The 72,089-nt window shown below is 39.6% G+C and overlaps 3 protein-coding genes across 12 annotated transcripts; 2 read left to right on the top strand and 1 right to left on the bottom strand.

Moving 5' to 3' along the window:
- The first annotated feature begins 16,629 nt into the window (after nt 1-16,629).
- On the top strand, nt 16,630-21,624 carry cnr1 (cannabinoid receptor 1). The gene is made up of 2 exons (XM_046874388.1): nt 16,630-17,111; nt 18,241-21,624. The coding sequence occupies exon 2, from the start codon at nt 18,289-18,291 to the stop codon at nt 19,702-19,704; it is 1,416 nt and encodes a 471-aa protein (XP_046730344.1). The 5' UTR covers nt 16,630-17,111; nt 18,241-18,288; the 3' UTR covers nt 19,705-21,624.
- A 5,470-nt stretch (nt 21,625-27,094) lies between these two features.
- snx14 (sorting nexin 14) lies at nt 27,095-52,243 on the top strand. Of its 10 annotated transcripts, none has more exons than XM_046872493.1 (30): nt 27,095-27,240; nt 29,272-29,414; nt 31,488-31,608; nt 31,693-31,769; nt 33,089-33,167; nt 33,239-33,282; nt 33,354-33,441; nt 33,868-33,952; nt 34,081-34,237; nt 34,906-34,981; nt 35,333-35,377; nt 35,794-35,874; nt 36,568-36,682; nt 37,288-37,443; nt 37,678-37,802; nt 38,547-38,605; nt 38,813-38,836; nt 42,257-42,455; nt 43,033-43,225; nt 43,471-43,554; nt 43,657-43,757; nt 44,707-44,818; nt 45,131-45,171; nt 45,266-45,385; nt 48,807-48,930; nt 49,190-49,354; nt 50,233-50,328; nt 51,774-51,865; nt 51,950-52,006; nt 52,107-52,243. In XM_046872493.1, the coding sequence occupies exons 2-30, from the start codon at nt 29,278-29,280 to the stop codon at nt 52,137-52,139; spliced, it is 2,886 nt and encodes a 961-aa protein (XP_046728449.1). In that variant the 5' UTR covers nt 27,095-27,240; nt 29,272-29,277; the 3' UTR covers nt 52,140-52,243. The 10 variants fall into 10 exon arrangements, with proteins under 10 accessions (XP_046728449.1, XP_046728458.1, XP_046728451.1 ...); XM_046872502.1 differs by having other exon boundaries at nt 29,269-29,414; nt 31,696-31,769; nt 42,257-42,389; XM_046872495.1 differs by having other exon boundaries at nt 29,269-29,414; nt 31,696-31,769.
- An 894-nt stretch (nt 52,244-53,137) lies between these two features.
- On the bottom strand, nt 53,138-71,813 carry nt5e (5'-nucleotidase, ecto (CD73)). Its single transcript, XM_046872503.1, has 9 exons — nt 71,388-71,813; nt 67,671-67,890; nt 67,311-67,499; nt 64,362-64,559; nt 61,485-61,639; nt 61,225-61,333; nt 57,861-58,010; nt 56,341-56,541; nt 53,138-55,492 (listed from the first exon to the last, which is right to left on the bottom strand). The coding sequence occupies exons 1-9, from the start codon at nt 71,718-71,720 to the stop codon at nt 55,326-55,328; spliced, it is 1,722 nt and encodes a 573-aa protein (XP_046728459.1). The 5' UTR covers nt 71,721-71,813; the 3' UTR covers nt 53,138-55,325.
- Nucleotides 71,814-72,089: the final 276 nt, after the last annotated feature.

Genomic DNA, 72,089 nt, shown 5'->3' with positions numbered 1-72,089 from the left:
GGGCTTGTTTTTGCATTTGAAATTGAAATAGCACACAGGCAGATGATTGCATTTTACTCACTTTTCATCATTTTCGTCACGAAAGTAAAATCAAGTCCGATAATTGGCCAATGGCACAGTATGAATCCGCATGACTGACGTTACCGACGACCAACCGCCGAGTTTTTTCTGTAACTTGTCAACCAGTTTTACAGATTTTAGTCCAATTTACTCATTAGTGACTCCATCAAACAAAACTAAAATAACTTTTAATGACACTAACATCATAATTCTACAGAACATATGGCTAGGAGATGATCAGTTGGTACCTTATGATAAAATTCTCTCTCCATGGTCCTGGAGAATTTTCATACAGAAATCTTCCACTACTCTTTCCCATAACTTCATGGAGTGACTGATCAACTTTATTCCCCTGTCTTTACTGCTTGATCACAAATGCTAATAATAATCATAATAATAATAATAATAAACTCAACATCAAGTATCTTATATATTATGTTGTATTTAAATGTATAATAAATGATGTTTAACACAATATATCAAAGTATATGTATCCTACATATGTATAGAAACATTAGATTGACTTCCAGGATAGATTCTGGATCTACCTCAACCTGACTTAGAGGAACTTTTGATCAATTAATAATGTCTTGCTCTAAAGAGCACAATGTGTAATTTAGCTGGTAGAAAACATAAGGCAAATCAGATTTCAGCTATTATGATGCTGAAGCTTGTTGCCAGAAAAGTGTTTTTTGACCAAAATGTGCCACAGCCATGTCTGATCCTCCATATTTGATCTGGAAGTATCTGCTCTCCGAAAGCTACCACAATCTCTGTGTTTAACTCCATCATGCTATTGAGATCCAAGTACAACTATCTGATTTATCTTAACAAGAGAAATGAAATCCTTTTGTTTTCACGAGCCGGTTATCGACAATCGTTTGTGTTTCACTTCTTTGTGCTTCAGTCGTGCTTTTGCAATGTTATATTGATTTAAAGTCCACTGAAACCCCAGTCTGATTCAAATACATAAAACCAGATATCAATGCCAGGTTTCAAAAATCACGAGGCAGAGACTCTGAGACCTTATTGTAATCTAAACCATCTTATGGAATCCTTTACTCTAAAGTGCATAAAGAAGTGAAGGTATATTTTTTTTATCCCACAGCAGGGATTTAGCGGTGTCTAAAGAACACCTTCAATAGCCTGTTGCTATCGATCTTCTGAGTTGGAGGCTGATATTAGATGTTAGAAGTTTCGGTCGTTTATAAGGGAATGGAACAGAATCTGATCTCTGGGTTTCTTCATGTGGTTGCTGTAGTGCAGACTCATTAGTGTAAATCAAATAAATGGATATAAATAGAAATGGCAAAGAGGAAAGGTTGTTCTTGTAGGCTTGTCAGCGGTGAAGGAGTCTACAGAGAGCTGCCAATGTCTGTTCGCTGGATCCAGATTGGTGAAAAGCAAATTTTGGCAATCCTAGGGAACGAATCGATGGTTGGAGTTACAGTGCTTTGATTTTTTTGTTTCTTAATTTCCCCAAAAAAAAAACCCAAAAAAATAAAACGATTGGTATTCTTTCTTGGTTAACCTTTTTTTTTTTATTATTATTATTATTATTATTATTATTATTATTATTATTTTAGGAAAGTAACACTGTGTAGTATTTGCTTAATAGTGACAATCTGCCAGCTGTTGTTCTAAGCTTGTTACAGCAGCTGGCTTTGCGCAAGTGAAATAATGACTTCCATTCTTACGGGAATTTATTTGTCATTACATTTGTCAGGTTACAACATGATATAATAGATCCCCACACTGCTTCACTAGAAAATCTTGAGTAGGAATGTGCATCTCCATAACTGAGGCCAATACAATGGCCCTTTTTTTATATTTGTTTTTATTTTCCTGTTCTGTCTCCAGGAAAATGCAGCTCTACCTCTGCCATGTTAATCTCTATTCTCTGTGACCGCCAGGACATGCCTCTGTCTCTGTTGTTTTGAAAAACGTCAGAATTGAAGAGAAGTCAATCTACACTAACATTTATTATATAGCTTTTGGCAGACGTCTTTTTCGATTCAATTAATTTCTATTATCACTTTTATCAATCGACACTGTCTCAAAGTTGCGATAAAGAAATAAAGCGGTTATAAAGTTATATATATATACGTTTAGTGCCTATAAGTTTGATCCTTATAATTGTATAAGAATTGTATGAAGGAAAAATTCCTTGAGATGGAATGAAGAAGAAACCTTGAGAGGAACCAGACTTGAAAGTGAACCTGTCAACATCTGGATGCCTGTTATTCAGAGTGACTTACTAATACCTTATTTGTACAACTCTTACCTTGACTCTTACTTTGACCCCAACAATCCCAGGATTGGGTAGTGGTAGCTCAGTGTTTAAGGTGCTGGGTTACTGATCAGAAGGTCGGGGGTTCAAGCCCCGGTATAGCCAAGCTGCTACTCTTTGGCCCTTGAGCAAGGCCCTTAACTCTCTGTGCTCCAGGGGCGCTGTTTCTTGGCTGACCCTGCGCTCTCACCCCGGTTTCCAAGCAAGCTGGGATATGCAAAGAACAAATTTTACTGTGCTCTAATGTATATGTGACAAATAAAGGCTATTCTAAAAAAAAAAAAAAAAAAAAAATCATCATCAGATTTACCTTAAACTGACCAAGAAGAACTTTCGAGCTGCAATTTAAACTCGTAACCTTCATCGTAAACCGATGTGATGGCTGGCTTTCACTAAAGACTTGTTTATTACCATTTTGAAACTAAATATCTGATATCGCAATGATGGATCAGCATGCTGACATCAGCAATGGTTCATCTCACCCCTCTCATAAACTAAGATCTCAAACCACAAACTCTTATCCTGAACCATATAACTTTGGTCTCTCTTAACAAATGAAAGGGAAAACCCAACTTTCCTCATACCCAGTAGGATGGGATGTTACTCAGGCCTGAATCGAGAACTTCTGTCCTTCCTACGATATATATATTTCTTCTAACAGGTGTCAGAGGTATCTCGTATGTTCTTTGCTAGATGGAATATGAAACTCTGTACGGCTAAGGGAAGAGAATGCTAATTAAGCGTGAAAGAATAAAAATAAGGAACAAAAACATCAGTGTTAATCAATGAGAATTAGTTTCCTTGTGTCCATATCGAATGTACATGATGTTCCAATTCAAAAGTGTGAATTACAATCAATTGTGGAAAACAGTGTTTGTTCTGAAGGCTCCTGTCTGCACAGTGTGGAATATATTTGAAGCAATACTTTGGTGAAAACTGTTATTTTTCTTTATTTAGAGATATATTTTGGCTTGTCTTCTAGATAATGCGCATCTTAAATCATGACTTTTCCACCCAGAGTGTTGTTTCTTTACTACATTATATGATCAAAAGTATGTAGACACCTGACTCGTACAATCCTGTAAGTAAAACCATGGCTTTTTCATATGGAGTTGAAGTTGGAATACGCAGTAGTAAGATCAGGAACTGATGTCCATCAAGGAGGTCTGGAGTGAGGGTCAGGGCTCGAGTGCAGGACATGTTCATTTTTTCTCTCCAACCTTCACACACATTGTCTTAATAGAGCTTTTGGGCATCGTCATACCGGGTTTAAGTCTCCAGTGAAGAAAATGTGATGAGAAGAAAGTTTTCATTTAGTAGTTTAATGGGTTCCTTGGAACGATTCAAAGTGCTCTTTAGACTTTCAGAACAGATTACAGAATCCAAAGGTCCCAGCGGTTTATGAGTAAATAGTTCAGAACACATAGAATTGTGTAAGAAATCTGTAAAAACAACCCAGAATATCTTTTATAATTAAAATTCTTTAAAAAATTTTGCTTTGATGACAGCTTGGCACACTTTTAGCATACCCAGGTTTTGAGTGCTTGTTGGCTGCTTTTCCTTTACTCTCCAGTCCAACTTAATCCAAACCATGGTTTCTTTGCTGCAAATTGACCATGAAGACCTGAATCACACAATCTCCTCTGAACAGTGGATGTCTGCCACTTGAACACCAAGCAGTATTTATATGAATTGGTGCTTTCTGAGGCTGGTAATTTTAATAAACTTATCCCCTGCTGCAGAGGTAGCTCTTGGTCTTGGTCTACTGGGACGGTATTCATGAGAACCTGTTTCATCATGGCGTTCGGCATTGAGACTGGACTTGGGAATACATTAAAAGTTTGACTGACCTTCATTTCTTTAAGTAAAGATGGACTGTGTTTTCTCTTGAATGTTTCTTGCTATAAAATGGATTTGTACAGTAGTTGTAGTAGCACTAATAGAGCTGTCGACTCTGTACTCACCCTTTTCTCACCACAAGACAACGGTGGTCTAACGAGCACAATTAGAAGACAGGAAATGTCACAAATCAACTCTTGACAAGCAATCAGGTGAATTAAAACCTCCAAATGAATCTGATGAAAGAATGTTTTGAGTTTGTCTTTAAAGGAAAAGGGAGACACTTTGGACAATCATGTCATCTATAAAACATATTCTGGGTTGTTTAACAATTTGGAATTCTGGAATTGTACTACAGAATTCCATACGTGTTCTTTTTTAGTTTGAATGTCTTCAGTATTAATGTATGGTGTTGAAAAGAAAAAAAAAGAAAGCACATAAAGCGCATTTTTAAAGCGGTATGAAAAGGAAACTGTTCGAAATATAAGTGTGTTTTGGCACATTCTAATCCTAAAGCTTATGTGTATGGATTTAATCCTTTGAGCCTCCAAATAAACATTCTTTGTTTTACTTTACAAGTCTATGATGCAGTGGATTTGATATTCAGCCTTACAAGTGGTGGAAAAAAAACATACATTAATGCATAATTGTAAACGATTCCGAATCTTTTAGAGGAAATGGGAGGCCGGTGTTAAAAACAATATTGGAACGCAGCCATGGATGCTTTTTAAAAAAAAAAAAAAAAAAAAGCAAGTACGGGAAATGATGGTCCTGTTATCCTAGGACCAAACCTAGGCTTGTGTTAAGGAGATTATAAGAGACCTATTTCACACTCGCCATCAGAGCAGTAGGCGTTTTTTTTTTTTTTTTTTTTTTAAAGAGTGCAAAACTATGCAAAGTGTTTTTCAAGTCGATACCTTGTTCCATACACTTTGCAGTGCCGGGCCACTCGGCCTTCATGTTCTCGTCCAGCCACCTAGACAGCCGGTGCTCTCGCTGCATACTAAACAGCCTTCTACAATGGAGCATGCCAGAGCAGTAAGTGTCTCTTGGAGGTGCCTGTGGAGCACGATAAGGTGGCGAGACGTTCGTTCTCGCAGTCCGACACGGAAAAGCGCTCACGACCGTTGGCAGGCCGACATCTTGGAAAGTGATGGAAGGGTGTCAAGGCTTCATCTGCAGCAGCCCGGTTGCTATGACTGCAGAGCATGCAGTGTGTTTTTTTTGCGTTTTTTTATTCTTACACACCGAGTGGGCGTTTGTGTGATCCTGTGTGGATCTAAAGAGAACAATGGGTTTGGGTGGTATAGAGAGTTCCATTAGGAAATACAGGGTCATGTGCGTGTGCGCGTGTGTGTGTGTGTGTGTGTGTGTGTGTGTGTGTGTGTGTGTGTGTGTGTGTGTGTGTGGTGTTATCAGATGCATTAAATTCGAGTGGATTTCTGCGAAATTAGGCATCCTAACGCACAGTCATGTACACAGTCAGGTCAGGTCGAGCGTGTTCACGTGTGTGTGCAAAATGTTTAACCCGAATGCGAATTTACATACAATATTCTTGTGTATCCCAACATGTTTCAGGATACGGTGTAATCACCTCGTTCTGCTATGTCGCAGGCAGCACAGCTTTCAGGATTCCATGCACGGGAGCAGGAGCGCATCTCATTGTCATCACCGTCTATAGGTAGGAAGTGCACCCAGGAGGATTTCATGTTGTTCGGTTGCCATGTCAACACTATGCCTCGCTGCTACCCGAGACGTGGAAAGACGAAGAAGCCACGCTTGCAGCTAGAGAGCTAATAAAGCGTGTGAAATGGGAGAAGCTTATGAGCTCGACTGACTGAAGTCAGAGTGTCCACTGGGACGGGAAGAGCTGCCACCTCTGCACTACAGACAAACAAAAACATGCTACTATTAATGCTGCTGCTCTATTAAAAGAAAGTCGAAGAACTCTTTATACGGTGCAGAACCTAACAAGAAGTATGAGCCGGTTCTGCTCCAGAGCTCCCATCTTCACCTAGAGTGATGTTTTTTCAAACACATAAGCTTTCAAAGATTCAGCTCGAGCTGTGATCGTGGGCTGAGCTGATAAAGTAATGGAAACATAGCAGCGACGGCTCCCCCAGGGAAAGGAAATGGAAAGAGGAAGTGCGCAAAGGTAATGTAGAAATCCAGCCCAAGCAGCTATATACGATACAGCACATTTTTTAAAAGTCAGTGTAGGCCATGACAGGTCTAGATTGTTGTTCTTGGCTGACAGGAGTGAAACCTGATCTGGCTTCATCTGTTGCATCCATTTTATGCACATCCAGATGCGAACATTAACTAAAGCTCAATGAATGAAAGGTGAACATGGAAGCACAACCGTATACGATGTCTTTGGACTCCATGAAGATATGTTATACAAGGGTTGGAGTGGAAGATCTCCTGTGATATAGAGCTCTGACCTCAACCCTATTGAACACCTTTGGAATAAATTAGAACAAAGCCTCCACACTTCACCTACATCAGCACTTGACTTGATAAACATCCCTTGTGGCTGAATGAACCTCACAAGGAACATCTTCTCATAGAAGAATGCAGGTTATTCTAAAAGCAAATGGAGACTTTAAAAAAATAATCAATATATTTGTCCATGTAGTGTAAGTTCAATGTTGTCTATACACTATATTGCCAAAAGTATTGGGTCACCTGACCTTTCCTATATCCCTATATGTGGTTCTTTTCTAAACTGTTACCACAAATCTGGAGGCACTCAATTGTACAGTACGTCTTTAGATGGCACTATAATCAAATTTTGCATTCACTTGAACTCTGAAACCCAAAACCTGTTCCAGCATGGCGATGCCCCTGTGCACAAAGTGAGTTTCTTGAAGATCTGGTTTACATGCTTTGGAGAGGAAGATCTTGCTGCTATAGAGCTCTGATCTCATCCCTACTGAACACCTTTGGGTCTCCTCACCTACATCAGTACCTGCCTTTCATAACACCCTTGTGTCTGATGAACACAAATATCCATCACTCCAAAATCTAGTGGAACATCTTCCCAGAAGAGTGGAGGGAATTATAAGAGTGAATTGGGACTAAATGTGAAATGCAATGCTCAAAAAATCACATACCGTACTTATGACCAGGTGTCCCAATACTTTTGCCGATATAGTGTATGTAAATTATTGCCTTGGACTGCTGACATGAGATAATACAAAACCAAAATCCAGGTTTTTTTCTCTTCTTTTGCAGTAATAACCAGTCAGAGCGACCTCATATGTATGATTGATGTCATACATTATATTCATGCAAAGTAAAGATGATTGACCTTCACTACTCTCTATGATCATGTCTACAATTCATACTGTCAACAACAACAACAACAACAAAAAATAGAGATAAAATTGATTTATGTCTATAAAGAAACAAAAAGAAAAATCTAGCGTCAGGTATTACACACAATTTCTTTCTATCGTTCTAGAGGTTTCTAATGATCAGTGGAACTCTGTCGCCAATGTTTCAGCCTTCACCATCGAATTACCACAGGTGAGAGTTTTCTTGTTTTTGCGGATTTAAGAATATGACTATTGTAGTAATATTAATTGCCAGAGCAGCTGCTGAATTCCATCAGTAAGCATTTATTCACACTTACATTTCATAAATCCCTCAATCAAATCTTTATGGAAATTGAGGTCTGAAACACAGACACACTAAAACACTGACGTCTTTCTCATCTTGTGAACTTTTTTATTTGGTTCTAGTTTTAAATATATTATTTTATACTGCATTGAATTATATTTATGAATGTATTACACTATATGAACAAACGTATTGGGACACCTGGCTTTTCCAGCCGCTTGTGGTTCTTCTTTAAACTGTTACCGCAAACTTGGAGGCACTCAACTTGTATAGGACGTTGCCTTCACCTTAACTAGGAGACCCGAACCTGTTCCGGCATAACACTTCCCCTGTGCACAAAGTCATCTCAATGAAGATATGCTCTATATGGGTTTGAGTGGAAGATCTCCTGCTATAGAGCTCTGATTTTAACCATATTGAACAGCTTTTGGGCTGAATTGGAACTGCACTCCACCAACTCCACAAATCTCCACAAGATGTAGTGGAACATCTTCTCAGAAGACAAAAAGTAAAATGAGATGTTCAAAAAGCGCACACACATCTTTTTTTTCATATAGTAGTATATTTCTATAGTAAAAATGACTACACACGAACTTCCATCCATCTTCTATAGCGCTTATCTCGCACAGGGTTTTGGGGGGTGGAGCCTATCATGAGGGTACAATGCAGTGGACACACTGGGTACACAATCACACCACACACACACACACACACACCAGTTCTACGCACTACAGACATGTTGGAAATGTTAGCCTACAACAGGTCTTTGGAATGGGGTAGGAAAACAAATCACCAAGAAATCACCAAAAACATAGGAAGAACATGCAAACTGAGTGCTCACAGGGTAGAGGCAGGACTTGAACCTCCCCAACTCCAACCATGCTACTTATTAAATTGTGACGTCTAGACGACTGGGTCAGAACATCTTTAAAACTGCAGCTCTTGTGGGCTGTTCCTGGTCTGCAGTGCTCAGTATTTATCAAAAGTGCTCCAAGGAAGAAACAGTAGTCCGAAGGGAACCAACATATTAATAGGAGCATTGTATGTGGTTCTTCCCTAAACTGTTACCCCAAAAATATTGAGGCACACCCTTGTGTAGGACATCTTTGGATGTGGTAGCATGAAATTCTCCATTCATTTTGAACTAGGAGACCCAAATCTGTTCCAGCATGATCTAGTTGAACATCTTCCCAGAAGAGTGAAGATATTATAACTGCAAATAGGGACTAAATGTGGAATGGGATATTCAAAAAGCACAAATAGTTTGATAAGGTGTCTACAACCTTTTTATTTTTATTTCAGTCGATTAATAAGACCAAATCACCTCAGGGTGTAAGAACATAATCAACCTCATGGTGGTAACAGTGTTTCTGCTTCATTTTGAATCACGACCACACCGTCGCTGATTGTTTTTTTATGTGTGTTTTGTTGATTATTTAAAGTGCTGCTGCTGTGTGACAATTGCTTGTAGCATTCCAAAGTACTAGCATGTACGCTAATCCTTGTGTTTAGTTATAGACTTCTTTGTCTTAGTCATGGCTTTCTTTGTCTTAGCTCTTTCTATCAGATATTCTCTCACTTTATTAGCATAGTCTCACATCGTTTCCTCATCGTTTGATAAAGAGACCAAACCAAACACAAATTAAAGATCATTGCTTTGACCCAGACAACCACAACTATAAATAAACATCCAAATGTGGCTTTGTCTTATCTGCTATAAGAAGAATAGGCATGCCGAGTAATTGCAGTACAGCGAGAGAGTTTAGTGATAGGACGTGATAAATAATAGAGGATAGGTTGTAATTTTTCCGAGGAGCAAAATTAGCGCCCGGAAGCTACGCAAATAACTCTGACAACGCCACCCTGGCTGCTTATATCCACGATACATGGTCCATTCGCTCAAAAAAAATGTACTTCATGTAAGGAATTAAGATTGACCCTGTGAGAAATGACTTGTGCTTTCTAGCACTCGGGCTTTGTGACAGCTAATCAAACTCTGCTTTGATTGTGGTAATCTATAACTGTTCCAAATAAGCGGCGCCCATTTGAAGAAAGCGATAGAAATCAATGGCTCTGCGAAAAGCACCCAAGGTTTCACGTTACCTTGTGTAAACCCTCTTGGATTTCATCAAACTCCGTATATTAATGGGGAGAAATAATAGCGAAGAAACTTTATTTGAAGTCTGCATTGATCAATCATAGCTTGTAGGTGTATAATGATTTATTTTCATTCTAGTAATGCTCACAAAAAATCTCCAGTGAAATGCTTTATACCACAGAACTGTAGACTTCCAAAGTCATTCTGAAAATTTATCCATTTTCAATATCAGCAGCTCTAACATCATTGTTTCTGTGGTTTTCATAGACCTGTATGGTGGACACAACACATTTTTGAACCCTAGTAATAAATAATTAACGTACACGTATATGGAAAAGTACTGGGGCACCTCGGAAAAGCATTTTCAGCTTGTGGTTCTTCCCCGACCTGCTACGACTATTGTAAACGATGCCTTTGGATGCTATAGAATTAAATTCCTTCACTTGAACTAGGAGACCCAAACGTGCTACAGAGCTCCAACCCTGTTGAACTCCTTTGGGATGAATTGGAACGGCACCCCAGGGCCTCCTCGCATCAGCACCTGACTCAATAACACCATTTTGGCTGAATGAGCCCAAATCTTCACAAAAATTTAGAGTGGAGTTTGTTATGAGAGCTCTGACTAGTCTGCTACACTGACTCAGGACTACAGTTTGTTTTTGATCATCATCACCCTGCAACATTGTATATCTGTAATAAATGGACATTCGGTGCAACCGAGATGAGGATGGGTTCCCTCTTGAGTCTGGTTCCTCTCAAGGTTTCTTCCTTATGCCGTCTCGGGGAGTTTTTCCTTCACCACAGTCGCCACCGACTCACCCATCAGGGACAAACTTACACTTATAAAGAACATATTTTTAATCACCACATTATCTGTGTAAAGCTGCTTTAAAACAATGTTCATTGTTAAAAGCGATATACAAATAAAAATGTATTGAATTGAATTGAACTAGTGATCTCTCTAACCATCCAATCAAAGGACGTGAAAAGGCTGATGTTACTGTACACCTGCTGGATGGCCCCTTTATGACCAACTCGAAATCTGATTGGTTAAAGCAACAGCTTCAAGCAACATGGGTTGTAAGATACAGGGTCCTGCAGTGTTGATCCTAAAGGCTCGAGGCAGATTATTATGACCTCAGCAACAAGTAATGAAAAGGTTGAAATCTGATTGGATAGAAACCCCAATGTATAGAGAAATGTTATGAACTAATGAAAATAGACTATTGGGAATAATTTAATGAATATTCATGGACTAAAAAATATACAAATCCACCAGATAAGACCTTGCTGGGCATTACCTTGATCATTCCTATAGATTTTGGGACTTGTATGGCGGATTGTTTAAGCGCTTTAAACCTTGTTGGAAAGCAGATAAAGCAACTGGGTTCTCTTTTTTTTTTTTTAGCACTTTGTAACAGTTTTGCAACAACATTTTCAGGAGGAATGATTTAATTTGCAGACATTCCACAGCAATAAACCAAACAATTAACCAATAAAAATGTATGACCATGATTTCATTCCTAAATAAATCTGTTATCTTTAGCAAATCATAGCGAATTCTCACTGATTAGGACATGCAGCTATAGAAAAATATCAGCTTTGGGGTTGTAATAGCATATAAATCATAGCATTGTGTTTCTTAGATAATCATTTTCATTTTTTTTAATAACAGCATGTTTTATTTCTTATCTAATGAGGCTTTATATTGTGTTCAAATTATAATCAAGTTTCCTACGAAGCATTGCTACTAAATTATGTATAATTATAAATCAGTCCACCTTTAAAGCTTAATGATGACACATGGCTGCTTGTAGTGTTAATGGTAGTTTTAGTGCTGTTTCAGATACTAGGCCATCTAGGTTTTGTAAAACACATCTGTAGTGGAGAAATGTGGTCTGGAAATAAAAAATGCTAGAGATCTGAAATCGGATGCCGGCGGGAGGCCTGGGGAATTGATGGGCTGCTTAGTGCCTCATTACAGACTCTGCACAGTGGAAATCATGGCGACATGCCTCCATTAATAAGCACTGACTAGTCGCCTGATAATATTTCACCTCCTTAGTGCCTTCGAACATGTTTAAACTCAAGAGAGTGTCTGTACGGCTCTGCATTATGGGCTATACCCTGAAGGATCTAACAGAACAGTGCCTTTTTCTAGGACTTTTATACAGAATTGTGACGTCTACCCGAAATCCACTCTCGCTCCAACACTAGGGTTGCGAAGGGGTGGGAAATTTCTCATAAATTTTCAGAACTTCCAGGAACTTTGTTTTAGGGAATTATGGAAGTATTCCTGTTTGGAAACGTACCGTAATCTTTTTGATGGGAATATTTGGGAATTTAAGGGAATTTATAGGAATATATGGACAATTCATTTGAAATTTGGGGAAATTTCTATAAACTTAACAACCTATAGAAGCATTAATATAAAGATTTTTATCAGTTTGAATGTTGGAAATATTTCTATTTGGAAACTTACCAGAAATTGATGGGAATTTCAGATAATTTATAGGAATATATAGACAATGTCCATATATTGTGGTAGCTCAGTGGTCACTCTTGGGGCCGTTTCACTGTACTGTAAAAAGTACAGTGACAAGTATAAAGCACCTATAGTGTAATCTGAAGAGAAAAAAAAAAAATCAGATCTTGAAATCTAATTTTACGGCTGCTACTGAATCGATTGAAGTCCAGCAAACAGAGTATTATTCCATGTTGAATTTGAATATTGTCAACTAAAATTCAACAATGTAGGTTGTGTATTTTTTAAGTACAGCCTTCTGAAAATTATCCACTTTTTAAAATCCATTTGAGGTAAAATAAGTCCTGAAAAAATTGGTAAGGTAGGACTTCTAGTTATTGTACTTGGACTGTACTTTGAACTTTATTTATATGATCAGATTTGTAGGCCAAGTCAATACTCTTTCCTCAAACTATTGCTAAAGCATTTTTGCAGTGTGGCCTGAAAGCATTATCCTGCTGAAAGATTCCACTGCCATTAGGGATATGTGATTCATCAGATCAGGCCACCTTCTTCCATTACTCCATGGTCCATTTCTGATGATCACATGCCAATTATAGTAGCCAGCATGGAAACTCTGGCCGGATTGCATTTATGCAGCCTCATAAAAATCACGCAATATGTCCTGATGCCTTTCTATCTCAACCAAAGGCACCCTTCCTGTGGATGGAGATCTCTTTGATTGGAAGAGCTGGGGATGATTTTGTACCAACGGCCTGTGTTCCATAAGATTACAGAGCAACATAGGAGCTTTGAGGATGGATTTTGACTGTAGTTAAAGTCAACAGTTCCCTACAATGGCTCAGGACCACAGGTTGCATTTAATCACCCATCACTGCAAACCTCAACAATGCTGGAACTGTAATGAATGGACATTTGGTGCAGATGAGAATGGGTTTCTTTTCAAGTCTGGTTCTTCTGAAGGTTTCTTCCTCATGCCATCTCTCAATAAAATGAATTCTGTGGGATGGGAACAGATTGGCTAGTCATTATTTCCCAGGTACATCAATACAACTTGAGATCCTTGAGATCACTGGTCAACTGGTGTTTTATTCCTTTGACCACTTTACATACCAAGAACACCCCCAGAAGACCTGCTGTTTTGGAGATGCTCTAACCCAGTCTTCCAGCCATCAGAATTTGGCATTTGTCACATGGATACTTATTCAGATCCTCTTTCCCATTTTCTCTTCTTCGAACACATCAACTTTGAAAAATGAGTTCGAGTCTGGAGTTTCTTCATCATTTATTCCTCTCAAAATGTTCTGCTTGATGTTGAACTGACGCTGCAAAAGGTTGAGTAGATCCCATGTAGCCTAAAACACCATGAGGGTAATTTTAACAGAAATGTGGTACTTTGTTACTTAATGGGCCACATGATAGACATGCAAATAGATATGCTTTCCTTTGACCACCTCGTTTAGATGATGCTCATCCATAAGATTTTCGAATTTTTTCAGGGATTCATCAGAAACGTCTCCTTCGAAAAAAAGCGACTAAAAACCTTGGTACCCCTGGTATTAAAGATGGAGTGAGTGCTTGTTATTTAATCTTGGACTTTTCTAAGAATTCATTGTCAGGATTAAAAATAGTCCAACGCTTTGGATGCTTTTCTACAATCCTTTTTGGCGCTTTAAAACAAATGTCCAGTTTTGGTATCCAAAGCCTGGACATGCTTTATTTTTTTAACTGCCTATTCACAACAGACAGAGCGGTAATGAGTAGATCCTTGTCTCATATTCCTAATCTACGAGTCATGCTCAGAGCACTTGGATCCTCCGCAGAACAAGCTGTACCACCAGAGATGCCCAGATGGCAGGGGGCTGGGCGTGCGTCACGGTGCGCCATCTGATTGGCAACACGTCTACGCGGTCGCAAGAAAAACAATCACACTTGACTATGATTGCATCTCATCTGCTTGTATCAGATTCGCCTGGATCACACAGGTGGCCTTGCAGCCTGCAACTGCAACATCTCACACTTTTTGACTTTTACCGTGTTTGCTAGCGACGGTGGACGTTTATTTTCTTTGCCTGTCTATTTAAACACACGTTCTTGCTATTGTTCCCAGGGGCAGAGGAGCATATTGCAGATTTTGCTGTTATTCTAATCTTGCCTTTGGGACATCAAAAAACCTGTACAGTGTGAGTCATTGACATTCATATCTTTCCAGCAGGAGAGGAGAAATAGAAAAAGAGAGAGCGTGAGAGAGAGAGAGAGAGAGAGAGAGAGAGAGAGAGAGAGAGATCTGTACACCCCTGCCTAATGTGGGTCCAAGAGCTACCGCCCACAGACTGTTGAAACGTCATTTACACAGGAGGAGGAACAGGAATGGTGTATACACACACACACACACACACACACACACACACACACACACACACACACACATGCAGAGCCAATTAATCTTCTCTGTCTGCTCACACACAGACAGATTACAGAATTCAGATTCACAAAGCTTGACAGTGCTTATAGTTCACCTGGGTGTTCAGACTGAACTATGGTTTGTTGCTGCCAGTCGTCTTTTCTCTCCTTTTTCTCGTTCTCTCCGTCTTTGAATCGCTACAAGTAATAAATAGGTGATGCACGTGACAAGGCAGCTTCTGTCACTCGTGCTCAACTGCGGATCGCGTATGTATCCCGTATAAGTAGAAGCAGTGTGAAGAACGTGGGGAAATAAAGGAATAATAGTAAAAAAAAAATTTAATGATATTTTATTAATAATAAGAATTGATTTTAATTATTGAAATTATTATTATTATTACTATTTTTGATCTTCTGCATCCAGGCTGTGTGTGTTTGTGTCTGGAGCCATAGGGGGTCTGAAGCATGTGGGAAGCAGAGAGCAAAGGACAACTATAAGGTCTCTCTCTTTCTTTCTTTCTTTCTTTCTTTCTTTCTTTCTTTCTTTCTCTCTCTCTCTCTCTCTCTCTCTCACACACACACACACACACACACACACACACACACACACACACACACACACACACACACGCCGAAAGTCTGTTCCACCCTGACCTATTGAATATCCAAACAAAAGGAATGGCAGTATATGGATATATGTTTTAATATGGATTATTCTATCTATCTATCTATCTATCTATCTATCTATCTATCTATCTATCTATCTATCTATCTATCTATCTATCTATCTATCTATCTATCTATCTATCTATCTATCTATCTATCTATCTATCTATCTATCACCCTGAACTACACCTGTTGATGACATGATCTAAATACAAATATAGAAATACACAAAGTGTATCAATCAGCTAGATTTGTGATCATGTGTTCCAGCTCCATACTCAAGCTCTTAAAATCAGGGCTGTGGTGCTGTAGGTGCAGAAAACTCAAGACCTTTCAGTCCTCAATAACAGTGTCTTCATGGAGATTACATTGAGCACTGGGGGGTTTCGATGCTGGAACATGTTTGGGTCTTTGATTGAAGTGAACACGTTTTTGAAAGTGTGCTGTATATAGTTAGCAGTGCCTCTAGTGCATGAAGATGATGGATTTGTGACTGTACCACTGATGAGATGATGAAATGAGATGAGATGAGATGAGATGAGATGAGATGAAATGTAATTAGATATGAGATTATTAGATATATTTTATAATAAATAATTATAATTAGATATGTAATTATGTAATGAGATGTTATGAGATAAGCAGCGATGGGATGTGATGAGATGAGTTGGAGATATGTGATGTGATGGTGATGTGATGAGATGTGATTCGATTAGATGAGATGTGATTAGAAGTGATCTGATGAGATGGAGATATGTGATGAGATGTGATGCGATGTGATGGTGATAATAAGATGAGATGAGATGGAGATATGTGATGAGATGTGATGTGATGGTGATGTTGAGTTGAGTTGAGTTGACATGAGATGAGATGGAGATTTGTAATGTGATGTGATGTGATGAGATGTGATGGTGATAAAGAGTTGAGTTGAGTTGAGTTGAGTTGAGTTGAGTTGAGTTGAGTTGAGATAAGATAAGATAAGATAAGATGAGATGAGATGAGATGAGATGAGATGAGATGAAATGAAATGAGATGGAGATATGTGATGAGATGTGATGTGATGGTGATAATGAGTTGAGTTTTGTTGAGTTGCGTTGAGTTGAGTTGAGATGAAATGAGATGGAGATATGTGATGTGATGTGATGTGGTGTGATGTTGGTGTGCTGTGATGTTATGTGATGAGATGATATCTGATGAGATGATGATGTGCTAACATGATATGTGATTGATGGTGCGCACGGCGTGAGGCTTTGGTGCGCAGCTGCTGCATCTTCTACCCTCTATCCCTCCTCCCACTCCTCCTTCCCATCCCTTCTTCCTACCCCTCCTTCCTTAACTCCTGCACTTGTTGCAGCGCGGCGATCACGTGACCGCGCTGCGCTTTGAACAGGCGTCATAAATATGCAGCGGAGCGCGCGCGATGCACAGCCCGAAGAGCCGCCGCACACGCACAGCGCGCGCTCCGCTCCCGGTGCGCCAAAGACCTGAGAGCGCGTGCAGTTTCGTTTCTTTTCTTTTTTTACACGTTTAAGCGTGTACAATGTAAGTTTTTTAACATCATATAGAGATTTTTATGTGATTGGATTATTCTTTGGAGACGACCGGAGAACCCGGAGATACCCAACATCTGCGGGAACTATGTGAAGGTACATAACAACACTTATTTATTTATTTATTTATTTATTTATTATTTACTTATTGTGTATTTTGTGGTTGAAACATACTTTTGTTGCATGCACTTTTTTATTGCAAATTATTGCACATAAACTGATTTTAGGTATTGTTTCAAAGCGCATTATTATTATTATTATTATTATTATTATTATTATTATTATTGTTATTATTTTTATTGGTTTTATAATTATTATTATTATTAGCACTAGTAGTAGGAGGAGTAGTAGTAATTTCTTTCTTTTTTGTTTTACATTACAGCTACTTAGAGCATTTTTTAACATTTATTTTCTTTGTTTTTTTTTTTAATCAAAATGCAACCAGTGATAACATTCAAAACATGCAAAAAGATTGATAAGAATAATTAAATAGATAAATAAATACATAATTATAAATGATAAAAATAAAACAGTGCGTGTTTGAAAAATAAAAATAAATTAAACGGAAAGGAAAACATTTCTTTTTGATTCGGGTCGACTGCGACCTCTGGTGGAAGTGTTTGGCAGTGCGTATTTGGCAGTGCGTATTTGGCAGTAAACCCCAGTAAACAACGCCGTCAATCAACTTCTGCTGAATTAACTGGAGGCAATCAGCTAAAACGATATCACGTTGTTCTGATGTTATACAGCAGTTAAAGTAATTGAAGTAGCATGTCCCTATAAATCAGGATGCTGGAGTCGAGGTGTCTGTCTGCTGTGCGTTAGAGACTCATTATTCACAACAAAATGCATCTAATTTCTTCGATGAGCAGCTGGTTAACGGTGATTCCCCAGTGTGCAGACCCTAGAGGACCCCTCAGATGAGAACTGTTCCCTGAAAATTAAAAAAGTTGATGTTCAATCAGCTCGAGCATATGCAGCGTTTACGCCCTCGAAGGTTTGCTCTGCAAATCTGTTGGGAGGGGGGCAGGGGGTACTAAAAGCTTTAGGATACCATTTACCTTGAATGCACTTTCTTTGGCTCCATCCTGAACTTGGTGATGCATCAGCCTTTTCATTTACTCTCCAGAGGTTTTGTGGTTAGGGTCAGTGTGTGTGTCTGTAGAAGATAAGACTCTAAATTCTAACTCACTGTCCACACTATTTTCTCCACCGCATATAATAGGTTTCCTGAAACATCCTCGGCCACATTGTTCCCTCCTCAGCGGCAGACATGAAGTCTGTTCTGGATGGCGTGGCAGACACCACCTTCAGGACGATCACCTCTGGGCTCCAGTACCTTGGGTCCAACGACGCCAGCTACGATGACCCTACTATCGACGCCGATTTTGTCAAAGGCAGCTACTCGTTTCAGAAACCACCATCTGCATTCCGCAGCAGCTCCTTCTCGGATAAAATCGGGCCGGACGAGGAACTTATCATCAAAGGGCTTCCCTTTTATCCCACCAACGGCACTGATCTTTTTGGGAACCAGAGCCTGGGTGAGGAAGGGGCGAGTGTGCAGTGCGGGGAAAACTTCATGGACATGGAGTGCTTCATGATTCTGACTCCGAGTCAGCAGTTGGCTGTGGCAGTCATGTCTCTGACCCTGGGGACCTTCACGGTTTTGGAGAATCTGGTGGTTCTGTGTGTGATCTTGCACTCACGCACACTGCGCTGCAGACCTTCATATCACTTTATTGGTAGTCTGGCTGTGGCAGATTTGCTGGGTAGTGTCATTTTTGTGTACAGTTTCTTGGACTTCCACATCTTTCGCCGCAAAGACAGTCCCAACATATTCCTGTTTAAGCTTGGGGGTGTCACGGCGTCCTTTACCGCCTCGGTTGGGAGTCTGTTTCTCACAGCCATCGATCGATATATCTCAATCCATCGTCCGCTGGCCTACCGGCGCATCGTGACGCGAACCAAGGCAGTGATTGCTTTCTGCATGATGTGGGCCATTTCCATCATCATTGCGGTGCTTCCACTGCTCGGATGGAACTGCATACGCTTGAACTCTGTATGTTCAGACATCTTCCCGCTCATCGACGAAAACTATCTGATGTTCTGGATCGGTGTGACCAGCGTCCTTGTGATTTTCATCATCTACGCATACATGTACATCCTGTGGAAGGCCCACCACCATGCGGTTCGAATGCTAAGCCGGACCTCGCAGAAAAGTCTGGTGGTTTATTCCACGGATGGCACCAAGGTCCAGACCCCCCGACCCGAGCAAGCTCGGATGGACATTCGCCTTGCCAAGACGCTCGTTCTCATTCTGGTGGTCCTGGTGATCTGCTGGGGTCCCTTGCTGGCCATCATGGTCTACGACCTTTTCTGGAAGATGAACGACGACATCAAGACGGTGTTTGCTTTCTGCAGCATGCTCTGCTTGCTTAACTCCACCGTGAACCCCATCATTTATGCACTGAGGAGTAAGGATCTGCGCCGGGCCTTTTTGGCCACCTGTCAAGGCTGCAGGAGCAGCAGCATCACGCAACAGTTGGATAACAGCTTGGAGTCAGACTGCCAGAATCGCCACCTGCAGATCCACGCCAACCGGGCGGCCGAGAGCTGTGTCAAGACCACTGTGAAAATAGCCAAAGTGACCATGTCCGTTTCGACCGACACTTCCGCCGAAGCTGTCTAATGCCCTAGAAAGTTCTGGGGCATGAAAAAGGGAAGGAATCATAAAAGCCATGTGCTAAATATTTTGGCATGAAAGTGTGTCCATATCAAGTTCAGCTGTGGCTCACAAGGGATCAAGGGGAACTGATACCGACAATAATAGACCAAGGGTTTCAAATGCAGCACAAAAAAATGGGCAGTTCATTCGTTTCCATTGTTGGATGATGTGTGCCATCATGGCATATTAGTATTAAAGTGCCAAAATCCGTTCTCCTGATGTGAGAGCATCCTTCTCAATCATGGCATCCGTTCTTGTATTGGGATTCCTACCGTATTCTTTGTGCCATTTTTCCTCAGTCATATCAATCACGTGTGGATGTCGTTGATTGTCCTCATGAAGGCTTACTACAGTATATTTTTATACTTTGGAAAAGAAAAGAAAAATCAGGTTCTTGAACAATTCAATCTTCTCTCATTGGGACAAGGGGCTATCGATCTTTTTTTCTTATGAACATGTTTAAAGATGTACTGTATGTAGATATTGTAAATATCTGGTAATACACTGTACTATATGTATAATCTGTTTAGTAGTGCTCAAATACGAATCACAGTTCTTTCGATATCTGTTAAATCGAGTCTGTTAGTGATGGTAGTAAGACGTTCATATAGTGAAAAATTGGCGACTGTACTCCGGAACAAATATACAGTAACATGAAGAGTGTAACTTGAATATCGTTCATTATTGTGTTCAGTCTTTATTTATGTGGTGTTGTTTAGAGGATTCTTATCCCATTGTTGGTTTTGGGTCTCCTCACTTATTCTGACTGTTTCAGAGGGTTTTCTTTTCCTTTTTTTAAACCATGAATCGACTGTTTAGAAAAAAAAAAAAACGTGCTGTACGCTTTGATGGACTAATCCAGGAGGAAGATCATGGTAAATCACCATTGCCTAGCCAGAACAAAGAATACTTTAGGAGCTGAGAAAAGACATGGACATCTTGTGTGTGAAATCTTGCTATTCAGTAATAACAATATTAAACTGTAATGTGGTGTTATTCCTTGTGGTTTCTGTTACTGGTGTGGCCGAAAAAAAAAAAAAACATTAAAAAAAACAGGCCAGTTCCTGTTATGTCTTTTTATGCAGAATATAGCATAAAATAAAAAATAGCAGTCTCTGGAAACATTTTTCGGGTTCGGACACGAGACTTCGATAGTTTTAAACGGCAATACCGATAACGATAGTGACATGTAAAAAAAAAAAAACGTCAGAAAATAAAATAAAACAATCCAGCTGTACCATGTTTCATGTATTGTGGTATTGATAGTGATGAACTCAATCTGATACTGTTATGTATAGCATTTTCTGTTTCCTTGGGGGGAAAGAAACCTTAAAGTTATGGTGTGCTGGCTACACCTTGGATATAAATCAATCACAGCTGCAGTCGAGTCCTGAGATATATATAGATATATATATCTTTCTTTTTTTTCTTTTTATAGGTAACTTTCCAAAGTATGGTAAATTTTGAATTCCTATAGGTTCAGATTAAATCTAGTCACAGACTCAGTTAATAATTCTACAGTATATTAAATAGCACCTGAAATAGTTAACAATTTGCACAATTGGACCGAATCCCACTAGTCCTTTGAAAAGATTAATCTGCGGGTTAGAACTAGTCATATGTAAATCCGAATCTTGGCGCATTTTATTGACATTGACATATCGCTTGAGCCGCCATTTACCGCGAACATTTACCTCGTTGCTGACTTTTCCCTGCCATCGTTATGTGTGTGGAGTGGAGATTAAACACCACCAAACCTTCAAATGGCTTTTGTTCCAAAGTGGCACATGAACATCTGATACCATTGACGCTATGACAACTTGTAATTAACACTTTGCAATGTGGTCTGTTTTAAGGTTTTCAATAAAGTCACAACTGACCAGACGTCTCCTGGGTGTGATCCTGTTTTATTAACCCACTGCTCCTGCTAGTGGATTTATTAAAGTGGATAAAGTGGATCCTGATGATTAATAAATGGGTATTTTCTCATCTGTTGAAAGTATCTGTGTGTCCAGAGTCATCATGAAGAGAAAATTAATAATGACCAAAGGGTGTTAAAAGAAGTATATTATCACTGGTGGACTGGAGATTTGAAGGACTTGGTAAGAAAATAACAGGTCAACCCAGACACAAATATATGGACTTTTACAGCAATATGTGGTTCTTCCACCTATTCAAACTGCTACCACAAACTTGGAGGCGCACAATTATCTTTGGTATCATGAAATGTTCCCTTTACTCACATCAACTAGGAAACCCAAACACCAAACACCCTCCAAAGCCTAGTGGAACCCCCAGAAGAGTGGAGGTTATAAAAGCTGCAAATGTGAATGGAGATTTTCAAATAAATGCCAATCATATGGTCAGGTGTCTACAAACTTTCATTTATCTAATGTATGTTGGATCGCAAGTGCTATGGATTCCTAGGACTAAGACTAAAAGTTTAAATGCCTATTTTTAACAAGAAAGTGCAGATTAGATTAGATTAAATTAGATTCACTTTATTGTCATTGTGCAAAAACAAGTACTGGGCAAATTAAATGCAGTTAGCATCTAACCAGTAGTGCACCAGTGAAACATCAAAAGCATGAACTCCTTCAGCAATTTGAGCTACAGGAGCTCGTCTGTTGGATCGGACCACACGGATCAGCCTTCGCTTCCCACGTGCATCTTTAAACCTCGGCTGCCCGTGACCCCGTCGCCTGTTCACCACTGTTCCTTTAGATACTGATTACTGCAGACCAGAAACATCCTACAAGAGCTGCAGTTTTGGAGACGCTCTGACCCAGTCGTCTAGACGTCCCAATTTGTCAAATCTTTATGCTCGGCCATTTTTCCTGCTTCTAACACCGACAAAATGTTCACTTGCTGCCTAATAAATATGTCCACCCACTAACAGGTTCCATGATGAAGAGATGACCAGTGTTCTTCACTTCACCGCTCATTGAGGTACATTGGTGGAGCTGGGATTTGAACTCATGATCATTTGAGCAGATATCAGATGGTTAACAACTGAGCTACATACTAATTTTCTACGATAACTGCACTAGTGATCAGAGAAAATGCAAGCCTACACTAGAAGGTGCTCAACAAGATACACTGAAGTATTCACAGGTAAACATGTTCAGAGGTTAGAAGAAGAAGAATTGGAAAGTAATCATGAAAACAGTTGAATTGACCATGCAAACCTTTTACAGTTTCATTTACATGTACTATGACGCCATTTGGCAGAGACCCTTATCCAGGATGAGCAGTTGAGGGAGTTGAGGGTCTGATGCCTGTCGATGTCTAATCAAAGTCTAGATCTTGTTGTTCTCCTAAATATTCATTTAACAGAAAGGAAGCTATAGATGCAAATCAATTGTGGAAATTTGACCTTGCTGTGACCTTGATCCTATTTAGATCGATTCCAAAATTGAATCAGTTCATCTGCTGGTTATAATTCATGTCATATACAGTAAACCACCCGCTTTCGAGATCTCATGCTAATAGGTTTCTCGAACAGTAAATGGATGAACATCTGAGTGAAAGAGATAACGCTTCTTCCACCTAGTGGCAAACATTATATATATTTTTTAAAAAGATTAAAAAAGTTTACTAAAAAGAACATATAATCCTTCACTTTGGACCAAAGTAAAATCGTGATTGTGATTCATGAACGTTCATAAAGCAGCCATTGTTGCTAATCTTCAGACAAAGCCTGGGGATGATGAGTCAGCAGAAATCTGGAGATCAGGCTTCATTCATCACGATTTGGGGAAAAGAGCACACTCGTGAAAACTTTTTTGCGAACAAGATGCTCATTATTCATAACCAACATTTCACAAATGGCTAGGTTACTTTCATAGTGGTGTGAAAAAGTATTTGCCCCCTGCTTAAGAGCTGTCATTTTTGCGTATTTGATACACCCCGTTGTTTCAAAAATTATATAAGACAAAGACTAGATCATTTCATATTTCGAATGTTTTTAAAGGATTATATTTATTAAAGGAAAAACGATCAAACATCGACTGTGTGAAAAAGTATTTCCCCCTCAATTTTAAAAGACACACACATGCTTGATAAATGCCTGCTCTGTTTAATCTGACCATCACTTTATTAAAACCTTTCCAGCAATTTAAAGTAATCTGAAGATTTAAGTTTTAATGTCTTTACATTTATATGTATTAAATTATTCCGAGTATTCTTTTCATTTCATAGCTTTTCTCTCGCTTGCGCCTCGTCCTGTATTCCTCTATTAAATCGTATTTTAGCCGTCACGTGTTGCCGGGTTGAGCCTTCACAATCAGCAGTTAGTTTCAGTTGATGACTCTGAGCCGATCTAGCAAACATTTCCACATCCTTCGATTGGATGGTCAGAGGGCGCACTAACTTTAGCTCGCGAACAGCATCTGTAGCAACCTGCGCATGCTGTTTTTTTCATTCCGCAATGGCTGACAACAAGGACATTCACAAGACCGAAGGTCCACCAAAACAATTCCAAACAGTTGTTACTATTGTGTACTATTATACTATTGTGTTTTTTTCCTGTAGAACAAAAACACACAATTTGCCTTCCTTTCAAATCCCCAGGAAAACCATAATGAACAGAAAAAAATGCACACAAATTCAGGGAAAACCTGGAGTCATTTTATGAGGTTAATATCGATGCTTCTTCTGGAGATGATGTATGCGAGGGCGGTGCAGCCGTGGCTTCGGTAAAAGGTGACTTGTTGAATTGTCGGATACCTGTCGGAGTTATTCAGCGTTTCTGTAGAATATTGATTTGTGTCATGATGGTATTAAGAGGTGGACTGATTCATGTAGGACACCACTGAAGGCCAAGGTGTGAAACTCACAGCCTGCTACTGGCTGTCATAATCATTTCTAAGGCTCTGGGACTCAAGTGAACTACAGTGAGAGCATGTGCAAAAAGGAGAAATCTTGCTGTGAATCTACACAGAATGTCCCTTCCTACGAAGAGCAGATCATTGACCAGAACCCAATAAACATCTCTTGAACTGCAGGTTTTGCTCACCTCAGAAAAGGACAGTGTGATACATGATTTCAGCATCGAAATAAGCCTGAGCATTAACCAATATCTGTGGGAGAGTTGCAAGATGAAAATCACAAACCAAAAAAATAAAGGATTGTGGTACATTTGTCAGAAAAAATCTGTAAACCTCCAGGCTTCAGACATCTTTGGAGTTGACAGTGCACGTGCAACTTTGAGTGCTGTAAACGTGCAGTTATTAAAGAGCTTAAACAGTTTACTTTCAAAAATAAATACAATTTGGTATTCTCTTAATTAAATAAATAAATAAACAAACAAATAAATGATATAATATAAAATTATATATAATTTATATAATATAAAATTGGACATACTGATTCAGTATGATATGGGTTGTTTTTGCATCATGGTTAAAAAATTAAACGACTCATTTGTGATTGTAAATTGTGATTAAGGCTATGTATGATTACTATTACAAATGTTGTCCAAAATAACTTCCAGTAAATACACTGAAAACAAGAATAAAATAAAATACTGCACATGAATTACTAAACCGAAGCCTAATGCACAGTGTTATGTGTCCCTCTACTGGACAAACTCTGAACTACAATAAAAAAACTATATTGAGGTGGTCGGTGTCCCAATACATTTGAATGATAAATACATATGTTATATATATAATTTTTAACAATTGTATAAGGATGTAATACTCATACAGGAACAGTTTTTGGATTCAGGAGAAGCACCAGAGACACAAAGAGCTCAATTTTCAGGTCATGGAGAAAAAAAAACGGAAAAAAATATCAGAAATCTGAAGCACTTATCTTCTGCACCTACACTATATGAAAAAAAAAGTATTGGGAAACCTGACTTTTTCAGCCGTATGTGGTTCTTTCTCAAACTGTTACCGCAAATTGGAGACACAATTATATAGAATGCTATATTAGATCCCTTCACTTACACTAGAAGACCCAAACCTGTTCCAGCATGACGATACTTCTGTGAACAAACCTTTGGAAGATCTTTTGCTCCTATTAAACCCTTTGGGATGAATTGGAACGGCCCCTTAGGCCTCCAAACCTGATATACATCAGGTACTTTAGGATTTATGCACATTTGAGAATAAATCTCCACAAAATCTAGTAGAACATCAGAAGAGTGGAGCTTATTAGAAGAGAAAATAAGAAGAAAATGTGGAATGGGATGTTTGAAAAGCACATCTTATGGTCAGGTGTGTGAAGTGAAGAACTTCCAAGACACTGATCGTAACATAATTGTTTTTTTGGTTTGGTTTTTTTGGAAATAAAATTGTTTGAAAGAAGAAATCGGTTATAAAAGCATTTTTTGATCTAATTTTTTTTTAAAAAGAAAAAAAAAAAAGAAGAATCTGTTGATGGAAATTGTTATAATGGCGATAAGTAATTGGGATTTGAGTGTCATGAAACCTTTTTTTTTTTTACATAAAATTTTGAATTTTTACAAGAACAACAAAGACATTTCATCCACCACGAATAAATGTCATTATTTAATTCGATAAACTTTTATTTCTTTAGTGTTTCTAACAATGAACATTGTCTCAAAGTAGCCTAATTCTGTATAAGAGTAAGTGACTGTGGTGAAGGAAAAACTCCCTGAGATGGCATAGGGAAGAAACCTTGAGATGCACCAGACCCAGGAGAGAAACCCGTCCTCATCTGGGTTGCACTAATGGAATGGAATGTCGCTTGTCCAATCAGATCAGTGGCTCAAAAACAATCTGAAATGCTTTACAATAAATAAAACAAAAGTGATTACTTCCTGTGAGACGTCTTCCTGGCCGTCTCACAGTTTCCCAGGTCTCACGTCTGGACTTTCACTTGTTCTCCAGGTTTGCTCAGGGTTCTCAGGTTTTCTTCAACTTATGCACAACATGCTGGATTGGTGAATAGGTTCCCAGGTTTGTCTGTGTGTGGATCAGTGTGATCTCATCTATTATCCCATGTTGTGTTTGATGATCTTTAGATCTTTATATCAGCCTGACCAGGATACAGCCCTGATTTGAGTATGGGCATCATGGATGAGGAGAATGGACATGGGGAGGTTGTAGCTCAGTGGTTAAGGCATCGGATTCTGGCTCAGATGTTCACAAGTTCACCATCAAGATGGGCCCTTGAGGAACCTGGCCCTTAAACTTAAAATTTGCACAAGTTGCTCTGGATAAAGGTGTCCTCCAAATGACATTGGACAAAGAGTAGAAATTGTTAGAATAAATCACAATATGGTGTTTTATTCAAAAACATTGTACTCCAATATGATGGACACGATATGACAGCGTTTTTAAACTGAAGTCTTTTATTTTAAAATGTTTCTACTTCCGGTTGGTTCAACTTCCGCTTGGGTAATGTGTTGTTAATCTGCTGGTAAAGAAGTTTGTCAGCTGATCAGTTGTTGAAATAAAATGTAGAAGTTTAAATAGTAGTAAATTCTGTGAAATTTAATGTAAATCTCAAGGAGCAGCAGATTTCCAGGTAAATTTGTTGATTTATTGATGATTATATGATGTGACTGATGAGCTTTAGCAATGTTATGGTGCAGGATTTTGGATTAACAGCCATATTAACTGGTTTATTGTCTTTTTCTACATAGCGTTAAGATAATATTATAAAATTATTATATACTTTTACAATGATCACACTGTGTGTGTGCATTATTAGAAAGGTTAATGACAAACAGCTGACAGGTTGGTTCCTTTCGTCGTTTTTTTTAAGTGCAATAGTTGACTTTTTATAACTTCACTGTTAAAGTTAAAGAAATTTTTTGATATGATTAAAATCAACGTGTTGCTTGAATTTATAATTAGAACAAGTAAATTAAGTTGCCGATTGTTAAACCCGTTTGGAAAACCGACTTCCGGTTTGGAGTGCTTGTTCCTGATTGGCTGCGCCTGCTGTCAATCATTCGCTTCAGTGCAGCCCACAGGATTTCCAATAAACTGCTGAAGATCTCGAGTGAAGGCAACAAGTACATGCTGCATTACAAGACTGTTTAATAAAATGAGGGTCATGGTTCCTCTTATGATTTCATGATTTTTAGAAAGAAATGGATAGATAGATAGATAGATAGATAGATAGATAGATAGATAGATAGATAGATAGATAGACAAGACAGTTAGATGAAGGGATGGATTGATCGATGAATGTATGGATGCAGACAGACATACATAAATAGATGGATAGATATAGTTAGTCAGATAGACATAAAAAATTGATTGCTGGATGGATAGATTGATAGACAAACAGACAGAGAGAGCGAGAGAGAGATATAGACAGATATAAAAATCGATGGATGGGTAGATAGATTGAGAGAGAGAGTGAGTTAGTCATATAGGCAGATAAAAATTTATTGGATAGATAGAAAAATAAATGGAGAGAGAGAGAGAGAGAGAGAGAGAGAGAGTGTAAGTCAGACAGATAAAAAAATTGATAGATGGATAGATAGATAAATTGACAGACATATATAAATAAATGGATGGAGATAGATAGATAGATAGATAGACAGATAAAAATTGATAGAAAGATAAATAGATAGATAGATAGATAGATAGATAGATAGATAGATAGGCAGATAAAAAATTTATCGATAGATAGATAGATAGATAGATAGATAGATAGATAGATAGATAGATAGATAAAAATTGATCGATAGATAGATAGATAGATAGATAGATAGATAGATAGATAGATAGGCAGATAAAAATTGATCGATAGATAGATAGATAGATAGATAAATAGATAAATAGATAGATAGATAGATAGATAGATAGATAGATAGATAGAAAGATAGGCAAATAAAAATTGATAGATAGATAGATAGATAGATAGATAGATAGATAGATAGATAGATAGATAGGCAGATAGGCAGATAGATAGATAGGCAGATAAAAAATTGATCGATAGATAGATAGATAGATAGATAGATAGATAGATAGATAGATAGATAGATAGATAGATAGATAGATAGATAGATAGATAGATCTATAGATCTATTCAGAAACCTGAGGTATATAAGTGTTCTATAGAGAGCACAGATACAGCTGGAGTGTTCTCTATAATGGAATGTCCTGCCGGGTCACGGCACCAAAATCGTATTGTATTGTATTGTATTGTACTGCTCCGGGATGAATTGGATCAAAAGTAAGAAATCTCCAACCAGTGGAAAGTTTTATTTGAATGCACGGCAAAGTATTTCAGCTGGATGTTTGGAGAAACGAACTGTCCAGATGTGAAGGGCGTGTAAATCTATTATTCATGCAAAGGGGGAATTTTGAATGACCGAGTTTAACATCACTCGCTTTCGCACGTGCACACGCTTTTAACGAATTATATTATTAATATGATTCAGTTATAAAGAAATATCTGACAGGAAACGTTTCCTTAGTCTGCTATATAGGATTTATTATTAATCACGTTAATAATAACGTTTTTAAACATTAATAACGTTTTAAACATTATTAAACACACCGTTGCTAAGTAAAGTCTAGATGTTTGTTCTTTCAGCAGATCCACATGGCAGGCGTTAAAGTGTTCCTCGAGTCCCTGAGGAGGGGACTGAAGGTGGACTTGATCAGGGAAGTGGCTCGGCAGTACCCGTTCATCTGCTTCGTGCTCGTCTCCATGCTCTCCTCAACCATCGTCCTCAACAGGTGAGAAGGAGGAATGAACCCCGGTGTACGAGATTAATTCGTTCCTCGTAATTCGTCAACTCGTTCATTTTCCGCACACGGGACAATGTTTATGTAGGGACGAGCGACAGGCACCCTTCTTCTTCTTTCGGCTTCTCCCATTAGGGGGCGCCACATCGGATTATCCGTCTCCCTACCCCCCCTGTCCTCTACATCTGCCTCTTTCAAACCAACTCCCTGCATGTCTTCCTCTTTTCCTCCTTACTGTCGGCTCCATCCTCAGCATTCTCCTACTGATATACCCCATGTCCAAACCATCTCACTCTCACCTCCCTCACCTCCGCATGAAACCATACTGCTGCTCACAGATGGTCACTTCTTCTCTCAGCCTGGCTTCCACTACTCTTTCCCAGACAAAAAATATTAATCCGATTTTTTTTAGCCACACATTAAAGTTACCGTTAATTTGATTCATAGTCATTCATAGTCTTGTGCTTCAGTCATAAGGGTGTTAATAAGTCTACTATTGCAGGTGAGGTGATGAGGTCTGGGGTGATCAGGAGATCTTCCACTAAAATCCATGTTTTTTTAATGAAGCTGGTCTGTATGAGCAGCTTCGAGGTAACGTTTGGCAGAAAAAACACATATGATGGAAAAATGTCAAGTGTCCCAATACTTTTTAAATTTTTTTTTGCTAGATCATCATTTAGTAGGTCGAGATGATCTTCGTGTCACAGGGAGGAAACGTAGAAAAGCGCATCTTCTGCAATACACTGCGATATGACACGCAGCCTCGGGCGAATGAGTAGAAACGTGATACGTTTTTCATTTTTTCATTTTTTTTTTCATGTTTTTATATATTTTAGACATTTATTTCACTTCTGCTCATTTCTAATTGTTGCATTTATTGAGTCTTTGTTCAAAAATAGATAAGGGAAACGTTTGGTTTATTTGTGGCTGTGACGCAATTAAAAACAGGAACTTTTTTTTTTTCCTCCCAGACTTTCCACAACATTTAATCTAATTATAAACCTAAAACCGCTCGACGGTTAGTTTAAAAAAAAAAAAGGCTCGTGAGTAAATGGCTCAGTGTTTATAAAGTGACCGATCTTTATAAACAGATGAATGAATGGGCAATTTATTGAAATATGGTTTATGGAATTTATACCTAAGGAAAAACAAAACATAAAAAAATATATATGTATATACACTGTATATATAAATCCTGTTCATTGCGCCCCACCCGCTATGTCTTTATTCCACACTAGGGGGCGCGCTTTAGTCAATCCACCTCATATACACAAACTCATACCGGTAATTTATTTTTCTATTTATTATATATTTCTTTGCCTACAGTGTCACAATTTCTATGCACTACTTCCCTTTACATTTATGGCATTTGGCAGACCAGACCATTTTTTTCCTTATCCAGAGTGACTTATCATTCATACAACTGAAGCTATGGGGTTAAGGGCCTTGCTCAGGGGACCCATGAGTGGCAGCTTGGTGTGGCTAGGATTTGAACTAACAATCTTCTGATCCAAATACATTTATAAGACATTTTCCCTGTGTTTTTCTATGCAACAAACTAAGCAAAAGACAAAAACACACACCGTGAATGAGTGGAAGAAAATTTAGTGGCGAGACGTGTCCTGACATTTTTGGCTCTAGTAGAAGTAGTTATGTAAAACAGGAGAGAGGATGTTAGCAGACTCTCTCACCCCCACAGTCAAACATGGAGGTGGAACCATAATGGTTTGGGGTTGTTTTGGAGCAGAGAAGATTGGAGAATTTTTCCGCAAAGTGAAAAAAATAAAAAGTAACATGGCTGCTGTTCCATACTTCACCACCGTGTGATAGCGTCTGAACCTATTTAACAGTCGTCTGCCCAGTTGCCGCACTTAAATCCCATTGAACTGCTCTGGGATGAACTGGATCACAAAGAAATTTCCAACTAGTGAAGAAGAAATACAGCGGAACGTTTGTACATTCATTTTTGATATTAGTTTGTTTTAAAGATTTTTATTTTAATGTATATATTTTTGTCTTTATGCCATGCGTTATTGACGTTTACACTTCTGTTCTTCTCTGTAGATATCTTTACGTCCTGATGACATTTTGGTTCTTCCTGGCCGGAGCGATCACCTTCTACTGCTCCCTCAGTCCCGACAGCCTCGTGCCAAACGTCCTGGTTTCCATAACGACCAAGGATAAAGTAAGTGTTTTAGACGTTCTTATTTCCAAATTATGGTGAAACATTCGGGAAATTGACCTGCTGCTGTCTTTGTGTGTGGTGCAGCAGCCGGAGCAGCAGGAGCTCTTCCCCCAGGGCCACAGTTGTACAGTTTGCGGGAAGAACAAGTGCAGACGGCACAGGTGAAGTCTCAAAGACCGACCTGCTACCCAGTTAAACCCCTGTACAAAAATTCCCACACCTTCTTAATTGCTTTGCTCGAGCACTTAGATGGCCAAACTCATTTACATAAGGGTACACCCCCAATCTAATATCTTTATTAAAGCCAAGTAGGCCATCAAGGTGGTCTCCAACCATTTATTTGATTGTTTCTATAACGAATTTGTCTAAGAATAAATATCTTTTTGATATTCTGATATTTTATTGGTACATAAGTACATGGAATTCACCAGAGCTGCACAGGTTGTTGCTGGGATCCTCTTCCACTCCTCCATAATGACATCACGGAGCTGCTGGATGTTAAACACATGGTGCTTCTCCACCTTCCGCTCAAGGAGCCTCACTGGTGCTCAATAGGGTTCACGTCTGGAGATATCCTTGGCCACTCCATCACCTTCAGCTTCCTCAGCAAGGCAGTTGTCATCTTGGTGGTGTGTTTGGGGTCGTTATGTTGGAAAACTGTTGTTGTTCAGTTTCTGAAGGCGGGTGACATGTTCTGCTTCAGAATGTACATGTTGGAATCCATGTTTCACCTCAATGAACAGCAGCTCCCCAGTACCAGCAGCACTCATGCAGCCCCAGACCCTGATGCTGCCACCACCATGCTTGACTGTAGACAAGACACAATTTTCTTGGTACTTCTCACCAGGGCGTCGCCACACATGCTGGACACCGTCTGAGCCAAACAAGTTTATCTCAGTCTCATCAAACCACAGGACATGGTTCCAGTAATTCATGCCCTTGGACAGATTGTCTTCAGCAAACTGTTTGAGGGTTTTCTCGTGATCCAGCTTCAGAAGATGCTCCGTCTGGGATGACGGCCTGGAAACCGACTTGTTGCAGTGTGAGCGTATGGTCTGAGCACTGACGAGAGAACCTTCTGCTTCTGCAACCTCTAAAACAATGCTGCAGAACTCATGCGTCACCTGAAGCACAGCACGAGGACTTGACTTCTTTGGTGGACCCTCACGAGGGCTGTTCCGAGTTGAACCCGTCCTAGAAAACCTCTGTAGGACCCTGATGGCTGTACTGTAACTCAGTTTCAGGGTTTTGCAGATCTTCTTAAAGCCTCTGCATCATTGTGGAGAGCAACAATTCTAATTTTTGGAACCTCAGAGACTCTTTACCATGAGGTCCATGTTGAACATCCAGTGGTCAGTATGAGAGAATTGAACTCAAAGCACCAAATTTTAACTGCTCTAATACAAGATACACACATTTGTATGGTCAAGCAGACAGAAACATGAACATGATGGAACATGGTTTTGTTTTTTATTTATAGACCAGCTCTTCTCCTGGAAAACTACCAGCCATGGTTGGGGTTGAAGGTGCATTCGAAAGTAGACGCGTCCATCGGAGAGGTGCGTTCACTGTTTGTATGTCCACTGTTACGGGTTCTTACACAGTGTTTGAACTTTTTTCTGGTGTCCAGGTCTTGGAGCTGGTCCTGGAGAACTTTGTGTATCCATGGTACAGGTAATGAAATATTGAATTATTTTTTTTCCTGTTTTTTTTGTTTGGCTGTAGTTAATCTTTGTCTCATTCAGGGATATTACGGATGACGAGGCATGCGTGGACGAGCTCAGGCAGACGTTTCGTTTCTTCGCCTCCGTTCTGGTTCGGCGAGTCCAGAAGGTCAGCACCAGGTTCTTGGTTCAATATAGTATAAGGACAAAATTATCAGAAGACTTGATTGTTCCAGTCATATGTGGATCCACAAAGTTGGAGGCACACAATTGTTAGGATTAGGACGTCTTCGGATGCAGTAGCTGGAAATTTTTTTACATCACTTGGATGCAAATGTGCACAAAGCCAGTTCCATGAAGATCTCCTGATATAGAGCTTTGACCTCAAACCTACAGAACACCATCTATCATGTTCAGAGACCACAGACAATCCAGTGCAGAGTTGGGAAAGTGGTGGTGTTGTATTTTAAGATAAAGCCAAATTAAGAAAACAAATCTTTTGTTTGTTATTTGAGTTATATCTCGTCGTTTTCTGAGACTACAGTGCCATTCTTGTATGATTAATAACCCTTGCGCACACGATTCGTCTTTCCAGGTGAACATTCCATCAGTCGCCACTGGCAAAATGCTGAAAGCAGCAATGAAGCACATCGAGATCGCCGCCAAAGCGCAGCAGAAAGGTCGGTCATGTGATTAAGAGAAAAAAGAAGTGAATCTAAATGTAATGCGATTAAGGAATGAAGTGTTGGTATTTCTCTGTTGTGTATTGTTATAGGGATGTTAATAAAGATTTTGTTTGTGATTGCAGTGGGGAAAAACCGGACCCTGCAGCAGGTGGCGCTGGAAGAGTACGGCGCAGATCTGCACGTGGCCCTGCGGAGCCGTCGAGACGAGCTGCTCTACTTACGGAAGCTCACAGAGATGCTCTTTCCTTACGTCATGCCTCCAAAAGCTACTGACTGCAGGTATATATAAAATTTAGATAGATTAATTTATTCATCCCAGAGGGAAATCAGCACAAATCTTCACAACTCTAGTGAAACATCTACCAGAGTGAAGGTTATAAGAGCAAATGGAGACTAAATGTGGAAGGGAATGTTCACAAAGAAGCACATACCAATTTTATGGTCAGGTGTCCACAAAACATTTCCATATAGTGAACGTTAGCTAATTAACGCTTCGCCGAAGCAGTAACTGCAGTCATTGGCGTCTATTTTGATTGAACTTTTTAATCAGTGTAATCCGTGTATAAATGATGTGATGAAAAGAACGTGTAAAAGTGAAACCTTTACCCCATTAAACTTGTTTATTAAACCAGTACCCAGTTCTTATCCAGACCAAAACCAGAGCTTATGTGCCAAATGTTAATACTGTATAGTACTGTGTTCATAAAATACAGTACTGTACTGTATACGTAAAATAGCATTTTCCGCCTGTTGATCACGGGTGTATTTTGAACGGAACCATCGCGATAAACGGGGAATTACTGTACTATGGTGTATATAAAAAATGTAGATAGATTAATTTATTCATCCCAGAGGGAAATAAAAGATTTGGCACCCTGCTTTTTAAAAACATGAAATCACTTTAATGTTCTTTGAACATCCATCGCTTTGTCTTCATCCACTTCTAGATCTCTCTCGCTCCTGATTCGAGAAGTTATGACCGGCTCTGTGTTTCTCCCCACCATGGACTTCATAGCCGACCCTGTACGTAAGGAAGCACTCATCTTAAACTACATTTACACCTTTGGGGGCGGGGCTTCGAATGAGGTTCTTTTGTCGTTTACGCCAAATCAATTTTTCTGCAGGAATTTGTATTTTGTATTTGTTTAGAGTTACATTTAATGTTTTAAAATGCATCTTTATCAGCCTTTTTTTTATTGATAAAGTTGCATTATTAAGATTAAATGAATATATATATATATATATATATATATATTGTTCACCAGATAACAATTTTTTTTTGCTTTGTTGCAGTTTTGTATTTGAACACTGTTTATAGTCATATATTATAAATTAGAATTTGTGATCGAGTTTCTTTCCCTGTTCGGTTTCCAGGACACGGTGAACCACCTGGTACTCCTGTTCATCGATGACACTCCTGTGAGTGATTATTTGATTTACGTCTTTATTGTTTTTCCTTTATTTATTTAAAAATGGCTCCTAGAACCCATCTACAGCATAATGCAGATTGTGTACAAAAATCAACATAGTGGCCAAATTGTAATATTGTGGACCAGCGATTTCTTGTCACTCGTCATCATCGACAGTTTTTCACACACAAAAAAACACTTAGATCACATGGCATATTGTTACTATAGCCTGGATGACTACTACGACTTTAGTATTATTATGATGAGTGCATTTAAATAAACCTTGCTGATAAGACTGTTTGTCCTAGCATCAACGAAGCCTAACTAAAGATCCAGAACAGCATCTGTCATCATACTGATCTTGTAGAAATTGCTGTCGAAAAGAGATGCTGATCTGTTACTTGTTTGTTTTCGTTTCTGATTCAGCCCGAGCCTGCAACCGAGCCTCCGTCCGCGCTGGTGCCCTTTCTACAGAAATATGCAGACTCGCTCAACAAAAATCTCTCTGTAAGTCATGTGAAGAGAGTTTCTGATAGGGTGATGAACGTGGAGGTGGAAGTTGAAGGGGTGATGTGAAATGTCATCAGGGCGTATGCTCTAGAAGTGGGCTGTGAGATGGAGGAGAAGAAAAAATTCTGAAGTGAGTTGGATGAAGTGGTAGAAGGTGAACCTAGGAATGAACGATTGGTGAATGGGGCAGATTTCAGTGGCCATGTAGGTGAAGGGAACAGAGGTGATGAGGAGGTGATGGTAGGTATGGTTTTAAGGAGAGGAATGTGGAAGGGCAGATGGGGGTAGATTTTGCTAAAAGGATGGAAATGGCAGTGGTGAATACGTATTTTAAGAAGAAGGAGGATCATAGGGTGATGTATAAGAGTGGTGGAAGGTGCACACAGGTGGACAATGTTCTATGCAGGAGATGCAACCTGAAGGAGATTGGAGACTGTAAGGTGTTGGCAGGGGACAGTGTAGCTAGACAGCATCGGATGGTGGTGTGTAGGATGGTTTTGGACCGTCTGTGAGCAGCAGTATGGGTTCATGCTGAGGAAGAGCACCACAGTAGTAGGTTTTATGTATCAGGAGGTAATAAAAATCAGATGCTTCTGATTGTAAAATGAGGTAAATACCTACATATGAACCATAGAATTCAACAAGGGTGTACATTCTTTTTCTCACGAATATATATCGTGTGTGTGTCAGGTGCTGAAGCTGGACCTAAAGGAGATTCGTGAGCAGCAGGATCTGCTGTTCCGCTTTATGAGTTTCCTGAAACAAGAGGGAGCCGTGCATGTGCTGCAGTTCTGCCTCGCTGTGGGTGAGTGTGTGTGTGTGTGTGTGTGTGTATACACATATAATCTCTGACGTCTAGGGCTGCAAGGATTATTTTAGTAGTCGAGCGTTCTCTCGATTATTCTAACAATTAATTGAGTAATCAGATAAGAAGTACCAAATATGTAAATAAAAAAATCGTAAATAAAATATTATTTATAAAATAAAATCGTAAAGTTTCTCTTCTTCATCCGTCTTGTTCTGTCTTCTCCAGAGCTGATGGTTAAGCAGAGTTCTCTCCAGGGATTCGGAGGCTCAGTTTGCTACCATGTGATTCTATTGATTGTAGCGAATGTAATTTTCAGTGCGTTTAAAACAAAAAAACAAAGTCGGAATTGCGGGAAAACAAAGTCGGAATTCTGCAAACTTTTTTAATGAGGCGAAAAAAAATCAGGCTTCCATTTGTATCGTGACATGTTTTCCGCTTCTAGCAAGATGAAGCTGCTGAACTTGCAGCTAGTTTGTGGCTTCATGTCTTTTTAATGTTATTTTGGTTCTAAATATTGCAAGGTCATCACCTTCACACTAACTTCTATAAGACCTAACGTATAGCAAGCTTTGATTAAGATTTGTGTGTATGTGTGTGTGTAGAGGAGTTCAACGACAAGATATTATGTCCGGAGCTGAGCGATTTCGAGATGCAGTGCCTCCATAGCGAGGTGAAGAAGATCTACGTGACGTATTGCCTGGACGAGAGCATCGATAAGATCAGCTTCGACCCGTTTATCATCGAGGAAATCCGCAACAGTGAGCATGTCTATATGATTCTTTTTTAGTGCGCAAAAAAACCACGGATTCACGGATAAACCCGTCGCCTGGCATTCAACAAACTCACGTATTCAAACGTTACGGGTCTGGAAGCAATTCCTTCAAAGGGTCTTTAAGACATGGACACCCCTCTTTGAATCGAACCTATTTTTACATTCTTTGTTCTTTTGTCTGGTTTTAATTTTAATTTCTTGTCTATTTCGCTCTATGAAGTTGCCGAGGGCTCATACACGGGCGTCGTGAAGCTGCAAAAGATGACTTGTCTCTTCGAGGCCTATGAGCACGTTCTGTCCCTGCTGGAGAATGTCTTCACCCCCATGTTTTGCCACAGTGATGAGGTAACCGATGCAGAAACACAAAGTGTACCTTTACGTACCGCTGTATGTCATTTTGTAGAGTTTTATGAAAGGCCCATATATAAAAATGACCAATATTCTACTCAAGGAAAAGTTCTGTTACTTACAAGTGAAGTTACTGGTTTAAAAATCTACTCGAGTAAAAGTAAAATGTAACTAACAGTAAATTTACCAAATATTTAGTATTTTTATTAAAAAAAAAATTTATACATTTTTTTTTATTTTTATTTATTTTTTATTTATTTTATTTTTATTTGTTTTATTTATGTCTTATGATTTTTTTTGTATTTAATTTAAATTTTTTTGTATTTAATTTTGTATTTGTTTTATTTGTATTTATTTTTATTTATTTATTTTTATTTTATTTAGTTTTTGGAAAACGCGATGTTATTTTTATTTCATTTTTGAACTCAGTAAAGGGTACGATTTAAAAAAAAAGATATTTAGCACAACATTTTAGACAAAACATAAAGTAAAAGTAAAATTACAGATTTTAAAAACTACTTTTAAAAAGTAGAAGTACACAATTATTTTTTTTTTGCACACAATTGTATAGGATATCTTTGGATAGTATGAAATGTTCCCTTCACAAAAGCAACATCTGTGTAAGGTTTGTTTTTTGGCATCTACACAGTGTAATGACAAAAAATTGCATGAACTATTTGTGTATGAGGTCATAGGTTTTTTTTACAAAGTTAATTGCACATCTGGCACGCTTTGTCGCAGTATTTCAGGTACCTGCTGTGTGGCGTGGAGTCTCCTCTCAGAAATGCGAAACTAAACAGGTATGTGTGTGATGTCGTAATGACAAATTTTTAATAATTGATATGACCCTATTTTATTAGCAAAGATCCTCAGAGACATGGAGTGCAGCTGTTTCATTACTCATAATGTAGTGCAGATGTTTCTAGTTTTCTGCAGTAACCTCCCTCCCTCCACCCCCTCCCTCCCCCTTCACACCCCTCCCCTCCCCACTGTGCCTGTTATTCCAGGAATTTGAGTTTGGATGATTTAAGGTAAGTTGATCAGCATGCATATGTGCCAGTGTGATGTGTGACCCCCCCCTTAATAGCACTGCATGCAAGCTGCACCAGCCTGAATGCAGCCGCAAGCACCTGTGCACCGTATCTGGCCCCTTTTTTTTTTCATGAAATTTTACCTCAGGCAACATATCAGATGGTAAACATCTGATTGCAATATGCACCAAATACATACATCACCATCGCCCTCTCAATAATCTCTTCAAAAAGACATTGGATTCAATGTGTTATTTACCTCAGAATTCTACAAACACCTCATAATGAAGTCTGTTTGAAATCTTTGCAAATGTTTCCAAATGTGCACTTGTACATAAGTATTCACCTTTGCTCAATACTTTCTCGAAGCTCCTTTGCCACCAGCCTCACGTCTTTTTGTCTTTTTGAGTATGATGCTACAAAAGTCTTGACGCCAATCATTTGGTGTTCGGTGCCTTGAAACAGCATTTCTTCTGCCCTGTATTTGACATCTTGCCGTCTCACCCTGACCACCTTTGTAGTATCCACTCATAAGAAGGCATTGTGACATCCTGGTGCTGCCACCGCCATGCTTTACAACTCAAGGGCCCCATTGGTGACCTCACGTCGATTAGCCTTGCTGCGTTTTCAGCACACGTAAAGTTTTGTGGCATGGTCAGTAAGTTGAATTTGGGTCTCTTAAAACCATGTTTGGCATCTTCAAATAATTTTTATTTATTTATTTAGAATTTCAATTTGTAGCCCAGCTTTGGTTGCACTGGTTGACCTGTGAACAGTTTCTTCCTTTCCGAGCCGTGTATGTTCCTCAGTGTTACCTTTTTCTTTTGCGGAAAAATTTGTCGAGACTTATTTTGATACAGAATATGGACAAAAGTTCGTGGACACCTCACCATAAGATTGGCTTCTTTTTGAACATCCTATTCCACATCGAGTCCCCATTTCTCAGTTATAATAACCTTCAGTCTTCAAGAAAGATGTTCCACTAGATTTCGTGGAGATTTGTGCTCATTCATCCACAAAGGTGTTGGTAAAATCAGGTACGGATGTGGGTGAGGAAGTGAGTAGGAACTGGGGTGGTGTTCCAATTCATCCCAAAGGTGTTCAGTACGGTTGAGGGGTCAGAGCTTTGAAGCAGGAGATCTTCTACTAAAACCCATGTAAAGCATGTTTTCGTGAAGCTGGCTTTGTGAGATTGGGCCTTCTTGTTCATGTGAAGAGGACATTTTTTACTACTAATTATATGATTTCTGTTGGAACCTTTTGATTGGGCATCCAGATGAGGACGAGCTCCCTTTTTTAAATCCGGTTCCTTGTAAGGTTTCTCTCCTTGTACCATCTCGGGGAGTTTTTTCTTGACACAGTCAGCAATGGCTCACTCATTAGTGACAAACTAACAATTCTAAGAAACAAACGTATAGGCAATAAACGTAACTTTCTTTATAAAGCTGCTTTGAGGCAATGTTCATTGTTAAAATTGCTCTACAAATGAAAGTGTTGAATGAAATCGATAGGTTCACAGCAGCATCTGGCTTACTTACCACAGGCTTTGCATAACCTACAAATTCAAACCCAGTTCATTTTCTGTCCAAAAGAACAGCAATGTGGAAGGAATTTTGGATATTTGAACAAGGCAGTGTTTAGCTCTCATAGGGATTAAAGATTTAAACCACTAACCCTGTAGTAGAGTTTCAGTCTGTTATAAAATGTGTGCTGGAGAATTCAGGATAATTGCAATCAGTAATGAATGTTCCAGGTAAATTACTATTAATGATGTTTGTTCTGGTTAATATCCAAGGTTTTGCTTGGAGACACATCTACCTATTAAATACACCCAGAAACTGCTTGAAACTACACCTGTCTGTCTGTCCGTCTGGGTTTTATTAGCATATGTTTCAAAAGTCTATTACTGTATGGACAAAAAAAGGTTTGTGGACACCCAACCCGTAAGATCCGTATGTGCTTTTTGAATGTCGTATTCCACATTTAGTCGCCCGTTTGCTGTCATTTTACCCGGAGGTTCATCGGTTTTGCTGATTAATCCGCACCAAACGTGTATCGCTAATCCGTACCGATAGTTTTTCCGGTCTGCTGTCGTTATGAGTGCAACCTCTAGAGGCAAATCACTGAAGTTACGTGCAGTTTGTGTTTTTTACATGCGAGATTAAATATATATTGAATTTAACGATCTAATTCATAAATTATAAATAATCTATTTATAAAATCATATATTTATATTTGCTTCAGCACATTTTCATTGTTCGGTATTTTATTTATTTATTTATTTTTGCCACAGTTTTATTCAGTATTGTTTTACATGTGTTTATTTGGTGTCGTACAAATCCACTATTTGTCAAACGCTACCAACCTCTGCTCTTCTAAGAGGAGGTTCCACTAGATTTTAAAGATTTGTGCTCATTTCACCACAAAGGTGTTCGTAAAGTCAGGAACCGATGTAGCCGAGATGAGGAGGCCTCTGGTGCCGTTAGATTTTGAAAGATCAGAGCTCTGTAGCAGGCCACTCAAGATCTTCCGTTCAAAGCCAGGTAAAGGAGATCATGGGGCTGGTTTTGTGGTTTTGTTGATGGGGACACGGAAAGCCCTGAGAACAGTTTGTGGAGGAACCGCAGGTCGCTTCATGGGTCCTGATACTTTTGTCCATATAGTGTATTTCTTGCTATCAAAATCTTAAAGAAGTAACAGAAATGACTGGTGTGTCTCTCCCATCATCCAACGCTGCCTGTTTATACCGGATCGTGTGTACGTGTAGCTCAAACGTCACACCTGCAAGACGGCCTAATAGTATCGGCAACAAACCAGCGCCTGTAGGCACCAAAGTCACGCTTACATCAGGCTCTCCATCTGTCAGAACCATCTTAACACTGCAGCCTAGAATACGAAAAGCCGTCCCCAGTACAGTGAAGTGAGTCCTGCTTCGTGTGTGTGTGTGTGTGTTCGCACGCTATGGTCCCTCGAATGCTGATCTAAGACCAGTTTTACCCCCAAAAAACAAGGCATGAAACACACCATCCTGGTTTTTATTTTGCAGCCGTCGCACGTCCATCGCGAGTAATTTTGGACTTTTCTGAGGCAAATCGAAGCTGTTCTGAGATCAGCATATAGTAGAGGCGTGTTTTATTTCAGAAAGTATCAGCATCGTGGACAGCATGCTTTTCTTTCGCCTTTTTTTCGCGCTTTGCATTGCGCCTGTTTGTTTAGCTTTTTAAATATACGACTTTATAAGCGAGGAACAACTTCCCAGAATCGCTTGCATCTACTCGACCCCAAGTCCATCGTTATGATGAAACTTCTCTCGGGGTTTGAGATTCATGTTCCTGCGGTTCGGACGGTTTGCAGTGTTTCCTGATTCACGTGTGAAATCTTTTACACACAGGTGTGTGTGTGTTTGATGTGCGTGTGCAGGAACCCACCGAAGCGGGGCGAGTCGTTTGGGATCAGCCGCATCGGCAGCAAGCTGAAGGGCGTGTTCAAGAGCAGCACCATGGAAGGAGCGATGCCGCCCTCGTACACCATGGTCGATGGAGAAGAGGACACGGTGAGGCCTCCCTTCTCGAGCGCTAGCGATCTAAACAAAGTGGGAAACGGACCGACGCATTCCGAGGTTTTCCGCTTCGTCCCCGAAATGTTTTCGATGCGATGAACTCTTCGTGTTCTTTTCTCGAAGACGGTGCCCCAAAAGTATTGGGACACATAACTTCTCCAGCCATATGTGGTTCTTCTCCCCAAACTCTTAAGTTGAAGGCCCCACAGGCTTGAACAAGGAGACCCAAACCTGTTCCAGCATGACTCGACCTGTGCACAAAAAACAGCTCCATGAAGATATACCCTACATAGATTGAAAGAGGTGGAAGATCTCAACCATATTGAAGGCCTGATCACTTCACTTAATGTCTGATTAGAAGAGTGGAGGATCTTTGCTGTTATAAGAGTCCAAGAACCAGGGAATCTTATGGTCAGGTGTCCACAAACTTTTGCTTTTGGTGAAAAACGGGTACCTGCTGGAACAGGTTTGGGTTCTTCTAGTTCTTGAAGTGAAGGGAAATTTTCTTGACCTTCCTCTAATCCAATCGTGGTATCAGTTTGGGGAAGAACCTCATATGGCTAGAAAAGTCATCGCTGGATTCTTTTGAGCAGATTTTGGTGAAGATCTTGCACCCTACTGGTTTTGTGTTTCCCAGGTGGAGGAGGCGACCGTGGTAGTGGAGGACGAAAGTCCCGTGCCGGTCGAAGTGGTGGCTACTCCAGGAACCCAGAGGAACCTGTCGGCGTGGACCATCTGCATACCTTTCATAGATTTCTGGGAAGATGAAGCCAAGAAAGAGCGCCTCCCGGTGTTCTGCATTGATGTGGAGCGGCACGACCGCGAACAAGGTGTTCGCTTGGACTTCATACACCACAATAATCTTACTTCTTTCCGTTCTTTCTTTCCCCCTTTATTCTCTCTCTCTCTCTCTCTCTCTCTCTCTCTCCTTCTTCTTTTGTCCATCTCCCTCATATCTCTCTCTCTTTCTCTCTCTCTTTTCCTTTGTCCATCTCTCTCTCTCTCTCTCTCTCTCTCTCTCTCTCTCTCCTCCTTCTTTTGTTCATCTCCCTCATATCTCTCTCTCTCGTTTCAGTGGGCCATGAGACTGAAAGCTGGTCGGTTCTCAGAAGATACCTTGAGTTCTATGTCCTTGAATCCAAACTCACCGAATTCCATGGTACACAAGATTTTTTTTGTCTTGTAAAAAAAAAACTAAACTCTATTTTCTTTATTAATTTTTATCTTTTTTCTTTTTTTTCTTTTTTTGTTTGTGTTCCAGGTTCATTCCAGGATGCGCAGCTCCCTTCCAAAAGAATTATTGGACCAAAGAATTTCGAGTTCCTGACCTCGAAGCGTTTAGAGTTTGAGGAATACCTGCAGGTAAAATAGAGGAGACCACAGCAGGGTTCGGTTCCTAATCATAGAGTCTGGAGAGAAAAACAACAATTACCTCAGAGTCATGGTCTCTCTCTCTCTCTCTCTCTCTCTCTCTCTGTCCCTGTCTGTTTCCCTGTTTCTCTTTTCCTCATCTGTTTCCTCTCTCTCTCTCTCTCACATCTGTTCCCCCTCTCTCTCTCTCTCTTTCTCTCTTTCTCTCTCTCTCTCTCTCTCTCTCTCTCTCTCTCTCTCTCTCTCTCTCATCTGTTCCCCCTTTCTCTCTCTTTCTGTCCCCCTCTCCTCCCTGTCTGTCTCCCCGTTTCTATCTCTCTCTCTCTTCTCTCTCTCTCTTCCTGTCTGTCTCCCCATACCTCTTTCCCACATCTGTTTCCTCTGTCTCTCTCTCTCTCATCTCTTCTCTTTTCCTCACCTGTTTCCTCTGTTTCTCTCTCTCTCTCTCTCTCTCTCTCTCTCTCTCTCTCTCTCTTCCTCCTCTTTACTCTTTTTCTTATGTTTCCTCTGTCTATTTCCATGTCTATCTTCTCTTCTCTTTTTTATTTGTATTCCTTCCTCCTCTTTGTCCCTCTCCCTCATCTCATTCTCTGTTTCTCTTTTTTCTCTCTCCCCCTGTTGCTCTTTCTTCCCTTTTTCACTGCACTGTCTCTTTTCTACCTTATCTTTTTACCCTCGCTCTCTCCCTGGTCTCTCTTTCTTCCCCGTTTTTCTTCTCTTCTTTCTCCTGCAAAACGTATTGAAATCGCTATAAAATGAAAACAGATTCAGAAACAGCAGATTTGTTTATTCCTGTGAATGTAATTTATCACCACACGGGGCTGTGACTTCATAATATTATTTCCGACTGTGCGGTTTCTGATCCAATGATCCTGTCACGTTGTGGTTTTTTAAACATGTGGCACGTTGTGTGTGTGCGTGTGTGTGTGTGTGTTTACAGAACTTGTTGCGACACCCCGAGCTGAGCAACAGCCAACTGTTAGCAGACTTCCTGTCCCCTTATAGCACGGAGACGCAGTTCCTCGATAAGATGCTGCCTGACGTCAACCTGGGTGCGGAAACGGTTTGCAGCAAATCCTTACAGACTCAGAATCATAATCTCATTGGTTATTTATGGCTGCATACAAAAACGAATGCATGTTTTTTGTTTTGCTCACCATTCCGTCCCCCCAAAAACAATCAGGTGACGTCAATAAAACCAGACCACGTCTGTTCCAAGCACGACCACTTCACACGCCATAGAGATCCCAATTCCAATAAAATAGTGTTTGATCATTACAGTCTGCTGCAACATGATTGGCTGATTTACGTAAATGCAGAAATGTGTGCAGCTGCTTTTCCATCATTTCTGTTTAATTTTCCAGGAAGGATTTTTAAGTCGGTACCGGGGAAACTCATCAAGGAGGTACGTGCGTCATCACTCCCACAATAATCACCTTTTATTAAAAAATAATTACAGGCTGTAAACTGAGGTGTGACCAGACGCGGTGTCTTTGCAGAAAGGACAGAACCTGGAGCCGTTCCTCCAGTCGTTCTTCGTATCGTGCGAGCAGCCGAGACCCAAACCGAGCCGTCCGGAACTCACCGTCCTCAGCCCGACTGCTGGCAGCAACAAAAAGGTAGAAATGTGAAACTCAAAAAATGTGTCTATAAAGGTGTATGGATTTTGGACCAATCAGGTCGAAGCACATTTGAGTAAACGTGAAAACGGACACGGAAGTCTTGTTTGTGGCATTTGGCAGACACCCTCGATTCTGATTTTTTGTTTCTTCTCTATTCACAAATAGTATACACTGGCTTATTAAAACTATATAATGTGTTACACTGTGGACAAAAGTATTTAGATACATTACTTTTCCAGGCATATGTGGTTCTTCTTCAAACTTGTATGGGACAGCTATGGATTCGGTAATTTCCCTTTCACTCAAACTAGGAGACCCCAAACCCATTCCAGTGTCCATGTGCACAAAGGCAGTTCCATGAAGATCTCCTGATATAGAGCTCAGACCCTCAACCCTATTGAACGCTAAATTGGAACACTGACTGCACCCCAGGCCCTCCTCACTACCTCACACATACGAAAGTCTTGTGGATGAATCTAGAACATCTTCCTGAAGAGTGGAGGTTAATAAAAACAGCAAATGGGGACTAAATGTGGAATCTGGTGTTCCAAAAAGCAAGGTCAGGTGTACCATAATATACATGTAGTGTATATTTTGCTGCAGACACACAGGTTCCCAATTATGTTCTCTCAGAAAAGGAGCGAGGAACACCGTGCTTTCTGTAATATTCAAAGTGGAGTTCAAGGTGAATATACCGCTCTCCCATCAGGATTAGAAATGACAGCCAGGTTTATGGAAGTTTTTCTTTGCTTTTTTCTCACCACCCGACATTTAGGAATGTGTGTAAAAGTAAAAAAAATAAAAAAATTAATTAATTAAATCCTCTATGCGGATTTAAGAATGGTGCTCTCTAGAAGATGCTTTCACACAGGTGTATAACTGTGTGACTCAACAGTCATAGAAGTACAGTAATCCCCTGGTTATTAACAGATAAACGGACACCACCCCAAAAATCCTATTTTATGTATTATGGTACTGTACCATATTTCACATTTCTTTCTTTATTTTATAATTAATAATTATATTCTAGGTTCCCTGGTGGTCTAGTGGTTAGAATGCGGCGCTCTCACCGCTGCGGCCCGGGTTTGATCCCCGGTCAAGGAACCAACCCCAGCCATTAGAGTTGTACAAGCCACTCTTAGTGCCGATCCCAAGCCCGGATAAATGGGGAGGGTTGCCTTAGGAAGGGCCTCCAGCGTAAAAACGTGCCAAATTGAACATGCGGATGATCCGCTGTGGCGACCCCTAATGGGAGAAGCCGAAAGAAAGTTATAATTAATAATTATATTCTAATTAATAATTTTCATTATTTCAACATAAATATACGTTTTTTGGTCTAAGGTCGCTATCCGTGAGAAACCGGGAAAATCAGCCAAGGTAATTAGTTACGCGGCAAATACAATTCTGCGGTAAACCAGGGGCAGATTCGACCTTTCGAAAGCGGGGGATTACTGTACTCCCAAATCAGCTGTACAGAGATAACAAGGTTACGAAGTCGGAATGTAAAAATTTAGGGCCTAATTTTAGTTTGTTCCTCACAATGCTAGTTCCTCACATTATCCCTAATAGTTATGAGCCAGTGGTGACTGTGACAAGAAAAAAACCTCCCTGGTCTGGCAAGAAATCTTGACTCATCTGGGTGGTACTGATTTGCATTCACTACAGAACAAAGACAAAAAAAAGAACACGACATCAGACATTAACTGTTGAGTCACGCAAACCGCCCTGCTTACAAAACCACAACAGTTAAACAACAGCGTTAAAGCATCGTCTAGACCAGCGGTCCCCAACCTTTTTTGCAATATGAACCGGTTTAATGTCAGACAATATTTTCACGGACCGGCCTTTAAGGTGTGGCGGATAAATACAACAAAAAAAAATGATACGACCATAAAAACTAGTATTTAGCGGTCGGAGCAGCCCCTTTAGGAAGGTAGCGGATGGAGGTAAGACATGTGACTGAGGTGTCATGACATGCATCAAGAGTGAGTCATCCGGAGAATCCGGTCATTTTTCAGAATAAAAACATTCAGAATCAGATAATAAATAAAATGGAAATGATGTAAGTTATGTATTCTTTCTGTGCGGCCCGGTACCATATGACCCACGAACTGGTGCCGGTCCACAGGCCTCCCATTCGTGACCGCTGGTCTAAAGAGCACTACTCTTAAATCCGCATAGAAAAAAAGGAAGAAAAAAAAAAAACTAAACCAATCCTTGAGGTTTAAAAAAAAAACAAAAAACAAAAAAAACACTTCCAGTCTGAACTCTGGATGGATTTCTCTGCAGCTGGAAGCTAATTCCTGCAGCTAAGGGTGGTTCCACCTTAACAGCCTAAGGATCCATGTAGTTACTGTTCGAGGTCAACCGATAGGTTTGATCGCATCTGCCGATAACTGATTAATCAACTAATCGACTTTTATTTATTTTTATTTAAAACATTTTTTATATAGAACACTACGTAAAATAGTACTGATTTTTATTACAACAAAAAAAGTGCTGAATCATGACAATATGCAAAATATGAATCTATTAATTATATTCATTAATAGTGAGGAAAATAAAAGGCATGCATTTAAACTGAATAAAAACAACCGGTCAAATAAACAACATGCGGCAGACCGCTTTTCTACTGTGTAACGCAACCCGGAAAAACTATCGCTATGGATTTTTGCCAACAGCTGGTAGTTCCAGCAATCAGCTATCAGTGCAGATAAATCGATTCACCTCTAGTTACTGTGAAAAATTAAACTCAAGAACCGTGAGGATGGATTTGGACTGTGATTAATAAAGCTAGCATGACGTAGGGCTGCAGTTAGCATGAACAGTTTTGCACTCAACTTTAACAATGATGGAACTATAATGAATGGCGTCACCAGATGAGGATGGGTTCCATTTTGAGTCTGGTTCCTGTCCATGTTTTTTCCTCATACAATCTCAGGGAGTTTCTCTCACCACCATTCATTACAGATACATTTAGGAGGCTAAAACATATATTCACGATCTTGAGCCTTAATGGGACAAAACTGGTTCATTATGAAGGTGATCAGAAGTTTGAAATACTCGGCCCGTTTGATGGTAATGAACTAAAGCTTGTTGGCTTGTCAGATTGTTGGATCAGAAGGTCAAGTTCAAACACCAAGCTGCCACTGTTGGGGCCCTTGTTTAAGGCCCTTAACTCCGCATCTGCTCATTTGGATCAAGCAGATAATTGTAATGAAGCATGTAAAAAAGTATTGATGTATATTGCGCAATAATTTAAACTGCAATTTGTTTTAAAGCGTAACTGTTTTTTCCCCTTTTGTATTTTTATAATGTTCTGTATATATTTTTACTGTGTCTCTGATCATATTTGTACATTTTTGCTACGGTAACGTTTCAGACTGTGGGACAAATAAATGTTTCTCTTCTCTTTTAGCTCAACAACGAACTGTATAAAAACAACGCCGCCCACGTGGATACCATGGACAAGAAGCATAAGCAGAACTATTTTTTCGAGCCGATGGAGCTGGAGGGGGTTTATGACTATATGATGTTTGTGGGTGAGTAACAGCACTTGAAGATTACACTTAATTACAGTAATGAGGTAAAATGTGTGTCCACCCACTAGTTGCAGTATTACAGCTGGAGAAACCAGTGTACACACACACACACACACTTTACCTCCACCCACCAACACAGACGAACTGTTTTTATACCGTTCATCACTGCACAAGTACACAAAGCACACCATACGTCATCACATTTACTACTAATTACTATCATTCATACTGTGTGTGTGTGTGTGTGTGTGTGTGTTAGGTCGTGTGGTTTTCCACATGCCCGACTGGCTGCACCACATGCTCGCTGCAGGTCGTATACTCTTCAAGAAGACCCTGGAAGCTTACATGGACCAATACCTCCAGAACAAACTGGACCAAATCCTACAGGAACATCGCCTCGTGTCCTTAATCACACTCCTGAGAGGTTCTAATTTTTTTTTTTACTCATTCCTAAAAGTTTTTTAGAAAAAAAAAAAACTCTAACAGGTTGGTAATTTTTTTTTTAAGTATTCATTTATTTAAAAAAATAAAAAAAATCAAGACACCAGGCTGTTTTTCAAATAGGTGACTAATAGAAAGGGAAAACTTTTTGAACCTTGGAGATGCACCAATGATACCATGAATCATTTCCATCTATAAAGGGAAAGAAAAAAAAATGCCTCTTGGCACTGGAGCTGTGCGACGGTGCAGACTTTGTTTACTCGGCTAGACGTTTCTCGAGGAAGATCTGAGAAGTGAAACCACAATGCCTTTAAATAAAAAAATGGGCGTGTTTATAGGGCATAGTTTGCTCCACAGTGTGTGCTGGAGGTTTTGTTGCTGGCATGAACATTTAGAACATACGGAAGTCCTTTTGAGGCCATGCATTAATTTTCTGGTGCCGTTTTCTTATTTTCACCATTTCATTTCCTCGTGATCTCGAGATGAAAATAGTTTTTCTCGTGATCAGTACTTTATTTATCTGCGCATTCGGAATATGAACATGTTCTAGAGGCTTTATCATGAATAAGACCCGTCAGTCTCTCGGTCTCTTCCGAAGCTCTCGGCTTTCTCCTTTTTATTGTCGTCGCTGGATACTGAAACAGAGTCTGGCTCCGCCCTCTGGCTCCGCCCTCCACTCGCCCTCTGCCACAAATAATTATGGTTCTTATCAATGATGCTGCTTCTAGAACATGCTCTAGAACATTAAGTAACGATCTTTGTTCTGTCAAATAGCACGAGAAAACACGAAAGAGTAAAAAATATTATAATGCGAGTCTGAGGGTGACCCTGATTTGGGGTTCTTTTTCCGCCCCCCTCTAGATGCAGTCTTCTGCGAGAACAACGAAGAGCGCTCGCCTGAAGACAAACAAAGAAGAGCCAAGCAAACCTTTGAAGAGATGATGAACTACCTGCCAGGTCGGTAACGCCACTGAGAACATCAGAAATCTCGAGTTTCTTCACTTCCAGTCTGGTTAGATGATTACTGATCGGGATTAAAAATGGCAGGCAGGTTTATGGAAGTTTACCCACCCAACGAGAACTCCCATAAATCTAAAAACACGGTGAGGGGAAGCTCAGTGGATAAGATTTTGGATTTCTGATCAGAAGGTTGTGAGTTCAAATCCCACCACCACTAAGCTTAAGCAGTTGGCAGATCTTTATCCAGAACGAGATAAGTGTCGGCCTGGATATTTTGAAATTCAACCTGTATTTGTAAAATGGTACCTCAGTGATTAAGATGTTGGTCTCAGAAATCCAACAAACCCACTCCTGGGCCCTTGAGCAAGGCCCTTAACCCCCAACTGCTCACTTGTATAAATGAGATGACTAAGTGAATACGGTATTTGGCGGAAGCCCTTAAAGCCAAATAAATCAGTAATCAGATATTTGGCCCACGATCCTCAACTTTCTGGTTTCAAGACCGGAATTTCGCTAACCGATAAACATTCTCTCGCTTTAAAGCAACAAATACAGCTTGATCTCACACTTAATCTTTCACCCTGAAAGCTGTTTACAAAGTGCTGAGGATCCCTCTTTAGGCCCCTTCTGCCAAAGACCAACTGCTGATGAACAATGATGGCTTTGACTCCTCTAGTGCTTATTTTAGTGTAGATATTCAACAGAGACACCACTCTTTTTTATGCCGAGCAGATTTATGGGTTTGTACATTTTAACGCATTTAAACTCAAGACGTTTCGACCACCGTAACCACCGAGATACCGTTTTATAAATACAGTTGAAATTTCATAATCAATTTGTTTATAACCTCGTTCTCTCTAAAATACTATAAAGTTGAACTCGAATGTCTAAGATTAGTGTCTATAAGATTGAATCCCTAATGAGCGAGCCAGTGGTGACCCCAGCGCTGAAAACCCAGACTCAAAAGGGAACCCGTCCTCGTCTGGGTAACATTGAATGTTAATTCATTACAGTTGTTATTATTATTTTATTATTTTTTTACAAATGTAAATTCAGGAGCGTCGATCGTCTTTGCGAACCGATCTCACTCGGCCGTCTACGAAATCTGGAAGGACGACGTGAATTCGGTGTCACGCAGACGAGGACGGGTTTCCATCTCGGGTAGTTTTTCCAGGCCACAGTCGTCACCACTGATTCGCTCATTAGGGATAAACTTTATAACCTTTTATTCTCTGTTAAGTTGCTTTGAAACAATGTCTATTGGTAAAACCAGCATGAGGATCCTATGGATATGAACATATTTTGAAACACTGTGTATTTCTCATTTACAGTATCTTCTTTGTTTTACCCGCTGAGTAATCTTTTTTTTTAATAGCATGCCTCGACTTGAAGCGAGTTAAACGGCATCGGTGGTTATTAACGTGATGTTTCCGATCTGTTAGATACCGTGGTTAAGTGTATAGGGGAGGAAAACAAATATGAGGGTATACAGCTGCTCTTCAACTGCCTCCAGCAGCCTCTCCTCAACAAACAGGTACTCCGTCTACGTGTGTGTGTGTGTGTGTGTGTGTGTGTGTGTGTGTGTCTCATTGTGACCTCTCTACCCCCCATCTTTTAGATAACTTACGTTCTGCTCGACATTGCAGTTGAAGAGCTTTTTCCAGAGCTCAGTGCGGTAAACCACTTCCATTGTAAACATCAATCTTTCCTCCCTAACGCCGCCTTGTGATGTCATAACGTCGCTTTTTTTCCCCTTCTTCTTTCATCTCAGAAAGAAAACCCAAGAAACAGCCCGATGTAAAGAATAAACGGCTGCTCTCTGTAAATGTAAATGCTCTTGAAGACTTACGGACATTCCAGTGTTTTATTATTGTTGCAGTGCTGAAATAAAATATATATTTATTCATTTTAATACACAGGTTTCGTTGTTCTGGCAGAGTAAAACTATACAAGATACATTCAATAACACGACTAGACTATTTGTCTGCAAGTCTCCCAGTTTAAATGGAAAGCTATATCTCGGCATGTCGCCAAGCGGAAACGCTCGGGGCCCTCGAGAAAGGCTCTTAAGCCTCTGTGCTCCAGGGGGCGCTGCATCACGGCTGACCCCGCACTCTGTCCCTATTTTTTTTACAGAAATTCATCGACCTTGTGTATTCAAGAGAAGGAAAAATAAAGAATGGTATCACACCTCGATGACAATTTCCAGACACCACTGTGCAAAGATTCCTCAGAAGAAATATAAACATTCGAGAAAACATTCTGACGGACACAGCTAAAAAAACAGGCAGAAAGACAACAGGTGCACCCCCCTTCCCCCGAAAAGAACTCTAACCACAGTGCTGTTCTATTACTAGTACGCCGTTCCCAGCTCATTCGTCGCTGTGTAACAAACGATGGGTGATGAAATACTAGAAGTTTTTATTAAAGGCAATATTTAGTGTCCAAATGTGTTGCTGCCCAAATAGGACACGCATCTGGATTTCATTTAGTTTTACGGCATTTGGCAGATGGTCTTGCAATAATCGTATATTTTCATTTAACCCTCTGTGCTCAGGGGGGCGCTGTATCATTTTCTGACCCTTCGTTTTGACCCCCAGCTTTCTAACATCAACTGGGATATGAGAGAAAATGTGAAGAGTTTCCCTGTTGGATCAATAAAGCATTTAAGAAAAAAACCGTTTGAAGCTAATTAGCAAAAGAGGAACCCCCTAGAAATGTGTTTATGCTCACACAGGAAGTAGGTGTCCCACAAAGATCACACTGAGAAATAAAGGGTGGAAGTTGAAGGCAAAAACACAAAGACTTACAGAGAGTCGCTTTAATTTTCCATTCCGGCCGTCCACTATAAAACACACGCTGAACATAAACACGTTTTAATGACGGAAATGAGAAAATAAATAAAACATGACTGCATGTCTGGTATCTCCCAAAACAAAGTCCATCCGCACGCCATTTTTGGGACTCGTGTGTATGAACAAATAAGAGAAAACGAACTGAAAGCAAACACCATGATCTCAAGTGACTTTACAATCCACGTGGTATCGTTTTTACAGTACTGTACTGTAAATCGCTGTAAATTACGTGATACGTTCAATTATTAACAGTACACTACCGCATACTGATCACCATTCTTTAAGGCGGGTTAATCAGCGTTTTCACACGTGGTCCTGAATTTTGTGACGTGAAATTTGGGGAAACCCTGTAATGACAATTTATATATATATATATAAATATATATATATATAATATTAATAATCAAATAAATGCTATTAGCAGGACCAATCAATCTAATCCAGCAGAACACAGCGGTGCAACAGTTCACACACGTTTTACACGATTTTCTGTTCCATTCATTACCATTTGAACAAAGCATTGCTTCCTTTTCCGAGATTTAGAACGAGTTCAAAGAATGCAGACTAAAAATAAATAAAAAAAACCCGACGAAATGCTGCTGTTGTACAACATGGTAACGGGGCCACTTTTTCCACGTTTCCTTCGCAATGGAAATATAACGATTTTAACAAATCGGATGATTCTTTTTCCTGCGTTTTGGTTTCTTTCGATGGCCGCCTTCCTGCAGCTGCAAAGCCGTTCTCAAAGTGAAGCCTGTATTCTGAACGTTTAAAAAGTTGGCGCGTACATACCTACGGTGAAACCGTGGAGACCAAAATAAAGCGAGCCGCTCAATCCGAGGTCAATCCGGTGCAAACGGCAACGGACGTTTACAATGCGGCCCTTTGTTTAACTCGTCTGAGTTGTTTTTTTTTTCCACTGCATTACAATGACTTCGTTCTTCAGCCGGATTCCAGCATGTCCTCGAATCACAGATCTCTGATTTGAAATGGAGTGATGGAGTGGTGCTTTAACGTAAAATAAACTAAATCGTATACACATTACATTCAAAACCATAGGGTTTTTTTTTGACCGTTTCGAACACATTTCAGCCATGACAATGCTCAGGATTACGATTCGAGGTTTTGGCTGTTTTTTTTGATTGGAGTCTAGATAAGAGGTCAGCGGACAAGATATGCACTGCTGCTGACTGTTTGCTCGGTTTAAACGTGTTTCAACATACAGATAACAAGGAAAACCTCCCTATTGTGGGACGCATAAAGGTATATCTTATCTAAAACATCCATACAGCGTGTGGTACAGCATGTAGACATGGCGCTGTGCTGGTTTAGTTGGAATTTAAAGAGATAATGCACACTATGGACAAAAGCTTTTTTGATCATTAATTTCCGCATTTACTTCTGCTATAATAACGTCACTCTTCTGGGAAGATGTTCCACTGGATTTTGGAATGTGGTTGAGAAGATTGGTTTGATGTTGGTGAGACCTGAGGTGTCTTTCCAATTCCTTTTAAAGGTGTTCAATAGGGTTGAGTTCAAAGCTCTGTAGCAGATGATGGTGGTTTGGTCATGCTGGAACAGGTTTGGTCGAAGTGAAGGCAAAATGTATTTCTAACACACACAAAGACGTCCTATACAATTGTACAAGTGTGCGCTTCCAACATTGTGGGAACAGTTCGGAGAAGATCAACATACGGCTGAAAACGTCAGGTGTCTATATATTCGTCCACATCCGAAAATGTAAAAAAATAATAATAATTGAAAGTGGTTAAATGAACATCATGAGGTTAGAACTCGACATGAAAACAATGCAGTTACAGAATACAAATCAAAAAGAATTCATATGAATTAATTAATAAACAAAGGAAGGTTCAGAAATTTAAAACCTTCCGGATTTTTCTTCTTTTATTCAAATTTATTATTAAGCTATTTCTCAACACGTTTTCTTACAGACTTTCTTCTCCTAAACGCTAAAGAACAGTGTGTATAGAAATAAACATCTTTGTAACTATACAAGACAAACATTGTTGATAGAATTCTCTATAAAAATCAGTAAAAAAATTTAAAAATAATCACAATCTATTCATTAAACTAAAAAGAACCAAAATCCTTTGCTACAACTGCGATACCTTCCTGATCTTATGAGCTTAAACGCGAGATCCAGAGCAGAACAATGAGCAGTAAAGCAGCCAACGGACTCGAGATTCCTTCAGCAGAATTAAAGAGACGGATTCGTCCCTCCACGGAAGGGTGGACCCTCTGCCTCTCGGTCACGTAGCGAGCGAAGACGGATATGTCGAGGTCGCCTGTGAAGAAATTGAAAGGTTACAGAATGATAAATGTATTTATTTCTCCGCAAAAGACAAACGTTCACTAGTTCCGGAATTATTCACGTTTTTTTTTTTGTTTTCTCCACTTTTATTGATTCATCCTTGAGTTTTAAGGGGACTGAGGTGATTTTTGTCTGATTTGCATTGTTGTTCTTCCATTGAAATACATCAATGGATTAAAAAATACATAAATAAATAATGCTGGGATTTGACCTCATGACCATCCAAATCAGAAGTCCAGCATCTTAACTCCTTTTGTTTGGTCCTTTGTTGACTGTCATGGGTTTGTGTGCTAACTTCAATTAGCTCATGAGTTAACGGTCAGTTTAGCCAAGAGCTTAGCCGAGGCTGTGAGGAGAGGTGATGTCAACACATTTGGCTTATTGGATGTACACGGTGCTCCCTGTGACTGTTCTTTTACAAATCTGAAGGCACTCGATTGTATTGTGTCTTTAGATGGCGCTATAATCAAATTTTGCCTTCACTTGAACTCGGAAACCTGAACCTGTTCCAGCATGTCGATGCGATGCACAAAGTGAGCTCCTTGAAGATCTGGTTTACATGCTTTGGAGAGGAAGATCTTGCTGCTATAGAGCTCTGATCTCATCCCTACTGAACACCTTTGGGATGAATGTGAACGCTGACTGCACCCCAGGTCTCCTCACCTACATCAGTACCTGCCTTTCATAACACCCTTGTGGCTGATGAACAGAAATATCCATCACTCCAAAATCTGGTGGAACATCTTCCCAGAAGAGTGGAGGGAATTATAAGAGTCTTTTGCCAATACAGTGTATATATAGTACATACGGCTCACCACTCACCACTGTCATGCTTCAGCTTCTCCTCCTTTATCATAGAGAAACCGTCTCCTCCGTCCGCCAAGTAGGACGGCATGACGATCTTGTAGACTTTATTGGGGTCCAGGGGCTCGTAATGCGGCACACGACACCCGGTACACAGCACAAGTGCCTTCTTCACTCTCCCACCAGGGGGCTTAGTGAGGTCATACTCTAACTGAAAACCTACACACACACACACACACACACACACACACACACACACACACCATTATCAATAGGACAAATAACAGCAGCCTACTTGGATTATTAATTGAACAGATAAGACTTTCCCATGAGGTTTATCTTCTGTTGTCCTGTGGACAAAATACTTTGGTAAGAACAACGTGTGCTTTAGCAGGAAAGAAAGAAAAAGGGTTAGTCAGTTTTTAATTGAGTCGGACTACTACTTCTGCTGCAAAAAAAAATAATACTCTAAAAAATAAAAGGGAAGACAAACTGGGTGCTTCGTAAGCTGCGAGTCCATTTAGCAAACAGGAAGTTGCAAGATAACGCCTTTCGATTCACTCTTGACCTGTTGTCTAGCCAATGAGCTTCTTGGCTACACGTTGCTGATATTAATTCAAATATGATGTTTAGACATGTAATGATGTGGAGCAAAGCGACACCGTATTGGTCTTGGTGAAAAGTGGAGCGAAGAGCAACATACTACATAATAACACTAGAGCAATACTACAGCTTCAGGGATGTTGATTGAAACCCGACATCATCTTGCTTTTTTATAAAATATAGATAAAAAAGATGATGTCATCCCTGAAGCTGTTGTATGGCTCGAGTGTTGCGTTTTTAGACGAGAATAGCGTCTGTTGTAACGACTCCGAAACCTTGCACAACGGTACCTTGTTACAATAGTGTTCTCTCTCAAGGGCATCGCTAAACCCCGTGCTCTAAACAATAACTGGCACAAAGCAGCTTTACAGAACCCTGAATAATGAAGTTAAAAAAAATACCGGTGACAGAAATGAAATCAGATGGGAAAAAAAACCTACAGAGGACAAAGAGGAACTCTTTTTTAGTGGCACTGGATATTAGAAATAAAATACTGGTTTAGAGACAGTGACATTGAGTAAAAGACAGGAGGTGGAGCTGGAGGTAGCAGAGCTGAAGATGTTGAGATGTTCGTTGGGAGTGATGACGATGGACAGGATTAAAAACGAGTTTATGAGAGGGACAGCGCATGTAGGACGTTTTGGGGATAAAAGTGAGAGAGGTGAGATTGAGATGGTTTGGACATGTGCAGAGGAGGGACATGGGGTATATCAGTAGGAGAATGCTGAGGATGGAGCCACCAGGAAGGAAGAGAAGAGGAAGACCAAGGAGGAGGTTTATGGATGTGGTGAGGGAAGACATGCAGGTAGTTGGGTTGAAAGAGGCAGATGTAGAGGACAGGGGGGTGTGGAGACGGATGATCTGTGTGGTGACCCCTAATGGGAGAAGCTGAAAGAAGAAGACTGTACATCGAGATGAAATGTAAAAATAAATACCTGAGACCTGAAGGAACTCTCCAGTGGAGCCTCCATATCTGTGTACGCTGTGCTCGAAAGCCCGGAGCAGTGTGGAGCCTTTCACCTGAACCAGATCATACGTTCCACCAAACGGCAGCACAGAGAGAATATCCTCCATAGTGATGCTACCTGAGATACAAATTCAACCACACAGGTCAGTATCAAGTCTTTAGAGGCCCAAAAGCAGCACAAGACTGAATGAGGTGAATTTTAGCATCTTGAGGACGATAAGTTGAATTCGACTTCTATAACACTTTTAACAATTGACATTGTCCCAATTTAGATTTAGAGAAATCTATAGATTGCGATCCCACGATCATATACAACGTCTCCGGATGCAGTACCATTAACGGTAGACTTCATTTAAACTCGGAGACCCAAAACTGCTCATGGCAATGTGTACAAATCCAGCTCTATGAAGAGCTGCTTTACATGGGCAGGAGCTTTTTTTTTTTTTAAACCGCACTCAGACCATTAGTATGCAAGAACTTAAGACATAGTCAAGTAGTAGAAATATAAAAGAGAAATGTTCACTCTTACTGGAATAATTTTTAGCTACAGGAACTGCATCTACCACTGGTTGGGCAGGCGCATTTCTCGCAAGACGTTGCAACCGTTTCGGCAACAGCGTTTACGCAGTAACAAAAGAAACACTGTTGTGGTAAGAGTGGAATAACGTGTGCAACGCAGACGAGAGGAAGTCGTGAGGGTGCAAAACTGTACTGGGACACGGAAGCAGGTACTGTGGATTTCGCATCTCTTGAGATTTTGTCCTATGAACACATGAAACGATCCCCAATAGACTATTCTCTTCATTTTATGGCGTCTCTCATGGGATCGCTACTACAAGGTTGCGGTTTCCATCCAATCAAATTTCAGACGTCACATAACGTGTTGACGGGGTCAAAGATTCAACACTTGCGGGTGCTTGCGCAAGTTTGACAAATTGGGACGTCTAGATGACTGGTTTAGAGCGTCTCCAAAACTGCAGCTCTTGTGGGATGTTCCTGGTCTGCAGTGAACAGTATCTAAAGGAACAGTGGTGAACCGGTGACGATCCAACATACGAGCTGCTGTAGATCAAACTGCTGAAGAAGTTCATGCTGTTGATGATTGAAGGGTCACGAATGTTTTGGCAGGAAAACAATATTAGGCAGGTGGTCTTAATGTTATGCCTGGTTGGTGTATGTTTACACGGATTTTCATTCCACAATGGCTGACGGAGGAGATGAAATTGATTTGGTCGCACTTACAATGACATGGACTTCGGATCTTGCGAGGAAATGCCAGACGAACAGTTCAAAGGCATAAAGGAGACTTGTTGAATTGTGTTGATTGGGTTTTTGCTTTAGTAATGGCATTCACTCTTGCTGTCTTCGATGCAGCGCTCTGTTATACTGCTTTTTCTGTATAATACTGATGGATTCTAGAGCAATGGTCGAGGTGAACCGATTCAGGTAGGACATCACCGAAGGTCTAGGTGGGAAATGCATGGCCACTGCATTCATGGGATGCTCATAAAGGACTTGTGGATCTTTTGTCCACATTGTTCATATAGAGTAGATCTGAGACAAACATATTTGTTTTGCCATAAGAAATATGAAGGCAATTTAGAAAACTAACTCTTCTTTGAACATACAGTAACAGTTAAGGCTGTTTTTTGGGTTTTTTTTAAGAAATGAGGAAGTTTATGGTTCTGTGTGTTATTTCTTTGTTAATTTTTGGAACAACGAATAGACTGTTCAGAGAAGATACTTCTCTGTTTGGAGAAAAGTGCTGGGGTAAGCAGTTTAATAACCTTGAAAAATCAAGAAGGGAAGATGGGGATCGAGCTACACATGCATGGTTCATCAGAGTGGATGGTACCACTTTGAAAAAACAAAGGGGGCAAGAACTGCAGGTTTGTCTTTGGACTACAGTTGCCACGAACAGTTTTGCACTCGTCTCCATCAGTGAACCGGTGACGATAAAGAATCGATAATGAACAAATATGGTTCCTGTAAAGGTTCCTCATATCTCCTCAAAGGGCTTTTCTTTGTCAGTGTTGACTCTGACAGGTTTATGGCCGTTATGTTAAAACATGTTAATATAATAGTCTTTTTCGTACAATGGGATTTTGTTTTTAGTCCTTTAGCAAATTAAAGGGAATGATAGCAAAATTAATTATTCATGAACTACATTGTAAATATGGCAGTGTTCTGTCTCAACTCTTGCAGCACTTACTGGTAAGACACAGTTGGTTAGTGATTGGACTGAATGAATAAAATGTTTACTTAAAACATGTAATTGTTGGGTTTGGTCATTGCCTTAAGCGTTTTCATTTCTGGTGATTAATATTTAATTTTCTTTCAGAAGTTCTGTATTTATTTATTAATCCTTCTCTTTTTTATAATACAAAAAATGTTTGTCAATTACTTCGTTTTATACTGATTAAGTGGACTTTTGGCAATAATAATAATAATAATAATAATAATAATAGTAAAAATACATTAAGCAAATTAATCCAAATTATTTATATATTTTTTGTATATTTTTAAATTTTTTTATGTATTTATTTATTTCTGTTGGATTTTTGTTCTTTTATATTTCATTGAAATTGTTATGAAAAATATAAATAAAAAGACTAAACAAAAAAAAATCCCCCATTTCATTGGTGGATGTGAATCATTATACAGAATAATTTCCAATTTTCTGGTTCATGTAAATCAAATTCTCTCACACACTAATTCGGATTACGTTTTGACTGTAACACTTGCATTTCTTGACTGTTCCTTTTGCACGCATTTGCGGAGGGGGTTATGAGTAAGAGCTTACAGCAGAAGGGGATTTTCAGTTTTGGCAACGCACAATTGCTTATCGCATGTAACCAGCCTACAGTATTTCCCAAGTCAACATCGTACCAATTTTTTTGACCATGTTACTAACGATTTTGCTCGTCATATAGTTCAGATTTCTTTTGCACATACAACAGAAGCATTTCGAATGGCATTGCCATATTTCATTACGTTTATAATCTGCACTACGTATGAAAATCACTATAACTGGCAACTTTTTTAAAGAATTTTGAACTTACTGTCTCACTTCAATTTTTTTCTTTCAATCTGTTTGTATAAAAATATCTGCTTTTTATGTATACATTTCGTTCTTTCTTGCTTCCTCCATCCCTCCTTTCTTTCTTTCTTTCTAGTTTAATTTTGCTGATCCTCTCTGCTTTCATCAGCACAAACACTGTTGTCACAGAAGAGAGAACAGTCTTGCAATCTACAGTATAGTGTGCAACCACACACACACACACACACACACACACACACACACACACACACACACACACACACACACACACCATTTCTGTTTTTCTCATCAATAGGGCCCCTTATTCCTCCTCCATTTAAAATACAGGCACTAACGTGGCTCCACTGGAGTTCGTCTGGATATTTGATGTTATGATGGACCTGTGAAAAGGGACAGAACGCCACACTGGATTAAACTAAACAGTAACTAATAAAAAAACCCCACAAAATGTATAATAATAAATGATCATTCGTCGGCATCTACGACATTAACGAGGGCATTTATCGCTATAAATAATGACTGATGGCTGACCATGGCATCGCAGATCAAGTTTCCCAGGTTGCATTCGCGAAATCGACACTCTTCAAACGTCCCATTCAGATAGACCAGAGTCGTCCCCACGAACAGAGACGAGTAATTGGCCAGGCTGACCTTCCAGGCGTCCACTTCTGTCTTAATGTTTGGGTCTAGAAGGACAACAAGAGGCTTATGTAGTTATATATGTACATAAATAGTACATAAAAATTGTGTAATCATGCCTAGGTGTGATATTATAAATAAATGAATAAATAGATAAATAAATAAATAATAATAATAATAATAATAAAATAAAAATAATAAAATGAAATAATATATATATTTTTTTCTTTGTATTATTATTATTTATTTTTTTATTAATTTTTTTATCAAACTTGGACTGAAAACCACTGTCTAACCCAGAAATGGAATGTTTTTCCATCTTCTGACTGGAGACGTCGCCCCACAGCCACTTATACTGTGCTGTATATAATGAATGCATTATACCCACTAACAGTCGTGTCTGAAATAAGTTTTCATGTTCAGTGGCTTGAACAGAGAGAAACCGTGCATTCAGAAAGTATTAAAACCCCTTCACTATTTTCTCATTTTTCCTGATACTACAGTCATTCGTATTGAGAATTTCTTGGAAAACATAGTTCTAAAAATGTGTAAATTAAAAATAATAATTAAAAATCTTTACTCAGTACTTAGTTGAGGCCCCTTTGGCTGTAATTACAGCCTCAAATCTTTGTTTTTTAGTCTTTCTTGGGTGGGACGTAACAAACTTTGCGCACTAGGATTGGGGGATTTTCAGCCGATCTCCATTGCAAATCCTCTCAAGCTGGGTCAGGATGGATGGGGAATGTCAGTGGACAGTCACGTTCAGGTTTCTCCAGAGATGTTCAATAAGGTTCAAGTCAAGACTAGAACATTCACAGAGTCGTCTCTAAGCCACTCCTGTTGTGCTTCGGAAAGCTCCCGAGCTCTGTGAGGACATTTCTGTACTTTTCTCTCAATCCTGACCAGTCCTGCCAAGTTCCTGCTGCAGAAAAACACCAAGGCCGGTGATAAATGGTGCCTGGTTTCCTCCAGACATAAGGTTTAGAACTGTGGTTCAACAGTTTCATTTTGGTTTCATCAGACCAGAGAATCTTGTTTCAAGCAGTCTGAAAGTCCTTCCGGTGCATGCTGACAAACTCTAAGCAGGCTTCCATGGGTTTTTCACTGAAGCAAGTCTCCCATTCTGCTATAAAGCCCAGATCAGTGGGGGGCTGCAGTGATGTTCGTCTTTCTGTAACTTTGTCTCCACACAGGATCTCGGGCGCTCTAGCGACTATCGGGTTTTCATAACCAAATAAAAAAAAAAAAAACAGTGGGGGTATGAATACTTTCTGAATGCACTTCAATTCCATGTTTCATTACTCTTCACTTGGCAGATGCATGACAAAGATCAAGGCTAATGACAGGTACATGTCCTGAGAGATGAACCGTAAAGATAAAAGGGCCTTTTTATTGATTCTTTTGAAACAACAAGTTCCGTAATAAAGATTAAAGCGGGTTCAATTTTGAACCCGGATCAGTTGAATTTCCACTGAAATAATTAATCATTAATAATAATTAGCTATAATCAGAAATAATCAGCTATGAATCATTAATCTATGTCCTTTCGATTTAAACACAATTGTGTGCATGGAAATGCGACAGATCCGGATTTAAAATTAACTCGGACAAACGCACTTTCAACTTTAGATCTGTATTTCTATAAAAAAAACAACTATAATAAAATGAATTTTAGCAAACTTTTAACAGTTTTTTAGTCCAGGAAATGATCTCACGTTGACCGCATTCGCTGCATACATTATTCGAATTTTAGAAGTTCACATCATGTATGCAGCGAATGAGGTCGCGTGAGATCATTTCCTGGGCTAAAAAAAAAAACCCCAAACAAACATGATAATAAAATAACACACATTATTACCAAACATTGCCAAAGAAACTTAGAAACAATGTAGAATTGCTGCGTGATTTTCTGTACCAAACCCCATTTCATTTTCCTGTAATTATTATGATTTTTATTATTACTTAGAGGTTTCCAGTTCTCTATTTTCAGTGCAATAGTGGTAAAAAGAAAAACGTTTCGACACAGGAAACCTTTCAGAACAAAGTCTCTATTCAACCTCTTAAGGTTACCCCACAAACTGTTGCGCTCCGTCCTCCGGCTTCCTGTAGCTGCCAGCTTGAGATTTAAAACCCTGATTCCCGCCTACGAAGCCGAAACCGGAACAACGCTCCTCTACCTCACGCTGCACCCCACTCTGCACCCCACTCCCTCTATCCTCTACCACTGCTCATTGTAAAACATGCCTCCAGACTCTTCTCTGTTCCCAGGCACAGAGGTGGTGGCACATGTTTTTCTGACTCACTGACATTAACAATTAACTTTACAAGCTCTAATTGTACCGCACACACCCACAATGTTTATTCCTTCAATGTTTAATAGGTACATTGCGTTTGATACGTCATTAACCCCCCCCACACAGATTATGCAGAAAACACAACACACACTGCATTCAAAAACCAGCTGAGAAGGACATGTGGTTATGCTTCCTTTGGCTGTGCAAAAGTTCTGAGTCAGCAGGAAGTGTGGTTTCTCCACCATCTATCGATCTGTCGCTCTATTTACCAATCTATATTTATGTTCATTGGATCTATCTATCTGTGGAGGTGGAAGCTTAGTGGTTAAGGCAATGGATCTGAAAGTAATGAGTTCAAATCCCAGTCAAAAAAAACCTGCCCCCACACCCCCGAATTGAGAAATCGTATGTCACTAGTGCTCATCATACGGAGTCCAATAAAATACCAAACCTCAGGTTTTCTTCCATCGCTCACCTTCAATGATACTGCTGTTCAGGAGAATTGGATTTCCTGTGGCTTTTATCACGTTTCCATTAGCATCAAAAGTCACTTTGAGATAGCCAAGGTATTTCCCGAAAGCATACGCCTGGACCACTGGCACCTGGTGACCGTCTTCGGATTGTACTAATAATGGGTAGGGTCCTACTGGAACTTCAGAGGATGGGGGATTGCCTGCACACACACACACACACACACACACACACACACACACACACACACACACACACACACACACGCTCTTTACTTATATCCCTGCTATATTGGGTAAATTCTCATTACTTATATTGTAATTAAATTTGATACAACAAAAGATTATACTGAAGATTGGATTCTATTCCTGGGATTCTATTTTTTTTCATTAAAAACATTATGTCATCTGGTGTGTATGCTTATGTGTATGGTTCTTTATTCAAAAACCCAGACCAGGAGGTGTGTACCAAAGATATTGGCAAAAAAAATGGGACACCTGGTCATAAGGACGGTATGTGATTTTTGAGCGTCACGTTCCACATTTAGTCCCAGTTCACACTTATAATTCCCTTCACTCTTCTGGGAAGATATTCCACCAGATTTTGGAGTGTGTGTTCTTATGGATATTTGTGTTCATCAGCCACAAGGGTGTTATGAAAGGCAGGTACTGATGTAGATGAGGAGACCTGGGTGCAGTCAGCGTTCACATTCATCCCAAAGGTGTTCAGTAGGGATGAGATCAGAGCTCTATAGCAGCAAGATCTTCCTCTCCAAAGCATGTAAACCAGATCTTCAAGGAGCTCACTTTGTGCATTGCATCGAAATTTTATTATAGCGCCATCTAAAGACGTCCTGTACAGTTGAGTCCCTCCAGATTTGTGGTAACAGTTTGGAAAAGAACCACATATGGCAGGAAAGGTCAGGTGTCCCAATACTTTTGGCAATATAGTTGTATAGTAAAATATCGAAAAAATCTGTTTTTGAATATGATTTTTTTTATGAGTGGATAATAAAGGAGGGATAATATTACAGTCTGGTAAATCTTCAGGCAGAGGGCTGGATTGTATTGGTGGAAAATGGGATTATCCCACCGTGAAATGGGAAATGGGTGCAATGCAGCGGGTCGGGTTACAATTGACACTCTGCAAAGGTGTTCGGAGACCCGGGATCCAGATCAGTAAAAGTTTCCACACAATCATCCACAGAAGGTAAACAAATTCCTAAGATACTGCAGGAAGATGATTGATTTAGTCCAATAATGATTTATTGTGACGAAGAAAAAAGTGTTTTTAAAGGGTGAAACATAATAAAGTATTATGAACTGATTTACAGTAAAGCGTTTTGAACTGGGGACTTAACGTAAAGCATTATGAACGAATGATTATGAAAATATTATTTGTTGTAAAGCACTAAGAATAAGTTATTATGAATGAGTGATTTAACATAAAGCATTGGAACATGTGAAATACTGTAGTGTCATGAAGGAGTGATTTAACATAAAGCATTATGAACGAGTGAAGCACTGTAAAGTGTTATGAAGAAGTGAAGCACTGTAAAGTGTTATGAACGAGTGAAGCACTGTAAAGTGTTATGAAGAAGTGAAGCACTGTAAAGTGTTATGAACGAGTAAAGCACTGTAAAGTGTAATGAACGAGTGAAGCACTGTAAAGTGTAATGAACGAGTGAAGCACTGTAAAGTGTTATGAACGAGTAAAGCACTGTAAAGTGTAATGAACGAGTGAAGCACTGTAAAGTGTAATTAAGAAGTGAAGCACTGTAAAGTGTAATTAAGAAGTGAAGCACTGTAAAGTGTAATGAAGAAGTAAAGCACTGTAAAGTGTTATGAAGGAGTGAAGCACTGTAAAGTGTTATGAAGGAGTAAAGCACTGTAAAGTGTTATGAACGAGTAAAGCACTGTAAAGTGAAATGAACGAGTGAAGCACTGTAAAGTGTAATTAAGAAGTGAAGCACTGTAAAGTGTAATTAAGAAGTGAAGCACTGTAAAGTGTAATGAAGAAGTGAAGCACTGTAAAGTGTTATGAAGAAGTGAAGCACTGTAAAGTGTTATGAAGAAGTGAAGCACTGTAAAGTGTTATGAAGAAGTGAAGCACTGTAAAGTGTTATGAAGAAGTGAAGCACTGTAAAGTGTTATGAACGAGTGAAGCACTGTAAAGTGTAATGAAGAAGTGAAGCACTGTAAAGTGTTATGAAGAAGTGAAGCACTGTAAAGTGTTATGAAGAAGTGAAGCACTGTAAAGTGTAATGAATGAGTGAAGCACTGTAAAGTTTTATGAAGAAGTGAAGCACTGTAAAGTGTTTTGAAGGAGTGAAGCACTGTAAAGTGTTATGAACGAGTAAAGCACTGTAAAGTGTTATGAAGAAGTGAAGCACTGTAAAGTGTTATGAAGAATTGAAGCACTGTAAAGTGTTAAGAAGAAGTGAAGCACTGTAAAGTGTTTAAAGGAGTAAAGTACTGTAAAGGAGTAGAATACTGTAAAGCATTATGAAAGAGTAAAGCACAGTAAAGCGTTGCAAAGGAGTGATTAACTGTAAAAGATTATGAATAAGTGAATAAAATCCTTATAAAAAACTGATCAAACATAATGAAGTAGTGAATAAAAAAAACATTATGGAAGAGCAAATTGATGACCAAGTCACCAGTCACAAAGCATAATAAAACACTAAATAACAATAAAGCATCATATAAATTAAAGTAATTCAAGGAAAAAGCTTTGAAACAGTGGATCACAGTGAAGATTATGAATGAAAACATTCTAAAAAAATATCACGATGGACTAAATGAACATTATAAAAAAGTCAACTATTACAAAGCATTAACAAAGTGACAATATAAGTGTTTGTCCGTGCCACTGTTTATTTGACGTGTGTTTAACCTTTATTGATTATTTGATCAATCTTCCTTTAAATAGAGTTCCTTTAAAAGAAATATACCTGTGTATAAAAAAGTGTTGGTGTGTCCTCCGATCACCACGTCCACGCCGCGGACCCTTCTGGCGATCTCTTTGTCCATTTCAAATCCGGAATGGCCGAGAGCGATGATCTTGTTAACGCCCATGGTGCCGAGTTTGTCTACCTCATGCTGCAAAATAGCAACCTCCTCCTCGAAATGCAGGTGCGGTCCTGAGAAACCAAATAATCCTCAATAAAAAAACAACTACACCACCGTTTTATGGTTTAATAAAAATGACAAAAATGTCTAAAACATTACGAAAGAAAGCCTCAGACGGTCTTTATTTAGCATGGCTTGATTTAAAACTCCACTTTAAAAGGAATAGTTGAATTTCGAAGTACCTGGCATCGACAGGGACGGCGTCTCCCTGGACGTGTATCCAACCACGCCGACTTTCTCGTTGCCGACGGTGAACGTTTTCGAAGGAAAATATAACCCGCTAATCTGTTGCGCGACAGGGTCAACAGCCTTGATGTTTGCGCTGAGTACAGTGCAATTCACATCCTGTAGGAAAGGCTTGAGGCCATCCACTCCATTGTCGAACTCATGGTTTCCTAAAGCCTGCAAGGTGGAGTCACAAAAATAAAAGAAAGGGCTTAATGTCAACGAAGTGTCACACCTCAGATCGCTTCCTAAAACAAACCTCGTGATTACGGGAATAGACCGTTTTAGTGATATTATTTTGGTGCTAAAAACGGAACGTGGAAACTTGCGAAAAACAAAACATGTCCCTCACGCGAACAACAAACCCAACTCTCCAGATAATCCGAAAACCGCAACCCAAGAGATTTAAAGGCAGCTGTGCCCGATCGGCTCCAAAAGCGCCTACTGCTGTAAATCACTGAGGTCCACCTGCAAATCTTTCACGCTTATTATAGCCATGAAACGAGAGGCCAACCCTAAACCTTCCATGCTTATTACGCCTTTACAAAGGCTTTGCTTAGCTTCAAAGCCTTCACTTGGGATTGGTACAGGTTGAGGCTTTCAGCCAAACTCGGAGGGACGCCTTAACTCCAGGAACAGGATGACAAGGAAGCGCATTTCGGAAAATGCGAACCGCATGGGGAAAAACGCCTTCACTGTTTACGTGAGTCTGGTGTCCCAAACGACCAGTCAAAAAAAGGACCGGCCGCTATAATTACAGCTCTGGTGGTTAGCAAGTCACTGGAGGAACTTCCAGGTGGTCAAACTACACAAGTTCGCTAGCCGTTCAGCACCCTAATTTTTTTCCAAGACTACACCCGTGACAACGGAACCAACACCAAACAATGATGGAAGACATTTGGCTTACTGGGTGTTTCCTCACTTTCAGGACAAGGTTCATACCGTGACTCAGAGTTCTCTAGTGGATTTCCATATATAGAAAAGTTAATGTTCCAAACAACAACAAAAAAATACGACTACAGAGAAAAAACTTGGAAACGAAACCCCCAAACAACAAGAAGTTCGACACCGATTCTGTATTTTATTGCAGTTTATTTTAGTTCTCCGATTATTGGCTCACAATTTCTTTATTTTTCTTTCCACTGCATTAAATCTGTCCAGATACACACTCACACTTAGGGTCAAAACTCACAGTCCCAGTCAGAAAGCCAGTCTAATGGAACATCTTCCCAGAAGAGTGGAGATTATTATAACAGCAGCTGGATACTGAATGTGGAATGGGAATATTAAATTACATAGCTGCCTTTTCCTTGTTTTTAAATAAAAAATGTTGGAGACTTTGTTACGTGAGAACCTTGAGGTTGAGAATTCCCACCCAAACAATCCATCTCGTGACATTCACAGATGCAACCCCCCCAGAACCGCAGAATAAAAACGGAGATAGTGTAGAACATTCTGTTCCTCATCCATCATTTCTATGTATTATGTATCTCAGTGTGTCACAGGGTGTTAATTAATTATCTGGAACAGCATGTCTGGCAGCTCCGTTTCAAATCCCAGGTCTTTCTAATACGTCATTGTTTCTATAGCAGTGTATTCACACAGACTGATTTGGCAAATGTGCAACATTTACAAAGTGATTTCATTATTTAAAAAAAAGTGGTGCAGAAAATATTATATTGCTGATATACTGAAAGTTCCTGAGATGTTTTTTTATGCAAGGAATCTCAGTTTTCCCCTCATGGGACTTTTCGAAGGTTCTCAGTATCATAACAATCAATATCCCCCTGGATATCAAATGAACATGCACATCAAAATTTTGGAATATTTAAACATCTTTTCCATATGTTCTTCTTCTCCACAACTGTTAGCACAAGCTTGGAGGCACACATGAGGTTTTAGGATGCCAGCTCCATGAACATCCCTTATGTTGGAGTGGAAGATCTCCTGCTATAGTGACATATTAAACATTTTAAGGATAAACCTTAAGCATCTTCACCCTACATTTACTCCCTATAACCAACAAGCTGAATGCTTACAAATCTCCAGAAGCACACTCCAAAATCTAGTGGAACATCTTCCCAGAAAAGTGGTGCAGAAAATATTAAATTGCTGATATACTGAAAGTTCCTGAGATTTTTTTTTTTTAATGCAAGGAATCTCAGTTTTCCCCTCATGGGACTTCTCAAAGGTTCTCAGTATCATAACAAGCTATATCTAAAAAAAAAGAGAGAAGCTTAGATAGATAGAGAGCGTAACTGTAAATCTGGACCCCATGGAGGAAAATCTAACCCTCCATGTGCCCATCTTCTGAACATATTGAGAAGTTTATCACATGAACATACACATCAAGATCTGAACATCTGAACATCTTTTCCATATGTTCTTCTTCTCCAAACTGTTAGCACAAGCTTAGAGGCACACACACACAAACTTTTAGGATGCCAGCTCCATGAACATCCCTTATGTTGGAGTTGAAGATCTCCTGCTATATTAAGGATAACCTACAAGCTAAATCTTCTCAGAAAAGTGGAGGTTCTTATATGAGCTAATGTGGGATGTTTAAAAAGCCCCTACCAATATTATAATGGGAAAAAAAACACGTTTTTTTTTCCATGGTTTATGGAGTAACGGATCAATTTTGTTTTGGATATTACTTTCTATTTGTGTAATCTTTTTCTGCCTGTAACACAAAAATTTTGTTATGGCTTCAATTTAAGATTGGGGGGAAAAAAACAACGAGGACGCTGAAGCTTACGCAGGTGTAAACTAAACATGGCTTAGATACAATGCAGGCTGTGGGGTTTCATCTGGTGGCTCAGTGCAAAACTAACAATTATGGAATGCGGGGTTTATTCGCTGAAAGGTGCCAATGAAGCGAGTAGAGAGCCCAAAATATCGCTTCACACTAGTGTGTAATTATTCTGAAGTGTGGCGCAGGTAATACTCAAAAAAGTGTTAGCTCTGAAATTCAATTGTACGTTTTATTTTCTATTTTAATATATTTATTTCATAACTTTTTTTTTCTTTTTACTTTTTTTTAAAAATAACAGCATTTTTTTATATTTCTGCTTTAGGACTGCGATATTTCTTTTACACACATTACACCTTTTTGTCTTTCTTCCCTTTTTTCAAGAATATTTTTTGTATTTTCCAGTTACAGTGGTAGCGAATCGTTCCTCAAATGCCAAAAGTAATTGCTGTTTTAGGATTGTGTCTGTTGTGTACTTTATTTTTGGGGAAAAAAATTTGGGCCAAGATCATTTGCTTGTTTCTTTTCCTTTAAAACCTGTAAAACTATAGAAAAAAAAGAAGCCAAGCTCCTTCATGAACTTCAGGATTAAAGAGGATAAGGATTTACACTATACAAAGTGTTAGGAAACATTAAGAACACACACACACACACACACACACACACATACACACACACACATGACTCTCACCACTGTTAACTTGCAGTAAATATTTATCAGTTTCCATAGAAACACAATTTGCTGAAGGCTTTTCTGTGTCAATCAAACCTTCATCTCATATCCTACATAGAGTTTTTCTAGAAATGAATAAGAGAATTTCCTCTTTTTTTTCCTCGAACGTTTGTGTGTTGCGTGCATGCCTAAAATGCGTTAAGAAAACATCTGGCGGCGCGCATCTGGATTTGATCCATCGCGACTTACCATGGCATCGTAGCCGAGTTTGTTCATGAAGAACGCCGCCTCTTTGCCTTTATAAATGTTGAACCAGACGGTGCCCTGGAACTGATCCCCGGCGTCCAGCAGGAGCACGTTCTTCTCGCTGCTCCGGATCTCCTTAATTTTGGTGAACCGCCGCGCCACGCCGGCGAAGCAGTCGCCCTTCGTGCACTTGCCCGAGTCCTTGTTGGTCTCCTCGACGCGGGCGTGCACGTCGTTAGTGTGCAGCAACGTGAGTTCCCAATCCGCCGCTACCGCGACCGTCAGCAGCAGCAGCAGCAGAAAGCGGAGAAACGCAAGACCGAGCGGCGCGCGCATACCGTCCAGTGCGCCTCAATTCGGGGAGCGCGCTCAATGCGCACAAAGCGCGTGCCATCGAGTCTTATAAATGCAGAGGCGGAACGTTCTTTCTACCTTCCCACAAACCATCCGCGCGCACTGCACACTTCTAGTGACCCCTACAGAGCATGCATTTACACTTGTGTTTTTTTTTTTTTTTTTACAAAATGGGTGTGGACATCTAACCTCTTATCTTCCATAAAGTTTCTAAGTAAATAAGTGTAAGATGTGTAGGCACTGTCTTAAGATTTTCGCTCTACCTAAAATAAAATGGCCAATAAGCTGTTGCCAATGCATTCACCAAAAATCCATAAGACCATAAGCACGTTTTTTGGAGATGTTTTAAAG

Source organism: Silurus meridionalis, chromosome 18, assembly GCF_014805685.1.
Source record: "Silurus meridionalis isolate SWU-2019-XX chromosome 18, ASM1480568v1, whole genome shotgun sequence".
Taxonomy (NCBI): Eukaryota; Metazoa; Chordata; class Actinopteri; order Siluriformes; family Siluridae; genus Silurus; species Silurus meridionalis.
Note: the sequence above shows the minus strand (reverse complement) of the source record. Positions and strands in the feature narration are given on the sequence as shown.

Excerpts from the sequence above, each read along its gene's own strand:
- cnr1 (XM_046874388.1), top strand. The coding sequence starts at position 18,289 with ATGAAGTCTGTTCTGGATGGCGTGGCAGACACCACCTTCAGGACGATC.
- snx14 (XM_046872493.1), top strand. The coding sequence starts at position 29,278 with ATGGCAGGCGTTAAAGTGTTCCTCGAGTCCCTGAGGAGGGGACTGAAG. Across the intron at positions 36,683-37,287 it reads GCAGTTCTGCCTCGCTGTGG|AGGAGTTCAACGACAAGATA; the intron begins GTGAGTGTGTGT and ends GTGTGTGTGTAG. Across the intron at positions 43,758-44,706 it reads AGTTTGAGGAATACCTGCAG|AACTTGTTGCGACACCCCGA; the intron begins GTAAAATAGAGG and ends GTGTGTTTACAG.
- nt5e (XM_046872503.1), bottom strand. The coding sequence starts at position 71,720 with ATGCGCGCGCCGCTCGGTCTTGCGTTTCTCCGCTTTCTGCTGCTGCTG. Across the intron at positions 61,334-61,484 it reads ACTTGATCTGCGATGCCATG|GTCCATCATAACATCAAATA; the intron begins GTCAGCCATCAG and ends CCCTTTTCACAG. Across the intron at positions 56,542-57,860 it reads AGAGTTCCTTCAGGTCTCAG|GTTTTCAGTTAGAGTATGAC; the intron begins GTATTTATTTTT and ends GTGTGTGTGTAG.